This window comes from Canis lupus, chromosome X (assembly GCF_048164855.1).
Source record: "Canis lupus baileyi chromosome X, mCanLup2.hap1, whole genome shotgun sequence".
NCBI lineage: Eukaryota > Metazoa > Chordata > Mammalia > Carnivora > Canidae > Canis > Canis lupus.
The window spans coordinates 46,597,341-46,669,429 of NC_132876.1; the positions used below are offsets into that span (position 1 = coordinate 46,597,341).

Sequence of the window (72,089 nt, forward strand, 5' to 3'; positions counted from 1 at the left end):
CTGAATATATCCTGCCAGCCCTTTCTGGCCTGCCAGGTCTCTGTGGAGAGGTCTGCTGTTACCCTAATACTCCTCCCCATAAAAGTCAGGGATTTCTTGTCTCTTGCTGCTTTAAGGATCTTCTCTTTATCTTTGGAATTTGCAAGCTTCACTATTAAATGTCGAGGTGTTGAACGGTTTTTATTGATTTTGGGGGGGGGGGAATCTCTCTATTTCCTGGATCTGAATGCCTGTTTCCCTTCCCAGATTAGGAAAGTTTTCAGCTAGAATTTGTTCAAATACATATTCTGGCCCTCTGTCCCTTTCGGCGCCCTCGGGAACCCCAATTAAACGTAGGTTTTTCTTCCTCAGGCTGTCGTTTATTTCCCTTATTCTATCTTCATGGTCTTTTAATTGTCTCTTTTTTCCTCAGTTTCCTCTTTGCTATCAACTTGTCTTCTATGTCACTCACTCGTTCTTCCACCTCGTTAACCCTCGTCATTAGGACTTCTAGTTTGGATTGCATCTCATTCAATTGATTTTTAATTTCTGCCTGATTAGCTCTAAATTCTGCAGTCATGAAGTCTCTTGAGTCCTTTATGCTTTTTTCTAGAGCCACCAGTAGCTGTATAATAGTGCTTCTGAATTGGCTTTCTGACACTGAATTGTAATCCAGATTTTGTAACTCTGTGGGAGAGAGGACTGTTTCTGATTCTTTCTTTTGAGGTGAGGTTTTCCTTCTAGTCATTTTGCTCAGTGCGGAGTGGCCAAAAGCAAGTTGTATTGGGAAAAGGAGAAAAAGAGAGGAGAGAAAGAAGGAAAGAAAAGAGAGAAAAAAAAGGAAGAAAAAAAATGAAAAAAAAAGAAAAAGAGAAAGAAAAAGAAAGAAAGGAGAAAAAAAAGGGGGGTGGGGGAAGGAAACAAATCAAAAAGCAAAACAAAAAAAAAAGAAAAAAAAAAAGAACCACGGGGGAGTATCTTCTGATTCTGTGTACTTTAAGTCCCTTGGCTTCCCCTGGAAGTTGTCAGTCAGTCTAGCTGGTCTTCTGGGGGAGGGGCCTGCTGTGCTGATTTTCAGGTGTTAGCAGTTGGGGGAGCTGCTCTGCCCCTGCCTGGTGCAGGGCTCAGTGAGGGTTGTTTACCCCGTGAGTCCCCAGGAGCAACAGCCCCAGTGGCGGGGCCAGCTCTGGAAACCTGGATTCAGCCCCCGCAGAAACTCCGGAGCTCTCCGTCTGCAGGGCCTGGAGGCTCCGGGGTGGGCGGCTGATCTGCTCAGCTGGGGCAGGAACGTCCTTGCTGTCCTGGGCCCTCCAGGCCTCTGCCTGTCCCGGGGGGAGGCCGGATCCTGGGCTGTGTCCCGGCGCCCTGTGCTCCGGAGCCTGCGCTGTTGGATTCGCGTTCCCGGGCCGCCGCGCAGCCCCCTCCGCGGAGCCGCCGCCCGAGCCCCGCGGAGCCGCCGCCCGAGCCCCTCCGAGCTGCTCCTGGAACCACGCAGCCCCCTCCGCACGGAGCCTCTTCCTCTGCCCAGCCCCTCCGAGCTGCTCCTGGAACCGCGCAGGCCCCTCCGCACGGAGCCTCTTCCTCTGCCCGAGCCCCTCCGAGCTGCTCCCGGGGCCGCGCAGCCCCTTCTGCAGAGCCGCCGCCCGAGCCCCTCCGAGCTGCTCCGGGTCCCGCAGTGCACGCTGCAGCCCTTAGGGAGCTCGGCGCACTCTCCTGGGCGCGCAGTTGCTCTGTTACTGTCCCGGGGAGCCCGAGGGCATCCTCGCCCTTCTGGGTCCTGCTCCAACTCCCTGCGAGCCCCTTTCCGCCCGGGAAGGTCGGTGCAGCTCCTACGTCTCCGGGACGGGGCTCTCCTGTCCTGGGGACACTCGCCCCGGCCTCAGCCCGGCTCCTCGCGGGGCCCCTCCCCCTTGGAGGCCTTTGTTTCTTTTTTTTTTTTTTAATTTTTTTTTTTTTTTTTATTATTTATGATAGTTACAAAGACAGAGAGAGAGAGGCAGAGACACAGGCAGAGGGAGAAGCAGGCTCCATGCACCGGGAGCCTGACGTGGGATTCGATCCCGGGTCTCCAGGATCGCGCCCTGGGCCAAAGGCAGGCGCTAAACCGCTGCGCCACCCAGGGATCCCCCTTTGTTTCTTTATTTCTTTTTTCCCGTCTTCCTACCTTGATAGAAGTGCGAACTCTTCTCACTGTAGTATTCCAGGTGTTCTCTCTTTAATTCTCAGGCCGAATTCATAGATTTTCAGGATAATTTGAAGGTTTTCTAGGTATTTTGGTGGAGACAGGTGATTTGGAGACCCTACTCTTCCGCCATCTTGCCCCTCCCTCCCCGAATATGCCCCAATTTGTTTATCCATTCACCTGTTGGTCATTTGGGTAATTTCCAGTTTCGGGGATATTATAATATTCCTGTAAATATTCCAGTATATCTTTTGGTAAACATACACCTTCCATAGACTATATATCTAAGACTGGAATTGCTGAGACTTAGGTATGTATATGTTCTCTGTAGTAGATACTGCCAAACAGTTTTATAGAGTTCTGGTCCCTCCACTGCCTTGCCCACAGTTGGATATATGCTATTTTTAATCTGTTTGAGTTTTTTATATTTTTAATACTACAAAGTAGATATGATTCTAATTTTATACTTTATAGTATTTTAGACTTACTCATATGTTTTGCTTTTGGAAATAGCCAACAAAATTTAAACAAAAGATCAGGTATAGATAAAACTGGTATATAATTTTAAAAGTGAGGATAACATCAATTTTTTATTTATTTTTTGGTAAAGATTTTATTTATTTATTCATGAGAGACACACAGAGGCAGAGACATAGGCAGAGGGAGAAGCAGGCTCCCTGTGGGGAGCCCAAAGTGGGACTTGATCCCAGGATCCTGGGATCACGACCTGAGCCAAAGGCAAACACTCAACCACTGAGCCACTCAGGTGCCCCATAACATCAATTTTTTAAAGAAACATATGCATTAACATGGGGAAAGGTAGATGGAGAATTTGAAATTTTTAGCTGAAAAACATATTTCTTTCAAAAATTTAGGAAAAGTTAGGTGTCAAACTCCTTTGCTACAAAATGATTTTTTAAATTTTATTTTTTTTTATTGGTGTTCAATTTACTAACATACAGAATAACCCCCAGTGCCCATCACCCATTCACTCCCACCCCCCGCCCTCCTCCCCTTCCAACACCCCTAGTTCGTTTCCCAGAGTTAGCAGTCTTTACGTTCTGTCTCCCTTTCTGATATTTCCCACACATTTCTTCCCCCTTCCCTTATATTCCCTTTCACTATTATTTATATTCCCCAAATGAATGAGAACATATAATGTTTGTCCTTCTCCGACTGGCTTACTTCACTCAGCATAATACCCTCCAGTTCCATCCACGTTGAAGCAAATGGTGGGTATTTGTCATTTCTAATAGCTGAGTAATATTCCATTGTATACATAAACCACATCTTCTTTATCCATTCATCTTTCGTTGGACACCGAGGTTCCTTCCACAGTTTGGCTATCGTGGCCATTGCTGCTATAAACATCGGGGTGCAGGTGTCCCGGCGTTTCACTGCATCTGTATCTTTGGGGTAAATCCCCAGCAGTGCAATTGCTGGGTCGTTGGGCAGGTCTATTTTTAACTGTTTGAGGAACCTCCACACAGTTTTCCAGAGTGGCTGCACCAGTTCACATTCCCACCAACAGTGTATGAGGGTTCCCTTTTCTCCACATCCTCTCCAACATTTGTTGTTTCCTGCCTTGTTAATTTTCCCCATTCTCACTGGTGTGAGGTGGTATCTCATTGTGGTTTTGATTTGTATTTCCCTGATGGCAAGTGATGCAGAGCATTTTCTTATGTGCAGAAAACCATATCTGGGGGCATCACAATGCCAGATTTCAGGTTGTACTACAAAGCTGTGGTCATCAAGACAGTGTGGTACTGGCACAAAAACAGACACATAGATCAGTGGAACAGAATAGAGAATCCAGAAGTGGACCCTGAACTTTATGGGCAACTAATATTCGATAAAGGAGGAAAGACTATCCATTGGAAGAAAGACAGTCTCTTCAATAAATGGTGCTGGGAAAATTGGACATCCACATGCAGAAGAATGAAACTAGACCACTCTCTTTCACCATACACAAAGATAAACTCAAAATGGATGAAAGATCTAAATGTGAGACAAGATTCCATCAAAATCCTAGAGAAGAACACAGGCAACACCCTTTTTGAACTCGGCCATAGTAACTTCTTGCAAGATACATCCACGAAGGCAAAAGAAACAAAAGCAAAAATGAATTATTGGGACTTCATCAAGATAAGAAGCTTTTGCACAGCAAAGGATACAGTCAACAAAACTCAAAGACAACCTACAGAATGGGAGAAGATATTTGCAAATGACATATCAGATAAAGGGCTAGTTTCCAAGATCTATAATGATTTTTTAAATTTTATAATACTGTATTTACTCAATCTGAATTATTTTGGTAGATTTTTTAAAAGATTTTATTTATTTATTCATGAGAGACACAGAGAGAGGAAGAGACATAGGCAGACGGAGAAGCAGGCTCCTTCCCAGCTCACTCATGATTGTTGGCAGAATTCATTTCCTCATGGGCTGTTATACAAAGGCCTCAGTCCCTCTGTTCTTTGCCATGTGGGCCTGTCACAGAGCATTTCACAACCTGGCAGCTTGCTTCATCAGAGTGAGCACCCGAGAGGACAAGAGGACAAGTGAGTCAGAAGTCACAGTCTTCTGTAATGTAATCACAGAAGTGACATCCCATCACTTTTGCTGTATCCTATCAGAAACAAGTCTCTAGGTCCATCCCACATCCAGGGGAAAGGAATTAAAGAAGTGAATCACCACAATTTCTGGGGGCCACATCAGAAGGTGACTACTACAAATGCTGAGTAGACTGGTTGGTTTGAATATAAGGTAAATGGAGAAATGTACAGAAGATTAAGCTGAAAAGCAGACTGGGGTCAGGCAGACCGTGGAGGTTCTTGAAATGTCCTAAGTTGTCTGCATTTTGTTCTGACAGTCGCTACTCAAAATGTAGTTCATGGATCAGGAGCACTCAAATCAACTAGATACCTGCTAGAAATACAAAAACTCAAGCCTCTACCCTAGACCTGTTGCATCAGAATCTGCATTTTAACAAGATCCTATGTACATTAAAGTTTAAAAAGTGCTGCTCTGGTTGCTGAGACAAAAACAGCTTTGGTAAAAAAAAAAAAAAAAGAAAAGAAAAGAAAAGAAAACAGCTTTGGTGAAAAGACTGAACATGAAAAGAAAAGGAGAAATGAATCAAAAAGGACTACATTTTATGAGGATACAAGATAGGATCTGGCCTGATCAAAGCATCAGGAGATTTACAGAAGAATATGGTTCAGCCTCAACATCAGTGGTTCCCACACTTATTCTGCATTAGAATCACCTGAGGAGCTTTTAAAAAGAAATGTCCAGCTCCTTGAAGAAATGCTGATTCTAGGGCTGAAGCATTGTGAAGTGCCAGAAAATAAAGCGTTCAAAATACAAATGGAAATGGGTAGGTCAAAGGGACACTAGAGTGTCCTTCAAGAGTTCCCAATGAGGGTAGCCCAGGTGGCTCAGAGGTTTAGTGCCACCTTCAGCCCAGGGTGTGATCCTGGAGACCGGGGATTGAGTCCCAGATGGGGCTCCCTGCATGGAGCCTGCTTCTCCCTCTGCCTGTGTCTCTGCCTCTCTCTGTGTGTGTCTCTCATGAATAAATTAATAAAATGTTTTAAAAAAAGAGTTCCCAATGTCCAAATCTGGAAAATTTTGAGCAATAAAATAGCTTAGTATACGGTTATAGGCCAAAGTATAAAATAAATGTCCATGAATACATACTGATATCAATGACCAGGTAGATAAATACATGGAGAAGATACAAATCTTCCATACAGAAATCCCAATAACATATGTAGATACTTCTCTCTCCTCCTTGAGCGTGAGCTGGCCTGCACCACTTGCTCCTAAAGAGCAGAGTTTGGAAAGGGAAAAATGGTAGCTTAACTAGGGTTAAGTCATGTTGATAGTATATACCTTTAAGATGATGTGATAAGAATGGCACCACACCTTTCTGGTAACCCTCCCTAAATCTCAAAACTGCAATCTAATTGTGAGAAAAAACATCAGGCAAACCCAGATTGAGGATGACATTCCACAAAATAACTGACCAATTCTTTTATTTGTCAAGATCATGAAAACCAAGGAGAGACTGAGACAATATCACAGACTAGAGGAGGCTAAGGAGACATGATGATTAAATACAATGAGGAATCTTGGCCTGGATTCTGGCATAGGGAAAGGACATTAGTGGGGCACCTGGGTGGCTCAGTGGTTGAGCATCTGCCTTTGGCTCGGGTCGTGATCTTGGGGTCCTGGGATCGAGTCCCACATCAGGCTTCCCGCCGGGAGCCTGCTTCTCCCTCTGCCTATGTCTCTGCCTCTCTCTCTCTCTCTCTCTCTCTCTCTGTCTCTCATGAATGAATAAAATCTTAAAAAAAAAGAAAAATGGTATTAGTGGTAAAATTAGTGAAATCTGAATAAAGAATAAGGAAATGTGAATAAATCTGTAGTTAACAGTAATGTATCGATATCAATTTCTTAGTTTTGACAAATGTACCATAGTTATGTAAGATGTTAATATTAGAGGACTAAGTAACAGATACAGAGGAAATCTCTACACTGTCTTTACAATTTTTCTTTAAACCTAAAATTATTCCAAAATACAATGTTTATTATAAAACTATAGATGCCCAGGCCTCACCTTTGAGATTGATTTGTCTGGGTAAAGAAGGTAGTAATGATTAAGCACCATTATTTTCTTTTTAAGATTTACTTATTTATTTATTCATGAGAGACACAGAGAGAGAGGCAGAGACATAGAAAGATGGAGAAGCAGACTACTCACAGGGAGCCTGATGTGGGACTCGATACCCCCACCCAGGATCATGCCCTGAGCCTAAGGCAGACGCTCAATCACTGAGCTACCCAGGCGTCCCAGCACTGTCTAAAAGTTCCCCCAGATAATTCTGATGTTCGGCCAGAGAATCATTACTCCAAACTAATGGTTCTCAAACTTGAGTGTGCATCAGAATCCTGAGAGAGCTTGTTAAAACAGACTGCCAGAGTTTCTGATCCCATAGGTCTGGGGTGGGACCTGAGAATTTGCACCTCTTAGTTCTCAGGTGATGCTGATTTTGCTGGTGTGTGATCCACACTTTAACTCACTGTTCTATACTAAAATCTTAAGATGTTTTTCCTGAAACACTGTGAAAAGTAGTAGCATGATACAAAGCAGTGTGATACAGTGGAAAGAGCACTAGTCTACAGCTCAAGAGACTTGAATTCTAGTCCTTAATTTGTTATCATTCAGCTATAGGACCAAAAGTCTATATGTCCAAAAGGCTATATGTCTTTCAAGTTTTTAGATTACCATCTCATTCTGTTATTTGATGAACAAGTCTGTCTGTGAACAAGTCTGTGAAATTAACACGGTCTTTCTAAAACATTAGTGGAAGATTTTTCTCTAGAATACAAGTTATGATTATGAAGAGATGACTATTTTAATCAACAAACCAGAGCTAATACATCCAAGCTAATATCTCCATTCCATGTCATCGCCATACACCTAAACCAATGATGCTGTCATTGCCCAAAATATTTCTAGAACTCTTTAATATACATCAAAGCCCTAGTTTTTAGGCCATGAGAAAAAAAGTCTTATTACTTTTAAAATCATACCTCATTGACCAAGTGTAGCAATTTTCAGGATTCTCACACACATAAACCACCAGATAGCCTCCCAAATGACCCTTGATTATTTCCAAAAACTAAAATTGCCTTCAAAGGACAGAATCTTAGCCATTAAGGGGAAGAAAATTCATTTGAGAACTTGATAAAAGATATGGAGCCCTCCTCAGAAAAATACATTGGCATATAAAAAGAAATTGCCAACAATTTTAATCATGACATCAATTTATAAACTCTTAAGGGGCGCCTGGGTGACTCAGTCAGTTAAGCATCTGCCTTCAGCTTGGGTCATGATCACAGGGTCCTGGAATCAAGCTCCGCATTGGACTCCCTGCTCAGTGAGGGGTCGCTTCTCCCTCTTGCTCCCCCTGCTTGTGCGCTCGGTCTCTCTCTCTCTCTCTCAAATAAATAAATAAAATCTTTAAAAACGAAAAAAGAAAAGAAACTCCTGATCTGGGTAAAGATATAAATCTTTATCAGAAAACCCCAATGTTCAGAAAAGATTTGGAAGAAAAAAAAAAGACTTGGAAGGAAGCATTTGGAGGCAACTACTACGAAGGAAACAATTGCACAACAGGAAAAGCACTGGACTTTCCCAGTGTAAATAAGGCACCTCAAGATTTGGATTCTGATTTGGCCATGTCACAAACCAGTTTGGGGTTAAGAAGTCACTTTCCATTTAGTGTATATTTCCTCATTTGCAAAAATAGAGGCAAGAGAAAAAGGGACTGAGCTACATCAAAGCTTCTTTTTTTTTTTTTTTTTTTTTTTAAATTTTTATTTATTTATGATAGTCACACAGAGAGAGAGAGAGAGAGAGAGGCAGAGACACAGGCAGAGGGAGAAGCAGGCTCCATGCACCGGGAGCCCGACGTGGGAGTCGATCCTGGGTCTCCAGGATCACGCCCCGGGCCAAAGGCAGGCGCCAAACCGCTGCGCCACCCGGGGATCCCTACATCAAAGCTTCTCTGTGTTCACTGGACCAGCAGCATCACCAAGGAAATCATAAAAATTCTCAGGGCCCAGTCAAGACCTACTGAGTCAGAAACTCTGGGAGTGGCGTCTGGCCGTCTGTGTTTCAACAAGTCCTCCAGGGGATTCTGATGCACACTCAAGTTTAAGAATCACCAAGCTAAATAATCCCCCAAATCCCTTCAAGCTCTGATATTCTACAATTCGTAAAATCTAAACTACAGTAAGTTAAAATGCAAAACCAAAACCAATAGCCTGTCACAGCTTTATAAAGAGTTCCTGAAAAAATTTCTAAGGACTATAAGAATCTCTATTTTTCCTTATGTCCCCCAGAGCATCCTTGCAAAACTCTTTATAAATAGTGGGTATTCAGATTTTTACCATGTGTGACAATTTTGGCGAACAAAGAGCATTCTTGAACTCATAGGTAGGTGAGACAGAAAAATAACTGTTCATCTTTTTTATTAAGATTTTATTTATTTAATGAGAGACACAGAGAGAGGCAGAGACACAGGCAGAGGGAGAAGCAGGCTCCTTGTGGGGAGAGGTACGTGGAACTCGATCCTAGGATGCTAGGGTCATGACCTGAGCCAAAGGCAGGTGCTCAACCACTGACCCACCTAGATGCCCCTGTTCAATTCATCTTTCACAGTTATTTCCCTCCTTCCTTCCTGCTACCCAAATTATTTCATGGCTTCATTAAGAAACAAAACAGTAAGGAAAACAGCTGGGTTTTGTTTTTATCTAAAAGCAATAGATATCTCACTTTTAATAAAAATGTGCTCAAGACATACTATCAGGACTTACCCAAACAATAATAAAAATAATTCTTCTACCTCAGTGCTAACAAAATGCAGAATGATTTTGAAAGAAAAAAGACTGGGCAGCCCTGGTGGCACAGCGGTTTAGCACCACCTGCAGCCCAGGGCATGATCCGGGAGACCCTGGATGGAGTCCTGCGTCGGGCTCTCTGCATGGAGCCTGCTTCTCCCTCTGCCAGTGTCTCTGCCTCTCATTCTCTCTCTGTGTCTCTATGAATAAATAAATAAAATCTTTTTAAAAAGAAAGAAAGAAAGAAAAAAGACTAATGGTTATGGTTTTGATTTCAAGCAAGTAAACCAGTTATTTGATATTAAGGAATTTTTTTTATTTGTGGAGGTATATGCTCATATTTATATATAAAAGAAGAGTGTCCTTTTAAAAATCTGACACTGAAACAATTAAAAATGAAATTACCATCCAGGGTATCATTAGGAGTTCAGCTAAGGTGTCTGGAGGTGGAGGCTAAAAGAAACAAGAATGGCCATGAGGGAAGAGCGGAAGTAGATGTGGGGATTCATTTTACGGTCTTACTTGATGATTTTTATAAGACAAACATGAAAATACATAAATTCAGTTATCTGCTGTTTTTAAAAGAAAAACAAGCATATGAGATCCTGGCAACCAGATGAACAAACTGAAGTGTTAAAAATGTTATTTAACCATTACAAAGGGAAATAACATTGTACCTAAATCTAGTATCTATCAACCTATTACTAAGAAACACAGATAATGTAATATAAAAACACCACTTAACCAGGAGATTCAAACTAATTGGGAAAGGGCAGAGGATTGTCAGTCTCAAGTAACAGTGACTCTATTAAGTCTCCCACATCACATGAGTAAAGAAACACACTAAGCAGTTTTGAAAAATGGAGTCTTTAAGAAATCTTATTCATAGTTCAATGAAATACTCAATATTTGAGAAGTTTCTCCATTAAACCACCAAAGTCCCAACTTTGGTAGTGGCTTTATTAAAGTAGAAAAGTGAAACACAGCTTGTTCTCCCTCTCACACCAATCACCTACAATAGTTAACTGTGGGCAGCAATTTGGAATCACTGGTTACTGTTCACTGGTAAGATGAGGATAGTGGCCACTACATAAAACATCAAATCTCTAGATTGTTCAGTGGAATTTCCTGTGATGGTGGTGTTCCTCTTGTTATATGTGGCTACTGGGCACTCGAAGTATTGCTAATGGGACCAAGGAACTAAATTTCAAATTTTATTTAATTCATTTAAATAGCCACATGTGGCTAGTGGCTACCACAGTGGACAGTGAAGTTTTAAAGTACCTAAGAGAAGAACCATACACACACACACACACACACACACACACACACACACACACACACACACTTCACTTAATAGCTAACTCACATTTATTAAAAATTGAAGATTACAGAAAAGCATAAGATTTGCTTTATTAAACAAGCTCAATTAATTTACCTTCCACTAATAAATGAAAGTATTTAATATCACAAAAGGAATTTTGAAATAAGGTTGATTTCAACCTCTGAAATTAAAAGAAAAGCAGCTAAGACGTTTTCAGGAGAGCAACCACAGACCTCCCTCTAGTGGCAAGAGATAGAGTTGCTGCTGAAAGTTGAATTGCTTCTGAAACTACAGAAAACTGCTCACATTTTTCTAGAATTACAATCTAAAAAGACTCTAGAGTAATATATAAGGAAAATAGATCTCATTTTTGTAAACACAAGACAGACCTAATTTTCACATACAATGAATGCTACTCTCCCTAGAAATCTGATCTCTCCAGAAAAATGATTTGCCAAGGACATTTGGGAAATTCTGGCTTTCACAAAACAAAAGTTTATGGATCCTTAACCAAACTGTGAGCAAAAGAGAGGAGACCTAATTCTTTTCTGTTGATAAATGTTCTGGGATGGAACATGTAGAGGAGTGGATTCTGAAGTATAAAGTGGTAAGCAGCAGTGGGGTTTGAAAAAGCCCATGGTACATCAAAAGAAACAATTAAAATATTACAAGAGTTTTTAATACCCAAAACAACACTGTTCAGTCTGATATTCAGCTTCAAAAGACAATTCTGCCACATTTCCCATTTTAATTACAACCATACATACACATTTAGATTTAACTACTGAACTACTACTTTCAAGTACAAGAAGGAACTCAAAATAGAAACGACTTGTGTTACAGCTATTGTATTTCCTTACACTTTTCAGGAAAAACAGCTTTTATATACACTGTAGTAAGTACAGAATGTACAGAAGACAGTTATATATACAAAAGTGCATTAATATAGTAATACATTTAGCAGAAATACAGGAAAAAAATCCTGGTTAACAATCTGATACATTACAGTATTTAAGACTACTTGAAGATTCTCCAAACCAGCCAACTTCCTACTTGCTTTGGTTATGATATTGATGCTACATAACTAACCTTTGAAACTAAAAAAAATGAAATTTTTAACCATCTGTCAAATGTTTTACATATACTTGTAATTATCTTTAATAGCTTTTGACAACAGTCTTATTAAACTCCCAACACAAAGATTCAGAATGGATAATACCTATACCTAAATTAGAGTTCTCAAAGAGGAAATTAAATTGATCCACTATACGAACAGAAATAGTCTGCTCCATTCCTAAAAGCCTCAGCTAGATAACCTAACCCCAAAGTCCAAACTTAAATCTAATTGGTCAGCTACTATTGAAGAGCAAGCAGCTCCAGAAAACAAGCCATGGCTTCAGGCTACTGTTCCTTAGAACAAGTCAGAATAGGTAAGTGTTAACTTGTCATTTATACATATTAATTCTACAACTACCTTTATATAGTCAAAATGCATATGTATAATTGGAGCAATTCTCTTTTCTACCCCTACCCCTCACCACAAAAAAAAAAAAAAAACCCACAGATTTCCACAGATTCCACTGACCACAAAGATGTAACAAACTTGACAATAAAGAAAAAAACTACTATATATTAAAATCAGAGAAGACTAAACCAGGTTTTCAGAGTTCAGTATGAATGCCAAATTAAAAATTAACTTACCACCATGTGATCTAGGTTAAAACATTAATAACCTTAATTTAAAATAAAATTGTGAGGGGGGCTGAAAAGAAATAATTTTAATATTAGAAAAAATATGAAAATAAAATTTTAGTGAGTCAACTCTGATATGCAGCAATAGCATGCAACTTCTGTACTCTATTAATAGCCGGTTAATTAGAAGACTCTTTGGAGTTCCTTCTGAGCCTTAGGAATAAGTCAATTATTTTCCACAGAAATGAGATTTAAGCTAGAATTTGAAGGAGCTATGTTCCAGATACTATACTGACAGAGATGCCTAGGTCTAAATATCTTTCAGAAGTTTCTCACCCACTTAGCATAATTCCATTGTAAAGATAGAATTTATCTTACTTTGTCAGACTTAAAATGAATCTAAAGTTACCACGATACATGTGTATACAAATACTTATTTTCTAACTAATAGTCCTTTTAAGGATTAGATTTACCTCTAAGTTTAGAAATGTTGAATGGCAGTGTGCTCACCATCAATACCATATTTGAATAGGACTGGGAATTCTCCTATCAACTGTCTCAAACTATAAACTGACTTTCAGTAAGCCCCTCCCGATTCTAAGCAAACATTTCTTGAAGACAGAAGAGCTAATAGGTAATTTGTTAAAGGGGAGGGGAGCATTCCAGCTATTACACAAATGAATGCAAAGAATCCCTAAAGTTATAACAAGGGAATCAAGCTGCTATATTATCTCTGTTCTTGAAGTGCTTTTGTCTTGAATATTATCTCTCCAGACACTAAGAATTATCTGGTTTTAAAAAAAGCATTCTGGCTTATGACCTTTTTCAGGGGAAAAAAAATGAGAGAGTACATTAAGCTATACTTTAGATAACTTTCAGTGTTCTTCAGTGACCAAGGTGGGCCACAAATAAAGTCATGTTAATGAAATTTAATATCTGAAAAGATTAGTGTTTTGTTAATACGCTCTATTGTCACTGACTGGTTCAATTTAATGATTTTGCTTACTGATATCCAACAGCAAGGACATTTTAGAAAACAAATTACAATGTTCAGATTTTTTTTGAGTTTGAAAAAGCCTGATATTGAGAAAAAGTATAGAATTCACCTTTAAGGCACATGAGGCTATTAAAAAGTAAGCCATGAATGAAAATCTCTGCTAGAGAATCTGGAAACAGGACTTCTCTATTTTTCATGTCCTAATAACATTTTTGGCTTTAAATATGAAGATATTTGAAAACTTCACTAATTTTAAAGCTCATCAGAATCTGGATACCTTTATACAGTAGTTTCTAGGAATTTTTCCTTTAAGAGGGAATTAACACTTATAAGAGTTAAATAAAATGAGATGTCCACCCAATCCATAGAGTCATTAAATTACAAGTCAGTTTCTGGGATTAATTCAGCAATATCTATCTAGTTAATCCAGAGGGCTAAGGAAATGGACAAAACTGCCCCAGCCTAACAAAAGATACAAGTCTCATGAGGGACGCCTGGGTCGCTCACTGGTTAAGCATCTGCCTTCAGCTCAGGGTGTTATCCAGGAGTCCTGGGATCAAGTTTCACATCAGGCTCCCTGCATGGAGCCTGATTCTCCCTCTGCCTGTGTCTCTGCCTTTCTCTCTCTGTGTCTCTCATGAATAAATAAAATCTTTAAAAACAAAAAAGACAAGTCTCATGAGAAAAAGTGTCATTTTATTCTAAGTTCTTGCTCGGGCAGAATGAACTACCCTTTATATACCACCTAACAGTATACTACTTTAATTCAGTTGTAAAACTGAATTACTTTAATTCAGTTGTAAAACTGTAGAAAAAGACATGCCATCTTATTTAATTCAAGGTTCATACCTATGGTAGGGACTGACAGACTTCTACAAGAGCTCTTTTTTCCAGTTTTATTGGTATATAATTAAACATACATACAAGATCTCTAATAAAATGTTTTACAAAGAATCTGAGGGAAATTTATCATGCCCTAAGTTAACAAGGGTTGTGTTTAAAGGGGAAGAAACTTATTTGCTCCAGTGTCAGTTCTCTACAGAAGCTCTACACTGGAGCAAATGAGTCTCACATTTTTATTAATAGGTTAGATTTATGTTTAAAAAGAAAAAGTAGTGAGTTGGATTGGTCTTAAACTCAGATATACCAGACTAAATAAATTATTACTTATTCCAAGAAAGAATTCAAACTTGAATTATCTACATGAGATATTAAAAAAGAAAAAAACACAGTATAGCCCATTAACAAAAACAAAACTTTTTGTCTTTTACTGCTGGGTTTTTTTTCTAATGTCAGGAGAGATGGAGAAAGACTTGATAATATCCCTCTCCCACATCATAAGCAAACCCAAGTTGTTTTAATTTTTTCTTTTAATTAAAAGAATTTTTAAAAAAAAGAATTAAAAAAAAAGAATTATTTTCAATCTCCTCTAAACCAACTTTATGGGCAATCTCTAATTTATAGTAAAGACAGTGCATCCAGATTTACATAAAATTTCATGGCATACTTTACTATAAAAACTCAAATCCTTATAAACTTTTAAAATTGGCTTTGTGGTGCTTTGGTAAACTTGTTTCATAGCGACTTAAGTTAAATCTAAGGTAATAAGACTATGTGACTGTTGGGAGAGTAGAAAAATTGATCTTATTATATCATGACCATGTTATTTTCTTTTACTGGTCAATTGTTTCCAAGTATTTAACAGATAAATGCTGCTCTATGGTCTCCAAAAGTGGCCTGTTTTCCTGGAAGAGTAGGTAAAGAGAACAGATAAATCATTCTCTAGATTTTGCTTTTGCTAAGAGCAGGCAGAAAATTCAGCTGTATTTGCTCTTCTCTCCTTTTACTCATCCTATATTTGGAAGGGAAAACACAATGAGGTTGACCCTTTCCACTTTCCTCAAAGTATTTTGGGGTCCTACCCCAAGCTTTCTTTGGGCCCTCTAAGCTGGTTAGGAGCATCTAAGAAAGGGTAAAAGGAAAGTCAGAGGGAGTACTCCAACTGATAACCATATATGCATACTTTCATCTTAGTAAAATTTTAAAGTATAAATTTAGTAGTCTTCAAAATCTCATAACCATATCACAGACCTCAGCAAAGCTGCAAAATACATCACTTTTCATCCTCAGTTTCAATTCTTTAACCTTCAAGGAAGTAAAGTAAAATCAGGTTTTCAAAACATGATTGCAAGCAAAGGTTTTTATCAACTGAGAATTAATGATTTAAGTCAATCTCTTTCTTAATGAGTTATTTGATATGAATGTTTAAAAAAGTAAAAATCCTATCATCCTCGACTCTAGAGTTTAAAAAAATATTGATCACAACTCCTCCTACAGAATTATGATTACCTCCCAAAAGTTATCCACAATAAAAAGAAAATCATGAAAATCAGAAAGCAGCTTGATTGTCAGTAGTACCAGTTTCCATCTTCTTTAACCCATATGAGTGTTTAAAGACGTGGTAGAAGAAAAGGAATCACACTACTTCTAGTGTTCATAACTCTATGAAAACATTTAAAGAAACTCCATGATTTCACATCTACAATAAGACTTCTATTAAGAGCCAACAAGCTCAGGATTTTTTTTTCCTATTATCTCACGTTCTGTGTATTTCTAGTGCTTTATAGAGACGTTTCGGAGAACTGTAAGGGTTTTCTTTAGTTAACTTTGAACATTTACCAGTTTACATGCCAGAAGCTGTTATACCAAATATTTAAAAATCAGAGCTGTGCTGGAAAAAATGACCTACAAAAGAACTTAAGATACAGTTCCTGCCTTTGAGACAGATTCACACCCTAAAATTTCAGGAAGCAGCGGAAAAGCAGAATTGGATGTTTTGCTTAATTGCTTCCTCCATTTGAGTATTAATCAATATAGCATCAAGTCTAAAGTTCAGCTACTAGTAACATTATTTCCTCAGTAGTAATCACTTACAAAAGGATTCTGAATTTACAGAAAGTAAAAAACAAATCTAACAGGAAAGACATTAGTGCCTATTTTTACACATTTGAGTTAACAAATGAAAACAGAACTAAAGCTAATGAAGGCACTATTGTAAACAGCAATCCACACCCCACCCCCCACAACCTCAAAAAAGGATGTCCACTAAGAATTAAGAATTATGCTATGGCCTTTAGAAAAAGCAAACTGAGGAACTGTAACATTAAGAAGGAAGCTGAATTATGATCACTACAGATATACCTATACTGACATAATAAACTACTTGTCAGCAGTAGCTTGAAATCTTCCGAACTGTAAACGTACTAGCTCTTGAAAAAGCCCACTTAACCACCCTAAAGTCTAAACAGTCAAAACATTTACTAAATTAGTGGTTCTTAAAACTAGAGCTGCGTGCAGCAAAACAATCTGGTGGTTGTTAAAACACAATGCTGGTCCCTCCCCCAGGGTTTCTGATTCACTGCATCTGGAATGGGGCCTGGTAGTATGCATTTCTAACAACTTCTCAGGTGATGCTGAAGCTGCTGGTCTGGGGACCACCTGCTGAGAACCACTGGACTTAAATACTAATGGTACATCAGCACAGCCCTAACCAAAAGTTTGGTCAAAATGCATGTAAACAAATAAAAGGATAGAACACTTTAACACCTAAAAAGAATGCCAATAAATTCATCCTTATTACATCAAAACATCTACATCTGCTTCATGGTCTTCCTCAGTCACTTTCAAGGACAGCACTTCTTCATTAAGGAAGAGCCCACTGAGCCTCTCCTTTCGAGCCTGCCTCTGCTCTTTCAGCTGCCTCTTGCGCAAAGCCTTCTGCTGTAACTTCCGCTGCTTGGATCGCTTCTGTCAAAATAAAAATTTCTAAATCAGTAAGGTTCAGTTCTGACATACCCATCTCAGAATTTTTTAGGGATCAAATTCTGTATTTTCAGAATATTTGGAGATGTTCAAATTCCTTTGCAGTATGATCCTGGTTCCAGTAAGTGAGCCACTGGAATGAACTGAGGGAAATGATACCTCAAGATTCTATTTGTATGGTATTTGACCAGTGAATCTTAGGAAGGACTGAAATTTGATCATTTTGATTAGTTATATATAATCAATCATTCCAAAGCCTTTTTTAACCAAATTAAGGTACATGGGTGTCACTGCAGAGTGAACACATAATGAACAATACTGAATGCCAACATAGAGAACATTGCCAAAATCTCTAATGCTTACGCTTTTAAGGTATCTTTCATTCAAAAGCTCTAGCAATTTTACAATGGCGGGAAAGAATCACGTCTTCTCCATATTAGGCAAATACCATCTTAAAAGCCCATTAGAAACCCAGTGGGTGCTCTTCCTTGTCACTGGTGAACTGATGCAAGAAAAAAAGAATGAAGAATATCTAGAGGAATACCCTGGCAACCAACAAAGATGGCTATGTTTCTACTTTGGTACAAGCCAGGGAAGGAATCACTGTTTATCTTCTAGTCACCACTGGGTTCCCAAAGAGTTATGAGATACCCTTCTTATCTTTAAGTTGGCTCCAAACTGTCACCACTGCAAGGAACTGAACTTACCTAAAGCATCACAAAAACATTCTAAATACACTACACCTCCCTATTTTTTATGTGCTCAATATTATCACAAAAAATTCTTCAACTGTAAATAGAAATTAGAGAAGGTGTTATTATATTTTTAAAAGATCTAATAAACATTCAAGATTAAAACATTAAGAAAACATTTAACACACACACACGACATGCAGAACATTGTTAGGAGCTAATAGACAGCAACATCAGCAACATAGTGAGACCTGCTCAGTAGTGAGTTACAGTCAATATTGCAATCTTGAGACTCACTATTTCCATCAATTTATCTTACTTAAAACAGACACAAAAATCAGATAAAATTGAATGTGATATGGGTGTGGGTCAAAACAGTATTTCAAAGCACTCAGCCTGAAGGGCTTTACTCAAGCAGAGTATCCTGCTTGTTCAATTAAAGCCAAAACCCACAGGCATCTAGAAAGCAAGATAATTTTAACTCTTCAAGAAATTTATATGAAGAAGTACTAATGTTAATATTGAAAGGTAAAGTTTTGTATTGATTAGACATTTTACTTTTGAATCCCGAATCCGTTCTGCTGCACTTGCAGACAAGTTGCTGTCACTGTGTGCTCGACTCATGTTGGCACTGGAGTTTGAAGCAGAGTTTCCAACACTGGACCCACTGCTGCTTGCAGAACTGACCATGCTGGCACTGCTGCTGCTGGCGCTGGCACTGGCACCGCTCACTCCACTGGTGCTTGCACAACTAAAGTTGCTTCTCTTCCAGGCCTCTCTTGCAGGCCTTTGGCGAGGGCTATGCTCCTTGATATAGTTTCTGACCTTGGAACACACAGACAAACACTGGTTAGTGTTGTTCCTTGACATTCTACCTGAAAATACTGGAGAAAAGAATATTGTACATAATGTAAAACATTATCAAAAGTGCTACAGATGTGCTCATCAGCAGGGAAATACAAATCAAAACTATAATGAGATACCCCTCACACCCATCAGAACAGCTAAAATCAACAACACAAGAAACACCAAGTATTGACAAGGATGGGGAGGAAGAGGAACCCTCCTGCACTGTTGGTGGGAATGGAAACTGGTGCAGCCACTCCAGATAACAGTAAGAAGGCTTCTCAAAAAGTGAAAAATAGTACTATCCCACGATCCAGAAATTGCACTACTAGGTATTTACCTGAAGAATACAAAACTAATTCAAAGGGACACACGCTTCCCCTAGGTTTGTACCAGCATTATCAACAACAGGAAATTATGGGAAGAGCCCAAATGTCAATCAACTTATGAATGCATAAAGAAGATGGTGTGGGGATCCCTGGGTGGCGCAGCAGTTTGGCGCCTGCCTTTGGCCCAGGGCGCGATCCTGGAGACCCGGGATCGAATCCCACGTCGGGCTCCCTGCATGGAGCCTGCTTCTCCCTCTGCCTGTGTCTCTGCCTCTCTGTCTCTCTCTGTGTGACTATCATGAATAAATAAATAAAATCTTAAAAAAAAAAGAAGATGGTGTGTGTGTGTGTATATACACACATAGTGGAATATTACTCAGCCATAAAAAAGAATGAAATCTTGCCATCTGCAGCAATGTGGATGCAGCTAGACAGTATTAATCCTGGGTGAAATAAGTTAGTCAGAGAATGACAAATATCATATGATTTCACTCATATGTGGAATTTAAAAAGCCAAACAAATGAGCATAGGGGGAAAAGAGTGAAGAGAAACCAAGAAACAGACTCTTAAATACGGAGAACACACTGATGGTTACCAGAGGGAAGGAGGGTGAGGGGATGAGTTGAATAGGTGATGGGGATTAAACAGTGCACTTGTGATGAGTACTGGCTATTAAATCTAAGTGCTGAATCACTAAAGTGTACATCTGAAACTAATATTACACTGTATGTTAACTAACTGGAATTTAAATAAGAACTTTTAAAAAAAGATTGGATTGGATCTTGAGATAAAACAAGACATTGGTTGAAAATCGAGTGTAACCTGAATACAGCCTATAGATTATTTAATAGTACTGTATCTATGTTCTTGCTTTTGATAAGTGTACCCCCCAAAAAAGAACTTGGATTGTAACAGATGTTTAACAAATCGAGTAAAAGACAGTAATTATAAAGAAATAAAAATAACATTTATTGTATTATAATATGATTGTATCTGTATTATAATACAGATTTATAATCTTGGATTATAACCTACATTGATTTCTTTGGCTCTTTCTTGAGTTGTAGACGCTGTGAAGACAAGGATCATTTTTTAAACTCTTTTGTATCCTAATATTTAATACATAACAGACACTTAACATTGTTAAATAAATCAAATAAAAAAGTGCTACAGATGTACATAAGTAGACTATAAGGATGAAAGAAATCTCTAAATGTACAAACAAGTACTAGAAAAATTGACATTGTTCAAAATTCTAGGATATATATTATGGAGCTATAAGAAAATAACACTCAGGGTGCTGGGTGGCATAGTCGGTTAGGTGTTCAGCTCTTGATTTCAGCTCAGGTCCTGATCTCAGGGTCATGAAATCAAGCCCCGCGCTGGGCTCTGCACTGAGCATGGAATTTGCTGAAGTTTCTCTCTTTTCCTCTGCCCCTCCCACTGCTCACTTGCTCTAAAAACTAAATCTTTTAAAAAAAAGAAAATAACACTCAGAGAAATTAACAATAGAACAAATCAGTTTAGGCATTTTTTAAAGGTCTCAATATGATTTAAGTAAGCTCCTGATTATATCTAAGATTAGGGTGTTTCCTAAATCTTAGCTAGGGGCCCATGGTACCTGTCTTCAAATGCAGGGCATCAATTTCAATACTAATAGAAAATGAGCTGGAATGTAAAAATTATAGTATGTCTGTTGAGAGAAATACTGAATAAAAACATTTTTACAAGCGATGATAAATGCAAAAAAAAAGCTTTTAAAAAACGAAAATAGAACATAAGTATTCATTCACCTATGTACCAAAGAAAAATGGAGATAAAGAAATGTGTATTTCAAAATAGCTGAATGAAAATAACATTTTACCCTACACAGGCTCAATTACTCCATAAGATTACTCAAATCTCCCAATTCAGATGTTCACTCAAGTATAGATAGCTCTCAATAATCAGTGTTTTGATTCTGTCAATCACTTTTTTTAAAGGTGAGTTAAAATAAATAAATAGCATAACCATCCCTTAAGTGGTAAAATTAAGTTTCAAAGCCTACACAACTAAACAGCAGGTCCTAGATCCACATGATCCCAGAAAGGTATTGCCAGGTGAGATGTACCTAAAACCTTACAACCATGTGCTCTCAAATATTGCCATCATTTTTTCTAATATTACATCTCACAGCAGTGATTTAGACCTTAATTATTTGTGTATTTTAACATACGATTATCCAACTCTACATTTTATAAAATAATGGTTTTGTTAATAGCTGTACAATCTGTATTGTATTTACATACCTGCTTCAGTTTTTCATCTGTGAGACAGTTAAGTTCAATAATAAACTCACTGTCCGTAGGGGAAATTTGAGCCGAAGGATCAATTATTTTTATAATATCAAGTTGCTCCCGAAGACCCATCTCCGTACTGACTTTACGACTCAGATACTCAATATATTCCACCTATGTGATGAAAAATTATAATAAACAAGATCAATGCCAAAACTTCTGATATTTTAATGTCATTTATAATGTGTTTCAAACATCAAAAGCACTTATGATATTTGTTCCCTGCAAAAACAGTTAAAGCCCTCACTCAGATTTTATTAGGCAATCCACATTTACCTAGTAGCTTTAAATAGGTAATACACTGAGCTTCATGTAATCTCTACATATATGCTTTCAATTAAGAATGTCAAGATCCAGGCAGCTCAGGTGGCTCAGCGGATTAGTGCCGCCTTCAGCCCAGGGCGTGATCCTGAGGACCTGGGATCAAGTTCCACGTCGGGCTCCCTGCATGGAGCCTGCTTCTCCCTCTGCCTGTGTCTCTGCCTCTGTGTGTGTGTGTGTGTGTGTGTCTCATGAATAAAAAAATAAAATCTTTAAAAAAAAGTCAAGATCCCTACCTGCTCATCATTTGTCATTGCACTCCAAGGAAGTTCATCTAAATTCCGGTGCTTATTTTTCTTTTTAGGAAGCAGGCAAGGTGAACTCGGAATACTGGGTATGACATCAGAAAGTACATCACTCCCACTAGCAATGTCACTGCCTGGTAACTTTATAAAAATAAGAAGGGGGTAGGAAAAGCAAAATTTTTCAAAAATACACTTTAAATAGCACAACATATTACATATTGATTAAAAATTACGTTTTAATGACAAATACAGAATGACGAGACATTAGTTCTGATTCACTCCTATTTTAGACAAAGCAGCAACATCAACATATTCTTTCTATACAGTCACTTGTTGAGTGAGATATTTCCCAAAAGCTTAAACTCATAATCAAGACTTGTTAATAAAATGCTAACTTAAGAGTCAATCATCATTAGGGTTTTTAATTCACAATGTGAATGTAGGCTAGGGGTTATACAGCATGATGAATAAGGAACATTGGACTCCATCTCAGGAGATGGGAAGGATCTGCCATGACTTGGCATTTTGCTCAACACTATGCTGGAAATACTGCCAATATAAAGACAAATAAGGCATGGTCCTTGTGCTCAAGTCAGTATTAACAACCTCAAGGCAATTAAAATAATTTAAAATATGCTGTTAATATAGAGCAAAAACACTTTAAAGATCAGAGTTTTATGACAGAAAAATTAGAAAAAATACTGAGACAATGGACAAAGGAGAAAAGTGAGCAAGACTAATACACAGAAAATCAGTTTAAAGTGAGATGAACACCAAAAATAAGTGCTATAATTTTTATATTGTCTATTATAAGCCAGTTAGAACAGATTTAATTTTTTAACAATTATCTTGAGTCCAAAGGGATACAAAGAATAGTACATATCTAATATATATAATTTGAGAACTTTGGACATATGCATATGACCATGAAACTATCACCACAATCAGGGTAATAAACATATTTATAACCTCCACAAGCCAGAATAGATTTAATTTTAAATAAATGTGTTTAGAGACACCTGGCTGGCTCAGCTGGAGGAGCATGCAACACTTGATCTCAGGGTCATAAGTTTGAGCCCCATGTTGCGTGTAGAGATATACTTAAATAAATAAACTTTTTAAAATAAACAAGTAAATTTAAGTCATTCATCCAAAAAATAATTTCTTCTACAAGTAGTACATAATTTTAAAAGATAAATGCTTTCATTTTTACAAGGTACAAAATACCACCTTTTTGTTGTTGTCCTTTGCAATTGCATCTCAACTCTGGATGATTACTAGGCTTTTGAAGTTACCAAAAGATAAAAGCTACTTTAGCCATGAAGATTATTACACTCACACACCTGGCCTCCTACCATACCTGTATCACTCTAATAGGTACAGGGGATTCAAAGGATTTTAAGTCATGGTCCTTATACAAAAACTCCTACTGGGGAAGATAATATTATAACACAAACATTCAATTATACAAAATAGCAAATGACAAATGCTAGATTTGAAATGACAGATCATCAACAGAAATATCTAGCAGTGAGTTAAAGCTGCAGGATTAAAACTTAGAAGAGCTATAAGGTGACAGGCAATGGGGAGTCAACTGCATAGAAGAGACTAACGAAGACAGAAATAGGGTTGATCACTATGCAAGGTGACCATGATGCTTAGAATGAAATTCTCTTAAGTTAGCTACTAATGTTAAAAACCACATTTTCATTTTAATAGTCACTGATAAGTCCAAGTACATAAATGACTACCAACAATTTGTATGACTTCCATTAAAATCTCATTAACACTGCTGGAATTGTTCATTCACCCTTAGCCCTGATGTTATCTAGTCAGTGTCATGAGAGAATGATTGCTGAATAGATGAAGGTCATCTTTCAGCCTTTAATGTCAAAAATGAAAATGTTTTGCTACTTTCCCTTTGAAAGATTTCAAATCACAACACTATTTACATTAAAGATCTCCCTGGGGTTCCTAAAACAAAATGAAACAGTCTGTATCAGATGAAAGCCCTCCTCTACTTCAAGCTCCTTTGATGTATTAGGTAAAGGAACTATCAAAATATGTAGACTCTCAAAATTTAAGAAAAATGTTTATCTAAATCTTTAGTGAACATCTGCTAGGTGACAGACTATATGTTAAGCATTTAATTTGTGCCTTTGGTTCTGTTTATGTGTTTGCTGGGGTTGGGGGATGGCAAATAAAGCAACAATGGTTCTTTGGCCATTTTCTTCAGGGAGAAGTAAAAAGATGCCAGAGTTAAATCCCAGTTCTACTGCTCACTAGCCAGGTGATCTTATGGAAGTTAGTTTTCTTCTTTGAGCCCCAGTGTTATGGTTAATGCCACCTATCTCAAAGGATTGTTGAGAAATTTAAATGAAGTGATAGGCCTGGCACAAGGCAACACTCAATAAACATGTGTTTTCCATCTTTTTCCATAATTTTGTATCCTTTAAATGGTAGCAAAAGCCATCAGAGAATGCCACATGCTGCTAAAGTGGGTGAAGTTTCAAAAGGTAGTCTCAGAATTACAGAATGGGGAAAAAGAGAAAGCATTCAAGTAAGGAGAATAACTTGGTAAAACCACAGATTTAAAGAAAATAGGATGAAGATAAGGAGACCAATATAATTAAAACAAAAGTCAATGCTAGGGATTTGAAAGCTCAATGGATGAACAAGCTGTTATATGATATGCAGATATAGGCCAGTAACATTTTCTAAGTAGAAGTAACTTGATGGAACTAGTCTTGAGGGAAGATGAGTTAAAAAGCAGTATGGGGACAAAACAGAGTGAAGAAAGACTGGAATCAGACAGGAAGTTCTTATTTGATCTAGACTTGGACTATGATAAACAACAATGCAAAGAAAAACGGGAATAAATAGGGAAAATTTCAAATGAAAAACAATGTACAAGGCTGGTTTTTTAAGATTTTATTTTTAAGTTATCTCTACACCCAACATGGTGCCCAAACTCAAAACCCTCAGATCAAGAGTCACATGCTCTTCTGACTGAGCCAGCCAGGTGTCCCTAACAAGGCTATTTGATAACTGAATGGATAGTAGTCAGGTGACTCCATTGAAACCAGAAGAAAACTGGCCACATTTTACAGTCTTACAACCCTCCAAGGTTAGTGCACTTAAAGAGCTCGATTTTTTTTAAAAAATAGCAAGAGACCTAAGGCAATGTTACAGATCTTCTAGTCCAACACATTCATTTTATAAATAAGGAAAAATCATGTCTAAGGAGACATCCTGATGTCATACAGCTAGTGTCAGTATCCAAAGCAGGATACAAGTCCAGTGTTCTCAATTATGCTGGGCTGTCTTGCCTTGCAGGTAGTTTGGAATGAGAGAAGAGGGCGGCGGGAAGCGGTGTAGTAGCGGGCGTCTAGGCCTCTGCTGAGGGCAATCCGGCGGGAATCGGAGCCATCAGAACCGCCACCATGACTGTGGGCAAGAGCAGCAAGATGCTGCAGCACATCGACTATAGGATGAGGTGCATCCTACAAGACGGCCGGATCTTCATTGGCACCTTCAAGGCTTTTGACAAGCATATGAATTTGATTCTCTGTGACTGTGATGAGTTCAGGAAAATCAAGCCAAAGAACTCAAAACAAGCAGAAAGAGAAGAGAAGCGAGTCCTTGGTCTGGTGCTGCTTCGAGGGGAGAACCTGGTCTCAATGACGGTAGAGGGACCTCCTCCCAAAGATACTGGCATTGCCCGAGTGCCACTTGCTGGAGCTGCCGGGGGCCCAGGGATTGGCAGGGCTGCTGGTAGAGGAATTCCAGCTGGTGTTCCAATGCCCCAGGCTCCTGCAGGACTTGCAGGGCCAGTCCGAGGGGTTGGTGGGCCATCCCAGCAGGTGATGACCCCGCAGGGAAGAGGCACTGTGGCTGCTGCTGCAGCTGCTGCCACTGCCAGCATTGCAGGGGCCCCGACCCAGTACCCGCCCGGCCGTGGGGGTCCTCCCCCACCTATGGGCCGGGGGGCACCGCCTCCAGGCATGATGGGCCCACCACCTGGCATGAGGCCTCCCATGGGCCCCCCAATGGGGATCCCTCCTGGTCGAGGAACTCCAATGGGCATGCCCCCGCCGGGGATGCGGCCCCCTCCCCCGGGCATGCGAGGCCTCCTTTGACCCTTGACCACAGAGTTATGGAAGTAGCTCCACAGAGGCGTGGGCCCGATTGCCACAGACGTGTTTGTTTGTTATGCCGTTGTTCTTGGAGTCTCACAGGATTGTCTGGTTTCCCTTTCAGGGCCCCCTCCCCCGGGAATGCGCCCACCAAGGCCCTAGACTCATCTTGGCCCTCCTCAGCTCCCTGCCTGTTTCCCGTCAGGCTGTACATAGTCCTTTTACTTCCTTGTAGCCTGTGAAACTAGTTTATAATAAACTCTTAAGAATATTGTAAAAAAAAAAAAAAAAAAAAAAAAAAAAAAAAAGGAATGAGAGAAGAATGCAATTGGCATATGAAGAGTTTGTAGTGATAATGAAAGAAATGCAAATGTCCTTCAAAATAACAATAGTCATTTTTCACTACACTGTAAGACATGTCACAAAATGGAGTCTATTTTTTTTCCCATGGAAACACTGTAATTGGAAGTTACATTACTGATCAAGGATTCAGCATCAGATAATAGGTACATTAAATAATAAGGTCATCAAAGTGGAAATGTCAAGTAGTCAATTGGAGATACGGGATTATAATTGCAGATATACATTAGAATCAACTGTATGGGCTCCTGTATATTTTATTAGATCAGCAATTTTCCATTTTATATCTCAAACTGAAAATGCTTTATAATTCTTATCCCATATTTTTCATGGACAATAATATTTAGTATATATTATAATCAGTTATTGTGACAAGTAGGGACAATTAAATCAAATCTCTGCCATATTTTCTGCAGTATGCAGCAAAATTTTTTAAGCTCATTTCTGGAACAGCTGATGTGTAATTTCAAATTGCACCTTTAGGTTTCAAGTGTGACAGCTGAATTAACTCTTTAAATTTTCTATGGTTCCCTGCTTAACAGTAATTTCTCAAGCTCTAAGACTAGTCAAATATATCTTTAATAATAAAAGGACTGCAAGCAAAGAAAACTATCAGAAAAGCAAAATGCTTTGGTGCTACTTCACTATAAGGTTAAAACCCTGCATTATCAAGTAGTTAGTATTTCTCTTCCCAGAGAATCTATAAATCCTTTATATTTACTTTAGTAGTAACTGAAACATGTTAAAAGATTTAAATGGATGTAGTTTTTAATCACAACAGAGGTAATCAGAATTTTTTAGTTAACAATTTTAATCTATATATTAATCCTAACAGCTAATTTGTAATTATCTTCTTGGATAATTTACTGCTCATCATTACACAAGGCCCCATAGAGACAAGAGAGCATGTTAAATCTTTCAGAATATTTAAATAATAGATCAAATAATAAATAATAACATTATTTAAATAATATTTAAATATACATGGTGACAGAGTTACTACACTCCAATTTCAGAAGTTGGGAAACACATTACTAAGGCAGGCCTTATTTTTGTTCAAATGTTATAGTCAGTCCTATACATTAATAGTGAGTAGTTGGGAATAGTTTTCCACTCTAACTTCTTATGAAATGAGTGAAGAATTCAGAAACTAAAATTTAAAAAACGCCTGCCACTTTGCAACATTATGGCTATGAACTCTAAGTTAAATAATCAGAAAAAATAATTCTCAGAATTATCAGAACTCCATCCAATTATACTTTATTAAGTATCCTTACAGGAGTCTGATTTTAAATACAAAGTATGCACTTTAAAAATGAGGCACAGGGATCCCTAGGTGGCGCAGCGGTTTGGCGCCTGCCTTTGGCCTAGGGCGCAATCCTGGAGACCCGGGATCGAATCCCACATCGGGCTCCCGGTGCATGGAGCCTGCTTCTCCCTCTGCCTGTGTCTCTGCCTCTCTCTCTCTCTCTCTCAATCTCTGTGACTATCATAAATAAATAAAAATTTAAAAAAAAATGAGGCACAGAATAAAAAGGTACCCACACAAAGATTTTCACTGCCATGTTACCAATAATAGAAAAAAAATTTTGAACAGATGTAAAAAGGGAATGGTCTCACAAGTTCTGGCACATCTAGTACCAGGAATATTATATAGTCATTAAGAGTCATTATGAATACCATGAAAAAGTTTATATGTTAAATGAGAAAAGTGTATTACAGTTCGTTATCCAGAAGAAAAGGGAGTACTTCCTAACCCATTCTATGAGGCTAAAGCAATACAAGATACCACAAGAAAACTACAGACTGATATCCCTTATGAAGGCAGATGCAAAAATCCTCAAAAAAATACTAACAAATGAAATCCAGCAGCATATTAAAAGGCATATATACCATGACCAATTAGGATTTATTCAGGGATGCAAGGGTGAGTCAACATACAAAAATCAATGGAATACATCATACTAATAGAATGAAGGAAAGAAACTATGATCAACTCAGTAAGTTCAGAAAAAGCATTTTGCAAAACCTAAATAGTTTTTTAGATAAAAACACCAAACAAACTAGAATAGAAGGGAAATTCCTCAATATGATAAAGGCATTTATGAAAAACCTACAGCTACCACTATGCTCAATAGTGAAAGATCGAATGCTTCTCTCTTAAGATCAGAAAAGACAAGGATGCCTGTTTTTGCAACTTCTATTCAACACTGCCCTGGCGATCTAGCCAGGGCAATTAAGCAAGGAAAAAAGAGCTACCCAGACTAGAAAGGAAGAAGAAAACTTATCTCTATTCACAAATGACAAGATCTTATACAAAGGAACTCTATAAAATCTACACAGAGAAAAATAATCATTTAAGTTAACAAATGAGTTCAGCAAAGTGGTAGGATATAAAATCAATATACAAAAATCAGTTTTATTTCTATACACTAGCAATGAACAATGCAAAAATGAAATTAAGAAAACCATTCCACTTACAACAGCATCAAAGGAATAGAATATGTAGGAATAAATTGAACCAAGGAAGTACAAGGCTTGGACACTAAAAACACAACAGATTCAATGCTATCCCCATCAAAATGCCAATTGCCCCTTTTGCAGAAATGGACAACTCTATCCTAAAATTTATGTGGAATTGCAGAAGGGATCCCCAACAGCCAAAACAATCTTAATAAAGAAAAACAAACTGGGAGACCTAACACTTCCTGATTTCAAACTTTACCACAAAGCTAGAGCAATTAAAACAGCGTGGTACCAGCATAAGGATAGACATACATATTAATGGAATAGAATCAACAGCCCAGAACTAAACCTATACATCTATGACCAATTCATTTCCACAAGGGTACCAAGACCATTCAATAAGCAAAGAATATAGCCTTATCACCAAATAGTGTTGGGACAACTGAATGTCTACATGCAAAAGAATGAATTTGGACCCCTATCTTACACCACATACAAAAAAGTAACTCAAAATGGATCAAAGATCTAAATATAAAAACTAAAACTCTAAGAAACAGGTGAAAATCTGCATGACCTTGGATTAAGCAATGTTTTTTAAAATATGACATCATAAGCACAGAATTCAAAGAAAAAATAAATTGAACTTTATTAAAATTAAAACCTTTTGTGTGTCAAAGGAGTATCAAGTAAAAACACAACCCACAGGAAGGGAAAGATCTTTTGCAAATCATGTATAAGGGTCTAGTAGCCATAACATATAAAGAACTCTTACAATTCAACAATAAAAGACAAAACAATTTAAAAATGGACAAAGGATTTGAATAGACATTTTTCCAAAAAAAAGAATACCAATGGCCAATAAGCACATGAAAAGATGCTTGACATCATTTGTCATTAGGGAAATGCAAATCAAAACCAAAATGAAGTATTGTTGTACACACAGTAGGATGGTTATAATCAAAAAGACAATAGCAAGTTTTGGCAAGGATATGGAGAAATTGGAAGTTTCATATATTGCTGGTGGAAATATAAAGTGGTGCAACTATTTTGGAAAACATTTTGGCAGTTCTTCAAAAAGTTAAACATAAAGTTATCATATGACCCAGCAATTCCACTCCGAAGTGTATATCCAAGAGAATTACAAATATACATATTATGTCAACTATACTCAGTAATAAAAAAGATACATCCATATAAAAACTTATATCTGAATGTTAACAGCAGTATTATTCCTAATAGCCCCAAAGGGGAAAACACTCATCAGCAGATGAATAAACAAACAAAATGTGATTTGGCCCTATCTATTCAGCAATGAAAAGGAATTGGTATGGACTGAATGTGTGCCCCCTTCTTTCACCACCACCACCAAGTCCCTATCTTGAAGCCCTAATCCCCAATTCAATATGTGGAGGTAGGGCTTTGGGTGATAATTATGTTTACATGAGGATAGAGGATACATGATGGGATGTGACTATAATTACAAGAGGATGAGGAGATCACAGCCCTCTCTCCCCTCTACATGTGAAGATAAAGCAAAAGGCAGCCATATACAAGTCAGAAACAGGACCCACACCAGAACCCAACCATTATGGCATTCTGACCTTGGACTTTTCAGCCTCTAGAACTGTGTGAAAGAAATGCCTGTTGTTTAAGCCATCCAGTTTATGGTATTTGTTATAGCAGTCTGAGCTAAGACAGAAATGAAGTACTGTGACACACTATAACATGGATGAACCCTGAAAACATGCCAAGTGAAAGAAGCCAGACACAAAGGCCACATATTATATGAAATGTCCATCCAGGAAGGCACATCCATAGAGAAAGTAGATTAGTGGATGCCAGGTGATGGGGGCAGGGGGGAAATTGGGAGTATCTGCTAACAGGTATGGAATACTTTTTAGAGAAATGTCCCTGAATTAGATAGTGGTGATGGCTGCACACCACTGTGAATATATTAAAAATCACTGAATTATATACTTAAAATTATTAAAATGGTGAATTTTATCTCAATATTTTAAAGGCTAAAAAATTTTTATGATTTTTATCTAAATCATATTTACAACTGTATATAAAACAGAAACATCTGAAATATAAAATATAAAAATAGAGTTTTAGATTACTTTTTCTCTTTAAAAACTCTTAATTTTCAGTGTAGCATTTTTATAACAAGAAACTTAAACCAATCTAAATATCCATTATTAGAGAACAGATTAAATAAATTATGATTCAGCCTTCAAAAAGAATGAGATGTTAGTTGAAAAAAAGCAAAGGGCCAAACAGTGGCTCAAGTATGATCCCATTTGTGTTTTTCACATTCTGTAAACATACTTGTATCTGCACAAGCTCTCAACAGTGGTAACCACAGCAGAGTGGGACCTGGAGAATTACTTTTAATTTCATGCCAGTCTGTTTTCACACTTCAATAAGAAAATGTTTCAAATAAAATAATATTTGATTCCTCTCTTGGAATACAACTTCAAAAATTTGGATGGCTTTCAAAGATAGCAGGCATTCAAGTATCTGAATATAACATCTCCTATATGCAAGGAAAGCTTCTTCAAATGTTACTGTCTTTTACAATCAGAAAATGGATCTTGCGATAACATGATTTACATTTTCTGATAGACTGCAATCATTATAAGGCAGAATTTCCAAAAAATTTTCCAAAAAGCCATTTTACATGCTATATATGCCACAAAAAAACCACTATAGGGCAAAAAACATCCCTACATATGAAGAGAATTCAAAATGGGAAATTATATTTCTGATGAGAACCAAAAAGTATGTTTTTATAATAGTGGTTTGTGATATTAAATATATAGAACATGACCCGGATGCAAGGATATTGTGCCTATAAAGACACAAAGGCTATTTCCTATAATTAGGAAGAATATACTTGCTTGGATTCATGCATAGAAAAATACTGATGATATATAATAATGAGAACATTATACAAGTAGTAAATTATATGAAAATCCACAGAAGGATATCTATAACATCAGAGACCTAAATGGTACATTAGTAAAAATAAAGGATACATGTTCCATCTAATTCTTTATATTGTCAGAGATGAAAATATCAAAATTTCTTCTATTTATGGAGTAATGATGGTAATACAAGAAAAAAAAACCTACCTGCCATTCAAACTCACTATCTGACCAATCCCAGTATGTGCTAATAGAAGAAGAGACATCACTGCAGACACTCCCCTCAGGGAATAAATCAAAAGAAGTGAAGTCTTGATCATCTAACAGGGAATAGCAATCATCTTGATCTCCAACAGAAACTGAAGAAAATAGCTCCTCACTGCATTCTGAGCTGGCAACACTTGTTCCACAAGAAGTTAAGTTCCACCTTAAAAACACAACACAAAAGAAATCATAACAGGAACTCCAGAATCCCCACAATCTTAAGATATTAATAGGAGATACATTCAAGATATTTATGAAGAATAGAAGTATAGTTTTAGATATGACAATGATACTGTGATTATTTTCAAAAGAGCCCTTACCTTTTAAAGATGTATACTAAAACATTTATGAATGATATATATCTGGGATTTTTCTGAAAATAATAAGGGTTTGAGTAATGAGTAGTGATATAAAGCATATTGCCATATGTGAATAATTGTTGAAGCTGGATGATGGATATATGAAGTTCATTACACTATTCCCTTTCCTTTTATATTTGTCTGAAAATTTTTATAATAAAATATTTTAAAAGAAAATTGTATCTAAATTAAGAATAAAGTAAAACCTTCATCTATAAATAAAACATAGGATAGTGGTTATAAATATATTTTGAAGTCAGATTGAGTTCAAATTCTCGCTCTGTAATTTGACTGCTGCTTGATCTTAAGCAAAACACACCCTCTTCAGCCTGTGTTTTCATTTTAAGGAGGAGTTATTATGAAGATTATACAAGAATGCATACAGAACTCTTAGCAGACATAAAAAGTGCTCAATGCATGGTAGCTATTATTATTATTAAAAGAAGAGGGTAGCCATTGCAGGGCAGAGAAAAGCACAAAAAGTACACAGAAGTTCAAGAAGTGTTTAAATAACTTTTACTTACCAGTGCTATAAAAGATCATTGCAAAGATGTTGGAATAAGAAAGGAGTAATAAAGAATATTAAAATGACCAAGAGTTCCATTACTCAATAATAACTAATCCACAATATTTTAGTACATATATATTTTTTTTACAGAATCATCATTCTGCACATATACACACACACATATATATAGTTTTTAGTATCCATTCTTCACTTATCATATATTAAGCATTTCCCTATGTATATTACTTGAAAACATTTTAATGCCTATATAATATTCCACTGATTAAAAAGTCTCATAATTTATTTAACCTTATTCCTTCAATAATACTTAGGCTGTTTCCATTTTTTTGGTATTACAAATAATACTGAGATGAACCGTTTTGTTTATAATTATTTATCAACATATATAATAAAAAATAGTGAAAGGGATTATAGGGTTAAGGAGAGAAAATGAGTGGGAAATATCAGAGAGGGTGACAAAACATGAGAGACTCCTAACCCTGGGAAACGAACAAGAGGTAGTGGAAGGGAAGGTGGATGGGGGAATGGGGTGACTGGGTGACAGGCACTGAGGGGGGCACTTCACGGGATGAGCACTATTATACTGTATGTTGGCAAGTTGAACTCCAATTAAAAAATATACAAAAAATACAAAAAAAAACATATAATCTCTCAGGAGAGATTCCTTGAAAGGAAAGTACTGAGTCAAAGAATATCAACACTTCTAAAGGTCATATCATACTTAGTCAAGTGCCTTTCTGAAAGGCTGCATTAATTTACACTCCCTGAAACAGTATATAAAGCATGCTCATTTCACCACAACCTTAACAGCACTGGAATTTTCTTTCTTTTCTTTAAAGATTTTATTTATTTATTCATGAGAGACGCAGAGAGAGAGAGGCAGAGGGAGGAGCAGATTCCTTGCAGGGAGTCTGATGTGGGGCTCAATCCCTGGACCAAGGATATGGGATTTGGGATCATGGCCTGAGCCGAAGGCTGACGCTGAGCTGCTGAGTCTCCCTGGCGCCCCAGCACTGGAATTTTCATTTTTAAAGTTTCACCTATCTGGTAGGAAAAACCATTTTTACGTCAATTTTCATTTCTTCAATTACTAGCAAGATCAAATTTTAAAATATTTGCTATTTTGCTCTAGTGTTTTTCTATGTGTTAATGTTTTCCTTAATGATTTTATAAGTTCTTAGTGTATTAAGAATATTAACATTTTGCCTGTGGTATCTGTTGCAGCGTTACTTTTGTCTTTAAATCTACATATCTTTCTTCTGTAAATTTCCACTAGCTTCATACATTAACAAGATAATCTTCATTGCTTAGGCAGTAGCCTACATAATTAATCCTTAAGATAATGATTTAATACATTGGATACTAATAAAATACTGAAATAATGGCTTCCTGAAGAAAAGCCTGTTACTTATCTATTATTAGGTTGTTTCTCATCTTTCATTAAATCTATTTTTTTCTTGAACTGTGTTTTTCATTTTTTAACTCTCCCTCCCTTATTTTGTATTACTAATCTTAATTTCAAAGTTCTTGGTTTGCAAAATGTGGGCAATCCGACAATTTTATGTCATTTTTCCTTTGAGCTAAAGGTAGAATATTTTAAAGGTTCAAAACACACACATGACACTCTCTAAACTATTATGGTTCAATAACTATAAACACAGATATCAACAAGCTTTTATAAATAGGCAAAAATCTCAAATTCATCTAACATCTTAGAATACCTTGTAATATTACCTAGTTTCACCATATGCTTCCTAGGCAGGCAGTATCCTCATTTTTTAACTTAGAACTAACCAAATTGTTCAGGATGTACAATAAGGCAATATAAAAGCTAAAAAATGACAAACACTCTCTTAGATCTAGTAAACCATTACCTATGCTGTATTCTGGGCAAATTATTTTTTTCTTTTTTGTCTTCAAAATGCTAGTGGCAAAAAAGAAATGCTAATGGCTTTTTTCAACCTTTATTCATTCAGCCACTCAACAACCATTTAGTTAGTATCTTCTATGTACCAAGTACCATGTTATGTGGTAGGAAAAGCTGTTAGGTAATTGTTTTCAATAAAAAATTTTTTGAGCTTGCAAAAATTCAGTAGAAATGTGTTTCCTTCTATAATTATGACTTTCCTTTTCAGAAAACTATGCTAGATTTGATAATCTAATGTTTAAATCACTGACAGGACAGTTATTTGCTTGCTTCTGTGTGTGTGTGTGTTTTAAAGATTTTATTTATTTATTTGACAGAGAGAGAAAACACAAGCAGCAGGCAGAGACAGAGGGAAAAGCAGGTTCCCTGCAGGGAGCCTGATGTGAGGCTCAATCCCAGGACCCTGGGATCATGACCTGAACCAAAGGCAGATGCTCAAATGACTGAGCCACCCAAGAGCCCCCCCCCCCCAGTTTTGTGCTCTTAATGTAGGGCAAAATCAGTATCTTTCTCAGTTTTTCAGGTCCATGTCTTTATAAGAGATTTAATAGGATTCTGGCTATTCTGAGGAGCTTTTGCTCTTTTTTTTTACAGTGACTTAAAAAAGGTTCATATTCGAAACCAATCATTTACAAAATAGAAACATTTTTACTACTAGACATTTTTTTAAAGATTTATTTATTCATGAGAGACCCAGAAAGAGAGGCAGACATATAGGCAGAGGGAGAAGCTCCTCTGTGGTGAGCCTGATGTGGATCTTGATCCCAGGATCCCGGGATCAGGACCTGAGCAAAAGGCAAGTGCTGAACCATTAGCAGGTGCCCCACTCCAAGAGATATATATTTTTAAATTCTATTATCTTCTAATTTCCAAATATTATTTTATTATTACCTTAAGGCAATGTGAACAAAAACAAAGTAGGCAGTAGTACGTTTATCCACTGCAATTAGTAGTGTTAGTGTTAAATTGGCATAATCTTTCTGAAAATAGGAAGACTGGTACTTGGTACTGTATATACATCAAAAGCTTCAAAAAGTTCATTCCTTTGGACTCAGTAATTGCCCTTCTAGGAATGATCACTTCCTCAAATTGAAATTGGGAAAAAGATTTGAGACCAAACATGTCCAAATAGTCTAATTTATAATAACCAACAAAGGAAAAAGATATGCTTCCCAAATATGGGGAATAAATAATATATCTAAATAATGGTGTTTTATAATCATTAAAAATTATATTTTCAGGAAACACCTGGTCGGCTCAGTTGAGCCCTCAACTCTTGATTTCAGCTCAAGCCATGATCTCAGGATTGTGAGATGGAGCCCCATGTAGGGCTCTGTATACTCCCTGCAGAGTGTGCTTGTGGTTCTCTCTCCCTCTGCCCCTCCCCCTGCTCACACACTCTCTCATCCAAATAAATAAATAAAATCTTTTTAAAAAATATTGTATTTTCAGCCTATTTTTTGAAAACAAAAACGCTCACAATATAAGTATAAAAACCTGGTCACAAATCATATATAACCTGATCCTGATTTTTTGAATTATATATGAACATAAAAAGAATATTGGGATCCCTGGGTGGCGCAGCGGTTTGGCGCCTGCCTTTGGCCCAGGGCGCGATCCTGGAGACCCAGGATCGAATCCCACATCAGGCTCCCGATGCATGGAGCCTGCTTCTCCCTCTGCCTGTGTCTCTGCCTCTCTCTCTCTCTCTGTGACTATCATAAATAAATAAAAATTAAAAAAAAAAAAGAATATTAAGGGCACCTGGGTGGCTCAGTGATTAAGCATCTGCCTGTCACTCAGGTCCTGATCCCAGGGTCCTGGGATCGAGTTCCTCATTGGGCTCCTCACAGGGAGCTTGCTTCTCCCTCTGCCTATGTCTCTACCTTTCTTTTTGTGTCTCTCATGAATAAATAAATAAAATCTTTAAATAAAAAAAGAATATTACAAGTAACAACATCAAAATGCTGACAGTTGTTATCTTTACTGAAAGGGATCATGAGTGATCTTTAGAGTTTTGTATATATGCCAATTTTCTAAAGTGAGCTTTTATAATAAAAATTAAAAAAAAAAATTTAAGTGTGATTCTTTTAGACTATTCTGTTGGTTTCAAACATGTCATGAATGACCACTGTGTGCATGTGCTTAGTGCTGAACTATTCAAATCCGCAAACTTCTTATATCTTATTCCAGTAGGAGAAAGCTACCTAACACTAAGATTCTAGTTATAACCATAAAATTATTCACAAAGTAGACTTTCTACCTTAAAAGAAAAATATTGAGAAGACTCCTAATGAGGGCACCTGGGTGGCTCTCTCGGTTAAGTGTCTGCCTTTGGCTCAAGTCATGATCTCAAGGTCCTGGGATTGAGCCCCATATTGGGCTCGCTGCTCAGTAGGGAGCCTGCTTCTCTCTCCCCTTCTCCCTCTACCCCTCCTCCCACTGCTTGTGCTCTTTCTCTCGTGTTCCCCCTCAAAAGAATAAAATCTTAAAAAAAAAGAATCCGAATGAAATGGAGTTTAATTCAATAACTAGGCTTGCTGCCCAAATTTCAGTTTAAAAAAAACTAAAGCTGAGAAAATTTATCTACAAAGCTTATCTGTCAAAACCCCCATATAGCCACCCCCAACCTCTGCTACAACTCTGGAGCACAGTAGGCCATCAAGGTCCCAAGTTAGAGCAGATGACACAACCCCCCCCCGCCCCCGCCCACGCTACTCAAATGCCCAACTCTCCTAGAGATCTCAATTGTCTTCATATCATTACCCATCCCTCCTACCCTCTTCTGTAGTCTTGGAAGAAAAAAAAAAAAGCCATGTCATTTCTAAGACTAATTATTCCATTCGTGTTCTGAGTTCATCCCAGTCATCTCCTGTCATCCCACACTCTCCTCTTACTTTCAGTTTCTCCCTTTCCTGTGGGCTGCTAAGGAGCTAAAAATCTCTATTCTTAGAAAAGAAAAACTAAACAAGGCAAACAAACAACAATGAAACATTCAACTTTTTTTTCAGATTACCACATCTCCTCTCCTTCCTTTCCCTGCTAAATTTATTGAAAAGTTTCTTCTTCTCTCAACCTTTCTAAGCCACAGTTCTACTCCTAACACATTACTGTTCTACTGTTCTTTCTATTCCAAATGCTCTCAAATCCGTATTTCTAGCCTGGATAATTCTCCCAAGTCTGATCCCTATTCTCAGTTTGTCTCAACAAATCCCTAAACCAAATTCCTCCTGCCTTTATAATCTGTTACTTCATGGAGCATGGTTCCCCCACCTGCAAATCACAGCTCTTCTGCAACTGTTAATTCTATATTGATAGGAAGCCTGTGGGTAGTACAAAAGATACACAGTAGTCTTGAGGCTCTTCTGGTTAAGGTGATTGAAACAGGGCTCTAAAATCAAATAACTGAGTAACTGCTTTAATAGTTCATTTCCTATCCTGCCAATAGGGTGTACAAAAGTGAGGCACTGTCCTCCCACATGCTTTTCACAATTGTTGAAAGTACTGATGTACTACTATTAAAGATGAAAAGAATAACACATCAAGTAGTTCATATTAACCTCCTTCATCTCACAATTTAATTACAGGGCAGCCCTGGTGGCACAGCGGTTTAGCGCCGTTTGCAGCTCAGGGCATGATCCTGGAGACCCGGGATCAAGTCCCACGTCAGGCTCTCTGCATGGAGCCTGCTTCTCCCTCTGCCTGTGTCTCTGCCTCTCATTCTCTCTCTGTGTCTCTATGAATAAATAAATAAAAAATCTTTTAAAAAAAAACAATTTAATTACAGAACTTACCAGTATCATTATAATTTTTTTTTCAATTTGGTAAATGACTTCCCTTTTTGATAATGGTGGAGGTTGCCATGGACAAATGCTAAGAAAAAACTCACAATTATATCATAAATATCCTGTCCCAAAACCAAAGAAAAATGCCTTAAACACCACATATATTCCATATTAACATTTAAGTTAAAAAATAATTGGGGTGTCTCAGTCAGTTACGTGTCTGACTCTTGGTTTCACCTCAGGTCATGACCTTAGGGTGGTAAGATGGAGTCCAGTATCAGTTTCAGTACTGAGCCTGCTTGAGATTCTTTCTCTCCCTCTCCTTCTGCCCCTTCCCCCTCTCATGTGCATGCTCTAATAAATAAATAAATCATTAAAAAATAATCAAGTTTCTTGGTTTATTGAAATTTATTTTCAGGACACCTGGGTGGTTCAGTCAGTTAAGCGTCTGCCTTTGGCTCAGGTTATGCCAGGGCTCCCTGTTCAGAGGGGAGTCTGCTTCTCCCTCTCCCTCTGCCCCTCATACTCATGCTCTCTTTCTCTCAAATGAATAAATTTAAAAATCTCTAAAAAATTTTGTTTTTTTTAAAAGACTTTATTTATTGGAGAGAGGGGAGTATATGGTCCTCTCAAATGCCATCTTGAGGAGGGCTAGGAAGGCAGAACATTCCAGAATGAGAGAACATTTAAAAAGCCTAGGTGGCCTAGGGCAGAAACATCATCCAATGTAAATACTGCAACTTCTGCTTACCCTAATCTCTGTTGAAAAGGGTACAAAGCAAAATACATTAGATCTCCTACTGTCATCCCAAAGCCTTGAGAAAAGTAGGGCAGGAGAGAGAGGTTTTTAAAAAGCAGGCAAAATGTTTGACTTGGGAAAACTGGGGATGAACAGGAACCTCCCTGTCTATATTATTTCTTTACTTTTTTTAAGATTGATTGATTGATTGATTTATGATAGACGGGGGGGGGGGGGGGGGACAGAGACACAGGAGAAGAGAAGCAGGCTCCATGCAGGCTCCATGCCAGGAGCCCGACGTGGGACTCGATCCCGGGACTCCAGGATTGCGCCCTGGGCCAAAGGCAGGCGCTAAACCGCTGAGCCACCCAGGGATCCCCTCCCTGTCTATATTAACTGCTCCATTCTGGAAAACAACCTTGACCTTACCTCTGTCTCTAAGAAAAGGAGTAGGAAAACACAAGAAAAAAATGGAGAGGAAGAAAAAGAACAAAATGAGCTGTAAGAAATGTATTCTTCTCCTTGCTTCACTCATCAACCCAACAGTTTTGGCAGTGCTTACTTACCCTCAGCCTCCTTCCTCACTCCCTTGCCCTCATCATCAGTGCAGGCTAATTCTGAAATCATTCAACTTTCCTGTGTATAGGACTTGCTCCAATGTTGCTAACCTTAAATACCAAATATGTGCAAAAGTATTCTTTTATATTGTTTTCCAATGCAAACAACCCTAAACACACTTGATCTCATAAATCCATTACACTCATGTTATAATCACATCATGGGTTAAATAAGCTTCTCTGAGTCAGTCTAAGAAACTATAACAACCGTTTAAAACATTTGTGCCATTAGTTCTGTTCCAAGTTTCATCACTGGCTCCAATGAAGTAATCTTGGCTTTGCCTACTGTTTTATGACCTTGAACTCAGTCTTTCCTCTCTGGGCCTCAGTTTCCTCATTTTTGCAATGACGATTGGAAAAGTAATAAATTTACTACCACTTCCTTTTCCAATGTGTTACACTGATGTTCTGCATGACTGTTTAACATGTCATTTCCAGACTCTTTCTTTCAGGTAAGAATCATGTTTTATACATTCTTTGCATCTGGTAGAAGCTCAGTAAATCTGTAGAGTGATTTAAGAGGTGGTGGAGGGCATGCAAAAGACATTATAAGATGGAAGGATTTGTTCATGCTGATATTGTGAACTAGAAATCAGAACTAGACTCCTTAATTCAATTCCAATATTTTCTTTCCACAGCTGAACCCATCTCCTCCCTTGTTCTCCATACACCCTCCCAAGCCTTGGTATGTATCTATCAAATATCCACCTTGGGGCTTCTGTGTACAGGTTGGGGCTACCTGTACACCATCTTCACAATCTTCACATTTGGTATTAAACTTAAATGCTTACATGAGAGAATTCTCCAGAACACTCTAGCTTCCAATAAAATCCGTTAGGAGATGTGCCCTCTGAGTAAATTTGTATAAGCCCATTCTAAGCTTAGCTTCGTCCTTCCACTGGGGGAGCAAACCAAGGGATATGCTACATGAAGGAATCTTCGAGATTTAAGGTTATACATTTTGGCAGGGCCTAAAATGGTAAAGCAAAGAGTTCATAAGGAGGTCTTGTTTCCTATACCTCCACCAAAAAAAAAAAAAAAAATGGGGTGGGGAGTGTAAATTGGGCCGGGAGGCAGATTAAAAATCGGGAAAAGGAAGATTCTACCTTTAAAAGTGCCATCTTTGGGATCCCTGGGTGGCGCAGCGGTTTGGCGCCTGCCTTTGGCCCAGGGCGCGATCCTGGAGACCCGGGATCGAATCCCACGTCGGGCTCCCAGTGCATGGAGCCTGCTTCTCCCTCTGCCTGTGTCTCTCTGCCTCTCTCTCTCTCTCTGTGACTATCATGAATAAATAAATAAAATCTTTAAAAAAAAAAAAAAAGTGCCATCTTTCAAAAGATCCATAGATTGGTTTTGAGCCATCCAAAGTCTACTCTAGAGTGTATGGGAGATGGAAGGGGTTAAACTTTTTCGGGTGGATGGAGTAGGGATGCATCTTAAAATTGAGGGTGGAGGGATCCCTGGGTGGCGCAGCGGTTTGGCGCCTGCCTTTGGCCCGGGCGCGATCCTGGAGACCCGGGATCGAGTCCCACGTCGGGCTCCCGGTGCATGGAGCCTGCTTCTCCCTCTGCCTGTGTCTCTGTGTCTCTGCCTCTCTCTGTGTGACTATCATGAATAAATAAATAAAATCTTAAAAAAAAAATTTGAGGGTGGAGATTTGGGATTGATTCTCTGGGCACAGATGGGGTGGGAGGGGAAAGGGAGGAATCGCTATGATCAGATGATGAATGGGGAAAAGAGAGCAAGTAAAATGCCGGACCAAAGGAAAATCGGGAGGACTAGGGTGAAAATAGGGAGAGGGAACAGGAAAGGAGCGCTGGTCGCAAGAAGATGGGGGAGGGGACGAATGGAAGCGCAGACCCGAGGAGGAGCACCAGGTTCAGGAGTGAGCCAGCGTTCTCCAGTTTGAGTCAGGGGTGTGGGCAGTTAGCCCCTGCCCTCCGCAGCGGTTCGTACCTGTTGGTGTGGAAACGGTGGAGTGGATCCGTGCGATGACAAGAGGACAGCTGGCAGCCGAAGTCGCTGATGTCCAGGCAGCCTGGCTCCTCGCTCGGGCAGGTGCCCACCCCGCGAGGGGGTCCCAGGAGCGGGAAGGGCTCCTCGGGGGTTAGAAACTTCTCGTACGAAGTGGTGGCCGACGTCTCGTCGGACATGGCTGGAGATGGCCTGGCTTTGGGCTCCCTCCCTGGCCCGGGCTGCTTCTGTGCCTGCCCCTTCCCCCACTCTAACCTGTCCGCCTTTGCCGAGCCGGGGTGTGCCCACCGCAGCTCACCAGCAGGCTGAGCTCCACGGCCAGATGCCGCCCGGTGAATGCCGACCGCGCTAAGAGGCTGCTAGAGGCCACAGCAGCCCACTGGCCACCCAGTCAGCGCCTCAGTGGCCTCGGCAGCGGTCTCCGTCGCCGCCGCTGCCCGGCCCAGCCCAGTCAGCGCAGCGCAGCGCCGCTGACCGCAGCGCCACCGCCGCTGCCGCGCCCGGCCCGCCCACTGCGCTCGCCACTTGCGACTGCTGCAGTCCGCCGACGCCCGCCGGGAGGAAAAAGGCGGTGGGAAGCTGCTCCCTATGCCCCCTGCTGGAGCGGAGGAGGAACTGAACCTCCGCCCAACCGCCCTCCACGCGTGAGCGTGGGATTTCTGGCGCTGGAAAGGCCCTGCGCTTCAGGCCAACCACCTCTGTTTTCTCACCCAGGGCTGATTAATAAGCAGGAAGCGGCAGCCCTGAGAAAAGGGACTTGGCTAAGGTCACACTGCGAGTGCGTGAGAAAGAGTCCAGATGCCCTGGTTCCCAGCGTACTAGACCACCCTGTCCCAATTAAATGAGCCCTGCAGTGTGTGTGCCCAGCACTGTGCAATGAACTGTAGGGGAAATGGGCCAAGGAAAAAAATAGTCCCTGCTTTACCCTTGATCTTCTAACCCTGAGAACTCTACACAACAGCCACCAGGCTACTCAGAGCTGCTGGACACGTAGTGCTCTTTTGTGCTCTGTGCTCTTGCTTGCATTATGCGTTCTGCTTAGAATGCCCTGCTGGTTTTCCCCTGCTAATTCTTAAAGCCCCAGCTCAAATGTTACCTCCTCTGTGAAGCCTTCCCTGACTCCCAAATGAGTCTTATGTATTCCTGCCAGTGCTCCAGTGGAAAGTATATTATAGCGCTTTTAACTTATTCAACTTAAGTCAACTTGCTACGTGTCAAATACCACCATTCTTTCCTCCTCTTTCTCTTTTCTCTGTTTTACAGACCAGTGGTTGCAGACCTTGCACGTATAAACATTTTTTTTTTTTTTAGATTTGGAGTAAAACACAAGATTTCCAATTTCTTACTTTGCCAAATGAAGACAATTTTTTAAACTGCTACAACTTATAAAATGAAGCACACTTTCATATAAAATAAGGGAATAATCTCTTAATTAAAAATTAAATACATTTAGCTTTATGGAAAAACACACTACATTAAACTTTGAGATAAACATAAAACTAAAGTAGGTGCAGAAAAAAGGAAAAGTGAAAGAACCTAGGAGGAAGGGAAGGAGAAAGGAGGTTGGGAGAAATGGACAGTGGGCACACACAAGCCCCAGTCTTAATCTCTGTGATATGTCCTACCAATGCAACTTATAATGAAAACAACTCAACCACTCCTTTAAAATGTATATATTATCTCACTTTAGTTATTCGATGACCTGACTGTTGAGTGTGCCTGTCTTCTTTCATTTAACTTAAAAATCATGGATGTAAGGTTGATGATGGTTTGATTTGTGATCCCCAATGCACCATTCCCAGTGAGCCTGAATGGGCAATGGCTTAGTCCCCAAAACAAAAGTCAAGTGCTACATAATAATGTAAGTACTCAGGTAATTGCACCAGAAACTATGAGTAAGAAGCTAACAAAATATTCTAATTTAAATATATATATATATATATATATATATATATATATATATATTTACACATACTGTAACAGGACAGTGTTGTTCAAACTGGAGTCTAATGACAGCATCTGCAAGCTTTTTTACAGGTATGTTTTACTTTGACATTTAATTTTAAACATATCCTGGAGTATATGGATGACAATGGTAACTAACAGCTGCCACATAATTAGGACATGTATTTGAACCTGTTTTAAAAATCAAGTTGGCAACAATACTACTTTAATTGTCATGAGCTGGTAAAAAAATAAATTAGGTGTACCTCCTATTTCATGGCTTAGTACAGATGAAGATTGTCTAATAGTTTGGAAAGGGAAAGTGATGGGAAACCAAGATCCTCACAAGACTCACATACAAGCAAGTATGTTGAAAACCAAGAACACATGCTGGCCAGTCAGTAGTATGTTCAGGTTTCTAAGGGTAGTTTTGTCTCAGCAAACATGTACCACATTAAATTAATATTTGTGCACAATTTGTAAATTTACTTTGATGTTAAGTTTGTACAGAGCCTTATGAATAGCAGAGTTTCTATTTAGTCTCATGTTTGTTTATGTTTAAGAAATATTATTAAAAGAATTTACATAAATGCTTGAGCCTAAGAGACTGTTTTCCTTTAAGAGAGATCCCTCCAATATATTTCTCAGTTGAGAAACACTAATTAGATACTGAGAGCAGTAAACAGGGTATGTGCACTGTATTTATGTTCACTTAAATATAAGGTAATAATGTACTAATACATTTTTACCAAGCTCTTTGCCACTAGGAGTTGATGACTTTTGTACATCCTTCTTCCTTGCCCCACTTTGTTTGGTTTGTCCCTTGAGAATACCTATCCTGAATGCATTTCCCCAATTTATCCCTCCCTTCCATTCTCCACCAAGATCTTTCCTAATTTCTATTTCTCTGAAAACATGGATATAGTAGTTCCCTACCTTCCCTGAGGATCTGGGCCTGGAAAGAAACATTGGGATGATCTGCCTTCTTCTGATGCATAATTTACCTCCCAGAATGGTGATGGGCTGCAAGAGGTGGTAAAGAGTCTTCGTCATTTTGGTTACTATTGGATAGAAATATATTAGACTTGACCCAATGATCTAACCTCTGTTAATTTTTTCATGTGATTGATGTGTATATATAGCTATATCTACATCTAGATACATAAAATTCTATATATAAGTTATGTTAAAATATATATTATGTCTATTATATATAATATACTTATTATATATATAAAATTAGCTCCCCAAAGATCACCAACACAACCTACTGATAAAACAATGCCTCAGTGTATTATTCATCAGTTTGTGGTCCACGTTTCAGCCAGGAGCCATGTGCCCATGTTAAACCAAGGGAATAATAGATCTCAGCCCCAATCCAAAGAGCCTGTAACCAGGTATGAGGTTGTTCTCCAAATTACCCAGGCTCTGATTTATAAGGACACTTGTCTTTGGACATAGGGCCCACTCAGGTAATCCAGGATAAGGTCCTTCTCTCAGAATCCTTAATTTATTCACATATTTTTGTTTTTGCCGTATATAGTTACATTCACTATTTTGCCATATTAAATAATAGTTACATGTTCCAGGGATGAGGAAGTGGAAATATCATTAGGGGACTACCATTGAGCCTGTTACAGTGGCATTGTCTGAACTGCTTGCTATGCTCTGAACCACAGCATGTAGCATTTGCTCTGCTTTCTGGACCTCTTATAAAACATGAAATTAAGAAGGCTGAGGAGAGAAAAAAGAAATCGAGAATTCCTCTAAAGTAGTTAGGGGGGATCCCTGGGTGGCGCAGCGGTTTAGCGCCTGCCTTTGGCCCAGGGCGTGATCCTGGAGACCCGGGATCGAATCCCACGTCGGGCTCCTGGTGCATGGAGCCTGCTTCTCCCTCTGCCTCTCTCTCTCTCTCTCTCTCTCTCTGTGTGTGTGTGTGTGTGTGACTATCATAAATAAATAAAAGTTAAAAAATTTAAAAAAATAAAAATAAAAATAAAGTAGTTAGGGTTTCAATTCTCAAATCAGAGACCCCTAACTTCTTTTCCTTTCTTGAATCAAATTATTTGCTGATTCTTTTTGCGGGAGGACAAAATCAGTGGGCCCAAATATATGATATCAGAAACAATCCCAGTAATAAAGCCAATTCTCAAAGTTTAGACAAAATATCTAGAAGGTTAATTACTGAGCCTATTTTCAGCAAAGATAGTGAATATTACCTCTGATTTACAAAAAATTAATGAAAACAACTTTTATAAAGGAAAAAACTTGAGATGTCTGGGTGGCACAGGTTATTAAGCATCAGACTCTTGGTTTCTTCTGAGGTTGTAATCTCAGGGTTGTGGGATAGAGCCCTTTTGTCCAGCTTCATACTTTGCTTGGACTCTGCTTCAGATTCTCTCTCCCTCTCCCTCTGCTCCTCCCACTTGTGCTCTCTTGCTCATTAAAATGAATCTTTGAAAAAAGAAAAAACAAGATATAACATATAATAATACAGACATATAATGTACCTTCTATACTATGAATATACCAAACATACATAAGGATACATATTGGTAGAATATGAAAAATATCAAATATCAAAGAGATTCAGTAAGTCTGGAGTAGGTACAAAAATCTATATTTTAATGGAACTCCATAATTGTCTGATGTGAATCTTTAATTAAAAACCACTGGCCTTCCAGGGCACCTAGGGCAGCTCAATCGATTAAGCTTCTGCCTTCAGCTCACATCAGTATCCTGGGTTCTGAGATCATGCCCCATGTATTTGGTCTCCCTGCTCATCTGGGAGCCTGCTTCTCCTTCTCCTGCTGCCTGCACCACCACCACCACCACCACCACCTCCCCCCCCCCCCCACCCCTCATGCTCTGTCTCGGCTCTCTCTCTTTCAACAAAATAAAATCTTTAAAGAAAACCACTGGCCTTAAAATGCTAAATTCATGGGAAGTAAGATGTGGCCAAGTAAACATTTATAATAATAACTGAAATTATAACATAACACTATATTGCTGTTGCCTAATATTCTCAGGCAAAACACTACCAGGACTCTGATAAATAGAAACATTATGGAGACTAGGGACATTGAGAAATCTCTAGGTACTTCCCATAGAGAATATAATTTCTGAAATTTTTATATTAATAACATTTTCTCCATTTAAATTTAACTTGGGGAATTCTGAGCATTTCTTCTGATTGGACAACTCTTCCCATGCAACTCATCAATAGTAACACTGAATAAACATAACAGTTTCTAGCACCTCTCTTTTTATAAGGTGAAAGAACATGTTTTTGATTGTCCAGGGACCCTCTGGAAAATGTCAAAGATAATTGTAAGGTGCAAAAGATATCCTGAAAGTTATTTTATTTCAGATTCAATTTTAGGAAGAAAAAACCAAAAGTTATCAGGAGATTTGAACACTTAAAATAGGATAGTTGGTGCTAAGAAAGAATATTTGGCTATTCATATGAAGGGAACAATAAAATATTTAAAGATAAATATAGAATGTAACATGATTATCAAGAATCTTGGCCCTTACATAAGTAAGAAAGCTTTGTTTTCTTAAATAATTGAGGACATAATAAAGTCAATATAAAGCACAAAAAATTATTCTGGTAAAACATGGAATCTTTTCTATCTAGGAAGATTACACAGAATAACCCTTCATATTGTAGGTGAAGGAAAAAACAGTAAACCACTGAGTGTCTTGTACTGTGCTAGGCCCCAGGAATACAAAATGAATGTGACATACTCTAAACCTTTCAAGATTTTATAATCTAGGTAAATAAACAGATACAGTTTTTAAAAAGTGGGAAAATGTTACAGAGATTGCTAGTTGTTTATCACATAACCTATCTCCTCATTCTAAGTGACAAAACTTGATTTGTTGGGGGTAGTGATGTACTCAAAATGGGGAAAAAATATAATTTCTCAGCCTTCCTTTCAGACAGGGGTGCCCAATGTAACTACATATAGGCCAATGGTATGGAGGTTGAAGATATTTTTCAGGGCTTTTGATAAAGATTAATAATTTTGTCCATGTGTATGTGTGTGTGCATATGCATGCACTGGGGTTGGAGATTGATAGTGGTCTTGAGGCTGCTGAGGTGGGAGGCCAATTTGCATTACCTTCTTACTCATCTTTGCCTAGGACATGGATTTGATGGCTGGTGATAGAGCAACCATTTTGTTACATTGAGGAAACCTCAAGCTATGAAGGGACAGCTTGAGCTTGGAAAATAGAGAAGAAAGATGAAAGCAGCCACCATAACAACATTGAACTGCCTACCTTTGGATTTCTTTTATGGTATAGAAAAATAATGGGTTTCTCAATGACAGCCAAACATAATTCCTAACTGATGTAACATGTAATACCTTAGAATATAAGATCTGAAAGAGGAATCTATAAGGACTTATGAATGCACATTTAATGAAAGGATGAATTCTACCTGGGAGAAAGGAGATAAGGAAGGGCTTTGCAGAAGTAATAATATTTGGCCTAGGCTTTTAGAATATGAATAGCTGTGCATCCAGGCCCCCCAAGGTGGGAATTTTAAATAAAACAGTGTGACAATGAAATTCATTATCATTTCTGTGGTGAAACTGGTGAATTTGGAAAGATAGATCATAGATTTAGAAAACATTTTGATTAAAGACGGATGATGTGAAGAGTACCTGGGTGGCTCTCAGTTGGTTAAGTGACCAACTCTTAGTTTTGGCTCAGGTCATGATCTCAGGGCTGTGAGATTGAGCCCCAAATCAGGCTCTGTGCTCAGTGTGGAGTCTCCTTGAGATTCTTTCCTTCTCCCTCCCTTTACTTCTCCCCTCAACCCCACATTCTCACTTTCTCTAAAACAAATAAATAAATATTAAAAAAAATGAAATGGAGTCAGATGCGCTACCATTGCACAACGAGGTCCTAAATGGTCTCATTCATTTGGGGAATATAAAAAATAATGAAAGGGAATAAAGAGGAAAGGAGAAAAAATAAGTGGGAAATATCAAAAAGGGAGACAGAACATGAAAGACTCCTAACCCTGGGAAACGAACTAGGGGTGGTGGAAGGGGAGGTGGGTGGGGGGGTAGGGGTGACTGGGTGGCAGGCACTGAGGTGGGCACTTGACGGGATGAGCACTGGGTGTTATTCTGTATGTTGACAAATTGAACACCAATAAAAATAAATTTATTCAATTTTTATTAAAAAAAGAGAAATGGATGATGTAATATTAATCATATGCAATCATGGAAACCCTTAAGATTTAATGGTCAGAAATATTTTGAGAAATACCCACAAAGGTACTATAATAATAACATTTACATAGTTGCTCACATATAATTGTCTTCTTATTTTTTAAAAGAAAACAAGATATAATTTTCTCCTATATAATTGTTACATCTCCTCCTCAATATATGTCAGTTAAGCAAGTTAAGTGTAGCATTCTTTCCTATGCTATATTGCAAATCTTGCACACAACTAAAATATTATACAAGACCTATAAATATTGAGATTTATTAAACTAATGTAGAAATTGCTTTTCAGAAACAACAAACATTTCTCAGATCAGTAGAAATTTTTAATTAGTGATTTTCTTCTTACAAAATGGGATGTTTATTTCAGTTACCAAATCAAAGGCAACCATTTAAAAGATCCTCCATAATTTAAACTTTTTAGAGTGAAGACATGATCAATATATCTCGCTAAATAACAAATGAAAAATAATTAAAATAATAAATCATATATAGATATATGTATATAAATAAAAATAATAAATAAAAAGGGAATTAATTATGAGAAGTCACACCGAAAGGAATGTATTCAAATATACACAGATAATGGTTTTCACACACATTTGGGGCCTAATTTAGGTGGAAGTTAATTGTAAAGATAATTCCAGTGAAAATTACTGTCTTGGCACTTTTTTTTAAGCCAGTAGAGTGGATTTAGTCAACTGAGATTGGCATTGGTGGCTATACAAGGGATACTTAATAGGAGATATATCTATATCTATCTATAGATATATCTATATATATTAGAAATAAAATGAACAAGATGCCAGATGTTATGGAATTTGCATCTCTGCAAATGTAAATTTTAAAAATCTGGTCATTTAAAAATATTTTATTTATTTATTCATGAGAGACAGAGAGAGGCAGAGACATAGGCAGGGGGAAAAGCAGGCTCCCTGCAAGGAGCCTGATGTGGGACTCAGTACCAGGACCCTGGGATCACAACATGAACCGAAGGCAGATGCTCAACCACTGAGCCACCCAGGTGCCCCTAAAATCTGGTCGTTTTTAATCTGAACATTTTTTCAAGATGAACATTACTCTTAACTAATATCTGTACACTTCTACAATATCGAGATTTATAATGATGAGACTGATATGTCTCCAGAATCGTAGCAGAATTATTAAATTAGGATATATTTTTGAAAAAAAGGATATATTTCTGTTATTTGCATACTGGTAATCTGGTCTGTATTTTTAACACTTGTAGATTAGTGAGTGCATCTTTATCAGGTATCCAAACTTGGGCTCATTCTTTGGCCATCTTCAGTAACAGTTTACAGTTAAATAAAACAGCCAAGAGCTGATAAATAAATTTAAGATTCATGCTATTATAGCAAGAGTATCTATCAAAGAGAATTACAATCCAACCAAATTTTTATATAAATGTTACATAGCTCTAATAAGTATAAGAATTTTTCAGGGACACCTGGGTGGCTCAGTAGTTGAGCGTCTGCCTTCGGCTCAGGTGGTGATCCTGGGGTCCTGGGATTGAGTCCCTTCATCAGGCTCCCCTCAGGGAGCCTGCTGCTCTCTCTGCCTAGGTCTCTGCCTCTCTCTGTGTGTCTCTCATGAATAAATAAATCCTTTTTTTAAAAAAAAAAAAAAGGGCACTTGACGGGATGAGCACTGGGTGTACACTATATGTTGGCAAATCGAACTTCAATTAAAAAAAGGGCTATAAAGGCAGGGTCTCTTGTCTGTGTCTGAGATCTGTACCCCAACATCCCACATTACTTCTTTTTCTAAATAAGAGCTTCAGTTCTCTGCCAACACTTCCTCTCCTTACATACCTCTATAACCTGCAATGAGTGAATGATGATGAGGGTACATAATGCCAGCCACCTTGCCTCAAAGTGGGTCAATTCTGTGGGGAAAATCCTATGCCAGTGTTCCTTGTGGGGTCAGGATAAAGCTAGTCTCCAGTTGGCTTAGTTGTTTTCCCCTTGCCGTTTCCTGCTTCCTTTATTTCCCTTTGCCTGAGAGCACTTCCTCAATAAATTACTTGCATAAGAATCACCTTCCCTCAGGCTGTACTTCCAACAACATTCCCTAAAACTCATTCTTAGGTTTATCAAAGGACTATGTTAAGAGGGCTCTCTATAGTCCTTCCTTCCCCGATTATTGGCATTCATTTCTGGGGAGCCAGTGGGGGAGTTAAGATGCAACTAGACATGGCCCTTCAAATTAAACTTGAACCTATGACCTAATTCAAATGAAAATGAGGCCCAGCCTATTTCTAATATTTTTTCTAATATTTTTTAAGATTTTATTTATTTGATATAGAGAAAGAGAGAGAGAATGAGTGGCAGAAGGGACAAAGGGAGGAAGAAACAGACTCCCCAATGAGCAGAGAGTGCCACTTGCAGGGCTCAATCCAAGGACGCAGAAATTATGACGCTTAACCAACTGAGCTACCCAGGCACCCCCCAATATCTTTTGTCTTTCTGACATGAACAGACCGCATTCTATCAAGTCAGAAATAAAGGTACATTCATGCTTCATTGTAATTCTTTCTCACTACAGAATATGAAAAATTCTTTTTTAAAAAAAGATTTTATTTATTTACTCATGAAAGACACAGAGAGAGAGGCAGAGACATAGGCAGAAAGAAGCAGGCTCCCTGGGGGATCCCGATGTGGGACTCCATCCCAGTTCCCTGGGATCATGAACTGAGCCAAAGGCAGACGCTCAACTACTGAGCCACTCAGGCATCCCCCCCACACACACTTTCTTTATTTCTACTGACCCTAGAGAGACCCTTGTCTGTCTGTCTTCTGTCAACACTTTTGCTTTACACCAAGATCTCTATCTTTCCTGGCCTGTAGAATGGAACTTCTTGCAGGTATTACCCCTACGCTGACATTTTCTAATAGTTTATAGCTAGAAATAATTTTTAAAATTAAGTAAAATTCCTTCCCCTGCTATATTTCTCCTTTTTATTTTTAAATTTAGCCTCTCTAATCAGAAGACCAAGCCCAGTCATGTATGCTATTGTGGGCACTGGGGAGAAAAAAGACAAGAAATTGATTCTTCTACAATTCAAACCCAGAGTTTCCTAGGTGTGCAGAATAATGGGTTCTGAAGTGCCAAGAGGGAGTGAAGAAGGTTAGGGCGGGGATCTGCAGAAGTGGTAGAGGGTGGGGACAAGGCAGTGCTTGGTTTACCTTCTCCTTCCCCGGTTTCTTCACCATCACCACTCCTTCTGGAAACTATTATAAACTACCTGAGGGTAAGTTGGAAAATGGTGGTGGGTGGGTGTGCAGCAAGAATAACAAGACCCTAGGTACTGTAGGCTCTGAAAGAAAGGAGGGAATTCCTTTTTTTTAATTTGGGGGAAAAGGAGATTTTCCTGTGCTTTTAGGCTGAGGCAGAAATACCTGATTCTATGAACCGCAAGTGTGGAAATTACTACCACTTTGGCTGAAGTCAGAATAGTATATTACAGAGTCTCTTGGTGTTGTCCTAAAACAATCAAAATCTTTGACAATATCAAAGTTTTACAGGATGGTCAGGTGAGGTGGGGATCTTGCGTCTTTTCTCCAGTGGCCTTAGGCAGTAATGGGGCCTGTGTAGCGTAGTGGGGCACAATAAGTGAGCTGGTTATGACTATTGCTATTTTGCTCATCTCTTTTGCTGCCAGTCTTCAAGAGAGAGACCCTTCCTTGCTTTATTGTCTGCTGCCCTTCTACCTCTGAAGAGAACCTAGCCTTCCTGACCTGCACAGATATTGAGACAACTCTTAAGGGAAAACAGAGCACTAAAAAAATTCAATGCCATTTTCTCAGTGATATTTGGGAAGGATCAAGATATATTTGAGTTTATCTGAGTTAAATTTTGGCTCTGTTACTAACTGTGACCATGGGAAAGTTATAGAGTTATCTGCTATCTCACTGACCCAAATTTTCTTAGCTGCTTTAGGAAAACAAAGAGGAGGAAAGGGAAGGATATTTGTAATTACCACAATAATTGTGAGGATTAAGTTTGTAAAAATAGCTTTAAAGCAATTAATATAATACTTGGTCCATTGATGCCCAAATGTTAACCATTATCATTTATTAGCTAGAAGGCCTTAACTGAGAAGATATCATTCGAAAAAGTCAATAATTAACATTTATATTTCAATATACTGCTTAACTTTTTGCCAGGCAATGTTCTAGGTGCAGCTCACATGTAAACTTTTAAAATTCTTGCAACTCTAGAGGCAATTACTACTATTATATCCATTCTACAGATGTATAAGCCAAGGAACAGCATGCTTAAATCACTTGTCCAAGATTCCACAGTTGTATAGTGGTAGAGTGTGAAGATTCAAACCCAGAAAGCCAGATTTAGAAAGTACCTGATCTTAACCATTGAGATAGGTGGTTACATTGACAAAAAAGAAAAGGAGATGGAAAATGTAGGATACAAAGGGCACAGGTTCAAGGTTAACATTCATAAAATGCAAAGTTAGAGTTTGGGTTGGTCCGGAAGCTTAAAGGCATCATTATGAACTATTTGGGTTGTGAACAAGTAAATTAAGCTCCTATTTAAAAATGATTGGTAAGTTTACAAGTCAATTTACAACCAAGTTGAGAAAACATTCAATAGATGACTATGATTAAGAGGAGAGGCCTGGTCTTTTATTTCTTGTACCAGATAAGTTAACCTGTATCTCCCAACAAAGCATTCGGCACACAAGAAGGCATCGATTGGACAATGGGCTCAGACACGAAAAGGTTAATACCGTGTTTTTGCTTGTTTTGTTTTGTTTTTTGGGAGGGCAAGACTGACAGGGGGAAACGAAGGAGAAGGGGATTGTGGGAACCCCTTTTTACGTCGCCCCGTGGGCGCCTGGGAAATATCCAGCGCGTCTCTTATTATGACCGACTTAGGGCTACGGCAAGCTGGGGTGTTGTCAATGCTGCCAAATCTGCTCTTTGAAGACACAAGGCAGGGGCTGTCAGCCGCTGCGTGGAGAGCGGATGAGGTTGAGGTTTGTAGGCACTTCTTTTGGGCCGAAGGCATAAGCACATCCTGCCTCCCGCCGCGAAAGGAGAGGGGAATCGAAGTGTGAGGGGATGAGGAGTAGGGGGAACTGACTGACGGACCAGCAGCGAGACGTGATTGCGTCTTTGTCAGAGAGGAATGTATAATGAGTTGTGTAGGTGCTGTTGTTGAGACGTGTGAATTTTCTGGTTACTTGGAGATGGGGAAAGGCGGCGAACAGATGAATGGAGGTTAAAAGCTAGGCACCAGCATCTATGAATCATACCTATACTGGATGATTTTTTTTTAATTATTTATGATAGTCACAGAGAGAGAGAGAGAGAGGCAGAGACATAGGCAGAGGGAGAATCAGGCTCCATGCACCGGGAGCCCGACGTGGGATTCGATCCCGGGTCTCCAGGATCACGCCCTGGGCCAAAGGCAGGCGCCAAACCGCTGCGCCACCCAGGGATCCCTATACTGGATGATTTTATGGAATGATTCTAATGGGTCACTGGTTTCAGATTCTACTTTCGATGGGTTGATTTCCACTAACAAATTACCAAGCACCCAATCTGGGCTGGGTAATACTCTAAGAGGCTTTGGATGAGGAAAGGAGTTAGCCATTATTTTCGACATTTAAAGCCTGCTAGTTACGATATGCATTTGGAAATAGACAATTACAATATAAGAAGGTAGTGATAGATACATCAAGTGTTCTGTAAACCTATTGGGGGCAACCAAACTCACCTGAGGGTGCAGTCTGAGACAGTCTTTGATGTGGTGATTTGACATATACTTGAATATAAAATAAGTAGGACAAAACTATATAATTTTCCAGGCCTGTTTATTTGTTTTTTTATTGGAGTTCAATTTGCCAACATATAGCATAACACCCAGTGCTCATCCCACCAAGTGCCCCCCTTAGTGCCCGTCACCCAGTCACCTCCACCTCCCGCCCACCTCACTTTCCACCACCCCTAGTTCGTTTCCCAGAGTTAGGAGTCTTTCATGTTCTGTCTCCCTTTCTGATATTTCCCACTCATTTTTTCTCCTTTCCCCTTTATTCCCTTTCACTATTTCTTATATTCCCCAAATGAATGAGACCATATAATGTTTGTCCTTCTCCGACTGACTTATTTCACTCAGCATAATACCCTCCAGTTCCATCCACATCGAAGCAAATGGTGGGTATTTGTCGTTTTTAATGGCTGAGTAATATTCCATTGTATACATAGACCACAGCTTCTTTATCCATTCATTTTTCGATTGGCACCGAGGCTCCTTCCACAGTTTGGCTATTGTGGACATTGCTGCTATGAACATTGGGGTGCAGGTGTCCTGCCGTTTCACTGCATCTGTATGTTTGGGGTAAATCCCCAGCAGTGCAATTGCTGGGTCGTAGGGCAGATCTATTTTTAACTCTTTGAGGAACCTCCACACAGTTTTCCAGAGTGGCTTCACCTGTTCACATTCCCACCAACGGTGCAAGAGGGTTCCCCTTTCTCCACATCCTCTCCGACATTTGTTGTTTCCTACCTTGTTAATTTTCCCCATTCTCACTGGTGTGAAGTGGTATCTCATTGTGGTTTTGATTTGTATTTCCTTGATGGCAAGTGATGCAGAGCATTTTCTCATGAGCTTGTTGGCCATGTCTATGTCTTCCTCTGTGAAATTTCTGTTCATGTCTTTTGCCCATTTCATGATTGGATTGTTTGTTTCTTTACTGTTGAGTTTAATAAGCTCTTTAGAGATCTTGGATACTAGCCCTTTATCTTTTTTTTTTAATTTATTTTTTTTATTGGTGTTCAATTTACTAACATACAGAATAACCCCCAGTGCCCGTCACCCATTCACTCCCACCCCCCGCCCTCCTCCCCTTCTACCACCCCTAGTTCGTTTCCCAGAGTTAGCAGTCTTTACGTTCTGTCTCCCTTTCTGATATTTCCCACACATTTCTTCTCTCTTCCCTTATATTCCCTTTCACTATTATTTATATTCCCCAAATGAATGAGAACATATAATGTTTGTCCTTCTCCGACTGACTTACTTCACTCAGCATAATGCCCTCCAGTTCCATCCACGTTAAAGCAAATGGTGGGTATTTGTCATTTCTAATGGCTGAGTAATATTCCATTGTATACATAAACCACATCTTCTTTATCCATTCATCTTTCGTTGGACACCGAGGCTCCTTCCAACTAGCCCTTTATCTGATATGTCATTTGCAAATATCTTCTCCATTCTGTAGTTTGTCTTTTAGTTTTGTTGACTGCTTCTTTTGCTGTGCAAAAGCTTCTTATCTTGATGAAGTCCCAATAGTTCATTTTTGCTTTTGTTTCTCTTGCCTTCATAGATGTATCTTGCAAGAAGTTACTATGTCCAGGCCTGTTTAGTATAGGAGCAGCTACTTGGGGAACTGAGGAGCACTTAAGGCCCAAACTAGTTCATTCCTGTGAGAGCAGTTGTCCATAACAGTGGCACTTCCAGAGCCCCTGGAAGAGAATCGCTCTTACCTGAGAATAGGCCGCCTCCCTTTGCACATGTAGCCTGCAAGCTCTGGGTAGAACTACAGGGTAGGACACGGCCTCTCTGCCCGAAGCATTTGAAACATCTTTTTACCAGTTCTTTGGTTTCTCCGCAAATTCAGTTCACAGCATAGAATTGTGTATCCACCTGGAATCCTAAACAATGTTTTAAGACATCTGAATCAAGCCTGCTGCTTTGTTTACCAGAGAAATGAAAGTGTAGCAATCTAAGTTAGTGGTTCCCAAACTTTCCTGTGCATCAGAATCAGCTGGAGGGCTTGTTAAAACAGATTACTGGGTGCTACCCACAGAGTTGTTGATTCAGTGGGTCTTGGGTTGAGCCTCCAATTTTACATTTCTAACAAATTCCCAGGAGATGCTGATAATAGTGGTTTTGGGACTCAGAGAACTACTGGTCTAAACAGAACTGACATTAAACTGTAAAGGACATCTCTAAGAAAAACCAGACACTCCTAAAGGTTAGACATGTCTGAATTAACTCAGTAGATATGAAATAAAATGGATTTGTTTTTGTCATTCATTTGTGTTCTATGAATGGAGGAACAAAGATGAATCTTCCTGAACTAAACAAAGCAAGGTTTGCATCAGTTTTTTCTTCAAAAATAAGTATCAGTATTCCTTGTACTATAAATTGTTTAAAAAACAAAGTAGCTATTCTCCTTTCAGATGCCTCCCTCAGTTATATTCAAGTAGCTAGGTATTTACAATGGAACTCACACCTCAACTTTTGTCATCATCAAAAATACCTGAAGTATTCCTAATTTCTCATAATAAATTATGTTTGAGTTTAAAAGTAAAAAAAAAATTGTAACAATCTAATCAACACAGATAGTATAAGGAGCTAGAATTAAGGTGTGATGAATAGTTTTTTTTTTCATCCTCAATAAAACCCCACCATTCTCAGAAGAATCAGTTTACTCACTGTAGAGCACAGATGGAACCAGAAATCTTACTGTACCAAAGCTTAATTTGAAACCTTCCTTTAGGGAATGGCCTAGACAGTCTCTTGGCAGGTGACAGTTCACATTCCTTCCTACTGTCCAGACCCCTCCCATGAGCCTTAAAAAGGCCAAGACACATTTTTTTAGTAATGACATTTATCATTCTAGACCCCTATCAATGTTGAATCCCAAATCTCTCCCTAGGCAACTTATGAAACAAAACCAAACATGCACACATAAAACACACAAAAAAGTCCAAACAGACTGGCCTTAGTCTATTATGAGTCTTTGTAGGGAACAGCAAGATGCTAGGATTATCAGTACTCTGGATGCTTCAGAAATCTAAGGATTTGTCATATCCACATCCCAAAGGAGTTAGCAGGACACTGTAGAAGAGGAAAAACTTTTCCTCAACCCTCTTAAAGTTCCTGATTGAGTCTGAAAATTAAACTGACAAAGATTGACTAACAGGAGAGAAGCATACAAATGTATTTAATATAAGTTTTACATGACATGGGAGCCTTTATAAGGAAATGAAGACCCTAAGAAACTGAAGTATTTTATGCTAGGTTTGAGGAACAGTGGACAGTCATGAAGGAATATGATAATGAGTATGAAGCAAGTGTAGTAAACTGGGGGAAACTTAGCAAAGGCCTGTTTGTTAGTATTCTCTCAGTATCTCTTTGTCTTTGAGAATAAAGATACTGGGCACCTAAGTGGCTCAGTAGTTGAGCATCTGCCTTTGGTTCAGGTTGTGATCCCAGAGTCCTGGAATTGAGTCCCAAATTGGGGTCCCCGTAGGGAGCCTGCTTCTCCCTCTGTCTATATCTCTGCCTCTCTCTGTGTGTCTCTCATGAATAAATAAATAAAATATTTGAGGGGAGAAAAAGAAAGATACTCCTTCTTTCATGCTGTAGGGTAGGCCAGCTCTAACATGAGGGTTTTATGACTTGTTTCAGAGGAGAGGGGGTCAAAATGAACTTTCTGCTTCTGCCATTTTTTCAAAACCCTTTAGTTTAAAGCACTCAGTATGCCAAGGTGCTGTATTTTGGGATAGTGTGTCTGTCAGCACTTATATACATGACTCTTTATTAATCAAATTTTGCAGATGGTCATTGAGACTCTCACTTATTATATTTGTGCACTGATTCTGCCTCTCCACCCCTGTTCTCTTCTCTACCTAATCTGCATCTAATCTTACAGAGAGTATAATTTTCTATGAAGTGAAGGGGTACCTGGATGGCTCAGTCAGTTAAGCATCCCACTCTTGATTTTGGCTCAGGCTATGATCTTACTGTTGGGCATAGAGCTTGATTCAGATTCTCTCCCTCTGCCCCTCCTCCCCTCACTTGTACATGTGTGCATGCTCCCTCTCTCAAAAATAAAAGACTAAAAAGAAAGAAAACAAACCTATGCTAGTTTGAACTATACCCCACTGTGTCCTAAGTGATTCCTAGGCAGGAATGATTTAGTTTTTCGCTTAAGCACTCAATATCTCATGGACTCTGAGAGTGGGCAGATGGAAGAGAATTTTGGGCCATGTAATAAACAAATGATTACTCCACAATTCAAATTCAGGCAGGATTGTTTCCAAGTCAAATTTCCTGATTGCTGCAGCTGATTCCTTAACAATTTTACATCAGTGTCTCTAACCTGAGAGTAGGGTTACAGGTCAGGCACTTAACCACAAGGCTATGGAGGTCATTTGGAACTGCCTTTCCAAGGATGAGAGTCCCTACATAAAGTGAGTGGAAACTGTAAAATAAATTAGAGAAAAATGAAGAATTCACTAGGAGGAAGACGAGGCAGAAATATATTCTAGAATTTGGTATTTGAAGCTGAAAAGCCAGTTGGCAGGTACATACCTACTACTTAGCTTTTCCCACAGGGAAGCAGAGGTTTAAAGACCTATATGCCTACAGCCGGGTTGTCCTTAGGTCCTGTAACCCTCATGGGGACATGCTAACTTTTCTGCACTTGATAAGGTGATGAGGAAACCTGTAGGACTTAATCTCATATAAATATAATCTTTAACTATAGGGTCATTTTAATAGCTTTTAGAGGTCTAAGGATGCATAAAATTGTCTTTCAAAACTGCATTATAAAAGAGACAGATTCAAAGTCTGACGAAAACTGGAGTTCAGCAGATCAGAAGTGACCTTGGCAGAAATATGTTCTCTAATTCCAAGGTCCTAAGAGGAGTTGTCAGTGGCCTCTAGCTAAAGACCACCAGGAACATAGCTATAGTTGAAAAGTTAGGTTGATTACTCAGTGCACTGAAGGAGAGTGCACAACTTGTGTATGTCTCAGAGGATGTTAGGAAGGATTTATTACAGGTTCTGGACTTGTGTTAGGTGATCTTGGGGAAAGATTTAAAGAACTGAGGCTTTGCTCTGTTTTGGATTCTGTTAGGAAGTAGCCAAGTATAGGGTTAACGCTATAGTTGGATATCTTCATTAAATCTTATCTAGAGGGAAGATAGACTCGGAGGCTAATTGGTAAAGATAGAAGGATGTTTGGTCATTTTGTGGTTTGGTCAAAGTTCATGTTCTGTCTCTTTTCAGACGTGATTATGCAGCGGTCTTGCTTTTGATTTGGCCACAACGATGACATAGTGGCCTTGTCTGATGTTGATGGCCCATGAAATTGTTTTACACCAAGAACACGAAAGCCTAGCTGTGGAGGGCTAGGCTAGCTGCTATATGTCAGTGGCTGCTTTTCTCCTTAGAGTGATTAGGGCTGGGTCCATCAGCCTGAAGGGAACCAAATTTCCTTCCTGCCAGGAGCCATATATAGCAGAAAAATGGTTAGATGTGCTGAAGAGGAAAGATTGGGGAGTGAATGTAGATGTGAATGAAAGAATCTGGTTATCCTGTAGTAGAACTTAAAAGCCTCAGTGAAAATAGTAGTCTCCTGAGGTAGTTTTTCTTTACACAAACAAAAAAATCAGATCAGAGTATACTTAAGAGAAGTAGATGGGAGAATGTAGCAGATTGTATTTTTCAAAGATGGCCACAGAAGTATCTCCCATCCCACATTCTTCTACCATGTGATCTTGCCACCCTTCCATTGAGAATTGGGGTTGATGTACCCTCTCCTTTGAATCTGGGCAGACTTTGATTATACTGACGAATAGAATAGACAGAAATGAGACCTGCGACTTCTGAGACTAGTCTATAAGAGGCAGTGCAGCTTCTCCCTTATTTGCAAGGACATTGTAAAGTCCTGAGCTGCCTCATAAGAAGTCGGATTACCCTGAGGCTGCCATACTTTGAGACAGTCCAGGCCCATGTTGAGATCACTTAAAGGTCCTCCAGTCAGCAGCCCCAGTGCAGGTTCCACCTAATAGCCAACATTAACCAGGAGACCTGTGAATAAAGATACCTCTAGATGATTAAAGCTCCCAGCCACTGAGTCTCCCAGCCAAGGCCCCAGACATCATAGAGCAGAATCAAACTATCCCTGCTGTACTCTGAGTTCCTGAACCACAGAATTAGAGAGCATAGTACAAGGATTATTTTAATGACACTGTTTTGGATTGGTTTATCACAAAGCAATAGTAATCCAATCAGAGGCAGAAAAAAAGGGATAGAGTAAAAGACACAAAGAAGGTAGTTAGTAGAGGGAAAACAGGCTAGTGACAAAGCATATAGCTTTGCTGCTGCTGCTGGGCTCTTTGGTCCGAGAGATGCAAAATGGACAGAAGTGGACAGAAGGAAGCATCGAGTGAGAAGTTATCCAGTATGCTAAATTAAACTTCTGCAGGTAATTTGTACCTCCTTTTATTTTTTTAAAGATTTTATTGGGCAGCCAGGAAGGCTCAGCAGTTGAGCACCGCCTTCGGCCCAGGATGTGATCCTGGAGACCCGGGATCGAGTCCCACATTGGGCTCCCCATGTAGAGTCGGCTTCTCCCTCTGCCTGTGTCTCTGCCTCTCTCTCTGTGTGTCTCACGCCCTGGGCCCAAGGCAGGTGCTCAACTGCTGAGCCACCCATGTGTCCCCCTGTTTGTCTTTTCTGTCACCTTCAATCTTCAGTTTTGCATTATAGTTATCTGGGTGCATGTCTGGCCTTTCTGCTGGTCTGTGAACTCCTGGAAAACAGAGTCTGTATTGGATTTGTGGGTTCACCATAGCTCCGTGATGGGTGTTTTCATCATCAGGATCTGTAGAGAGAGCACCTAAGCCTAGAGATGCTAGTAAAGATAATGTATCTTCACATTAGTGGCAGAACTAGGTCCCAAAACTCAGATCTCTTTATTCACAGCTTGATATTCTCCACTAGATGAAGGAGAAAAAGGAGCAAAAGGGGGAAGAAGAAAAGCAGGAGGAAGTAGTATGCTTCATGGGGGAAAAACTTTGTGTCTGTTTTGTTCACTGCTGCATCCCCAGTGGCTAGAATAGTGCCTGGCACATAATACACATTTGATACATATTTTTTGAAACAATAAGTGATGTATGTAAGTAGGCATTCATGTACACAGATGATGACAACAGTCTTTAGGGGTGTGGGTATTGTCTGCCTATCACAAGTTTTTTCTTCTGCATTGTCCTTTTTTTTCCCTAAGATTTTATTTATTCAAGAGAGACACACAGAGAGAGGCAGAGACATTGGCAGAGGGAGAAGCAGGCTCCTTGCAGGGAGCCCTAAGTGGCACTCGATCCCAGGACCCGGGGATCATGCCCTGAGCCAAAGGCAGACACTCAACCGCTGAGCCACTCAAGCATCCCCTTCTGCATTGTCTTGATGCAAGGAAGGAAAAACTCATACCCAGAAAACCCAAGATTTTTCTGCATTTGTTTTTTTTTCACTGCTCTCTTGTACACCTTGTCTTTCCCTGGATTGCAATTCTGAGGACCAAGAGGCAGCTCCTACTGAACTCTTGCATTAGTGTTCTGATAACAAAAAAATGTGATGTGCTACACACAAAATGTCTTGATTTTATATAAACATTTTCTAGTAAAATTACTATTTCATTAAAATAAAAATGAAAAGGATGTGAGGGCGATCTGGCTGCGACATCTGTCACCCCGTTGATCGCCAGGGTTGATTTGGCTGATCTGGCTGGCTAGGAGGGTGTTCCCTTCCTCCCTCACTGCTCCATGTGCGTCCCTCCCGTCCCTCCCGAAGCTGCGCACCCGCAACCCCGATAGAGGAGGACCGTTCTTTGGTCAAGGGTATACGAGTAGCTGCGCTCCCCTGCTAGAACCTCCAAACAAGCTCTCAAGGTCCATTTGTAGGAAAACGTAGGGTAGTCAAGCTTCCAAGATTCCAGACACATCCAAATGAGGTGCTGCACGTGGCAGTCTGCCTTTCCAAAATAAATAAGTAAGTAAATAAATAAATAAATAAATAAATAAATAAATAAAAATGAAAGAAGAGCAGGGCTCATTATTATGGCTGCCTTTTATAGGCCTTGCTATTTGACATTACAATGAGACACTGGGGCGAGGGGCCAGGGTTGCCCAGGAGGCTGTGTGGTCTCAGTGGAGCTGAGCCCACGTGATGGAGGCCATGAGTGTGGCTGAAAAACAGGAAATAGTATGGATAAAACCACACTCTGTGGCCCCTGTACTCACTGGCCTGTGGTTATCATCCTGGTAACACCTATCTCAAGCCTCAGTAAGGGAATCCCCTGCCCCCTCAATCTAAATTCTTCCTCCTGTAGCTTGGTGGTCTTTTGTTTTTCTTACCTTTGCTTTTTGGGTTGGGAAGAAGATAGTCTTTCCTTAGCTCTACTGTAATATTTCCTCTTCCTGACTCCCACCCCCAGGGCCAAAGTGATTTGAACAAATTTACATAGGAAAATTATCCCCCCTACTGTCTATGGTGCCTGAAGATACAATTTCTAATATTTAAAACCTGGGGCAGGGATGCCAGCTGGCTCAGTTGGTAGAGCACATGACTCTTGATCTCAGGGTCATGAATTTGAGCCCCACGTTGGGCAGAGAGATTACTTAAAAAATAAGGGATCCCTGGGTGGCGCAGCGGTTTGGCGCCTGCCTTTGGCCCAGGGCGTGATCCTGGAGACCCGGGATCGAATCCCACGTCGGGCTCCCGGTGCATGGAGCCTGCTTCTCCCTCTGCCTGTGTCTCTGCCTCTCTCTCTCTCTCTCTCTCTCTGTGTGTGACTATCATAAATAAAAAAATTAAAAAAATAAAATAAAATAAAATGAAATACTGTTTAAAAAAATAAAACACAGGATGAGCACTGGGTGTTAGGCTATATGTTGGCAAATTGAACTCCAATAAAAAATATACTAAAAAAATAAATAAATATTTAAGAAATAATAATAAAAAATAATAAAATAATAAAACGTGTAGCAGAGGGAGTAAGAGTAAGAATATCATTTTGGGGGCAGCCTGGGTGGCGCAGTGGTTTAGCGCCTGCCTTCGGCCCAGGGCGTGATCCTGGAGACCTGGGATGGAGTCCCACGTCAGGCTCCCTGCATGGAGCCTGCTTCTCCCTCCTGCCTCTCTCTCTCTCTCTGTGTGTCTCTCATGAATAAATAAATAAAATCTTAAAAAAAAAAAGAATACCACTTTGACCTCAGTCTAGACCTAAACCACATGGTTTCTAAGAACCATTCCATCTGAGGAATTAAGGGGGCCTGCCCAGATTAAGAGCACAGACTCTGGAGCAAGACTTCCTGTGTTGGAATCTGGGCTCCATACTCTATAGGTTTTGATGACTTGGGCAAGTTGTTAATCTATCTATGCTGCAGTTTCCTGATCTGTAAAATAGAGGAGAGAGTTGTTAGAAAGATTTTCAGAGTTCATGTAGGTAAAGCACTTAGGATGGTGCCTGGTAAACAGTAAGTAATATCTGTTATTATCATCATTAAAGTTATTAAATCAGACCCTTGTTTGTATGTACCAGCAGAAGGCTGGAGGAGAGATGTGAGTGGTACCCCACATATGTAACAAATAGATGTTAGAGAAGCAAAACATGAGCACTTAAGGAATTACATCTAAGTGTTTTCAAAAGTTTTATTTTGTTTGTTTGTTTTAATCCTTTACTAAAAACAATCTCAGTTACAAGTTGTTGCTTGTGCTTTTGGAGTCATATCTACGACACTATTGCTAGTCTACTATTACAAAGATTTACACCTGTGTTCTCTTCTGTTTTATGTTTTATCTCTTACATTTAGGGTTTTGATCTGTTTTGAGTTAACTTTTGTGTATGGTGTAAAGGAGTCTAACTTCATTCTTTTGCATGTGGATATCTAGTTGTCCCAGCACCATTTGTTAAAAAGACTTTTTTTCCTGTTGAATGGTCTTGGCACCCTTGTTGAAAATCAATGGCCATAAAGGTCTGAGTTTATTTCTGGATTCTCAACTCTATTCCACTAATCAATATATTTATCCTATGCCAGTACCAGTCTTAATTACCATAGCTTTGGTGTAATTTTGGAAATCATGAACTGTGAGTTGTCCCAGTTAATTTTTTCAAGATTGTTTTGATCATTCTGGCTTCTTTGCATTTATTTCTATGTGAAGCTTAGGATCATCTCATCAAGTTCTGTAATAAAAGACTGCTGGGGTTATGATACAGATTGCATTGAATATGCTGATCCATTTGTGGAGTATTATTATATTAACAATAATAGGACAGCCTTGATGGCTCAGAAGTTTAGCGCCGCCTTCAGCCTGGGGCTGATCCTGGAGTCCTGGGATTGAGTCTTGCGTCGGGCTCCCTGCATGGAGCCTGCTTCTCCCTCTGCCTGTGTCTCTCTCTCTCTCTCTCTCTTTTTCTGTGTCTCTCATGAATAAATAAAATCTTTAAAAACAAACAAACAAACAAAAAACAATATTAAATCTTCTGATCCATGGGCATGGAATATCTGTATATTTAGTTTCAGTATAGCACTTCTTTTATTAAATTAATTCCTGAGTATTTTATGCTATTGTAAATGGAATTGTTTTATTAATTTTCTCTTTGGAGTGCTATTGTTAGTGTATAGAAATGCAGTTGACTTTTGTAGTTGACCTTGTATCTTGCAACTTTGCTGAATTTGTTAGTTATAATAGTATTTTTGTGGATTTCTTAGGATTTTCTGTATACAAGACCATGCCACCTATAAATGGAGGTAGTTTTACTTTTTCCTTTCCAATATAGATGCTTTTTATTTCTTTTTCTCTCTTCATTGCCCTGCCTTGCATGGAGTAAGTGCTCACCAAAAGGCAGCCATATTTTTATCTCTGAGTCCGGCCACAAATCCAGATGCTGAAATGCACAAAGCCTGGAAACCACATAGGTGTGGTCAGAATCTGAACTGTTTTTGAATGCGCTCTACAATTGCTTTATTTCTGTTCTTTTTTTTTCTTTTTTGAGAGACAGAGAATGAGGGCATGAGAACGTGAGCAGGAGAAGGGGCAGAGGGAGAGGGAGAAAGAGAATCTTAAGCAGGATCCATGGAACCTGATGCTGGACTTGATCTCATGACCCTGAGATCATGACCTAAGCCGAAATCGAGTCAGATGCTTAACTGTGCCATTCAATGGCCCCTATTTCTGTTCTGTTAACTTTTAGAATTTGGTAGCATTTGGGCAGCCCCAGTGGCGCAGCGGTTTAGCGCCGCCTGCAGCCCAGGGTGTGATCCTGGAGACCTGGGATCGAGTCCCACATCAGGCTTCCTGTATGGGGCCTGCTTTCCCCTCTGCCTCTCTCTGTGTGTGTGTCTCTCATGAATAAATAAATAAAATCTTAAAAAAAAGAATTTGGTAGCATTTTTTTAAAATGCCAGCATGTTTTGTTCATGTTAGGAAGAATTATATGGGGTGTTTTTTGTTTATATTTAACACAACACATTAAAGGGAGAGCACTCATTTTGGAGGCAAAAGGTTTGAAAGAGGGAGTGATCCAACAGAGAGAACTCCAGGGACTAGATGAGATTCAAAGTGATGAGGTCTTGATTAGTTTAACCTACTAGGAGATTCTACTATCTGAGCTTTTCTTTCCTTGGGTTTCAGAGGTCCAAGGTTTTTATTTATTCAATCATCAAACAGGCATTGGGAAGTGGCATGGGCTTAATAGTATTTTCTTAAACTAAAGCATGGACTCTGGACCCAGGTCAAGCTTGAATCTGAGCTCTAGCTAACATTTCCTAGCTCTGTGACCTTGGCCAACTTACCTAACTTGTCTGTGGCTCTGTTGCTTCATCTGTAGCATAAGGATAATAATATTATATACTTCGTGGATTTGTTGTTAAGAGTTAAGTGAGTTAAAGCATAATACATAAAAAACTTAGATAAGTTCCTGGCATATATTAAGTGTGCAACAAATGTTAAATAGCTATTATTTTTATCGTGGGTGGAAATATAGCTATTTTAACTTCCTGTTTACATGTTTAATTCTCTGTTTATATGTTCAACTAGCTTTGTTCATTGTTGATATGAGGGTTATGATATGATATGCTCAACTTTGAGCAGTTCAAGTAACATTTCATTGAGAGGGACTGTTCCCTTCCAGAATTTTTGCCCTGCAGAACTAAGAGCTGACTGCATCTGCGAAAGGCAAAGTAGTGTTAGAGAGCCACTGGATGGCAGTATTGTCAAGGGATTCAAGCAGCAGAGGACAAAACCAACCCTTTCCAGCCAAGAGTTGATGTTCATGTCTGCAGCAGTTTTTTTGTCCTCTACAGAAGTTCAAGCTATGATTTCTTTTCCAGTGTTCTGCTGGTCTTGGAGCACTGCCATTCCTGCCCAAGGCTTCTTGGGAGACCTTTGACACCCTTAGCCATTTTGTCTTTACTGAGCAGAGGAGAGAAATTATGCTGAGTATGTTTTCAATTCTTTGGATGTTGGGTTTCTAATTCCCATACTACTGACTTGCTGTTTCTTTTGCTACACCCCCAGAGATGGAGTTAAATGGCTGAGGGGAGAAGCAAAACTATCATTTTTGAGACAGCAAGCGCTATATCAGCAATTGTATATAATCACTTCATTGAATTGCCATGAACCCCTGAGAAATTAATTTTGTCATTTACTTTATCCATCACTCTGCTTAAACAAGTATTTTTTTAATTTTTTTATTTATTTATTTATGATAGTCACACACAGAGAGAGAGAGAGGCAGAGACATAGGCAGAGGGAGAAGCAGGCTCCATGCACCGGGAGCCCGACGTGGGATTCGATCCTGGGTCTCCAGGATCGCGCCCTGGGCCAAAGGCAGGCGCCAAACCGCTGCACCACCCAGGGATCCCTTAAACAAGTATTAACATAAGTGTGGCCAGTTGTACTTCAGTTATACCCCCACTCAACACCACTGGATTATTTTCAGATAAATTTCATATATCATTGTATTCTTTCATTTTTAAATATTTCTTACATACCTATAAAAGATTAAGATTTTTTAACATGTCTCCTTGCGGATCCTGCGCCGGAGGAGACGCGCGCTGCTAACCTGGTCTCCTTCGAGCTACCCTTACAGCCACTAGTCTTGGGGCACAATGGCAACTCTTAAGGAAAAACTGATTGCACCAGTTGCAGAAGAAGAGGCTGCAATCCCAAACAATAAGATCACTGTAGTGGGTGTTGGACAAGTTGGTATGGCATGTGCCATCAGCATTCTGGGAAAGTCTCTGGCTGATGAACTTGCCCTTGTGGATGTTTTAGAAGATAAACTCAAAGGAGAAATGATGGATCTACAGCATGGGAGCTTATTTCTACAGACACCTAAAATTGCGGCAGATAAAGATTACTCTGTGACTGCCAATTCTAAGATTGTGGTGGTGACTGCAGGAGTCCGCCAGCAGGAGGGAGAGAGCTGCCTCAATCTGGTGCAAAGGAATGTTAATGTCTTCAAATTCATTATTCCTCAGATAGTCAAGTACAGTCCTGATTGTATCATAATTGTAGTTTCCAACCCAGTGGATATTCTTACATATGTTACCTGGAAACTAAGTGGACTACCCAAGCGCCGTGTGATTGGAAGTGGGTGTAATCTGGATTCTGCTAGATTTCGCTATCTTATGGCTGAAAAACTTGGCATTCATCCCAGCAGCTGCCATGGATGGATTTTGGGAGAACATGGCGACTCAAGTGTGGCTGTGTGGAGTGGAGTGAATGTGGCAGGTGTTTCTCTTCAGGAACTGAATCCAGAAATGGGAACAGACAACAACAGTGAAAATTGGAAGGAAGTGCATAAGATGGTGGTTAAAAGTGCCTATGAAGTCATCAAGCTAAAAGGATATACCAACTGGGCTATTGGATTAAGTGTGGCTGATCTCATTGAATCCATGTTGAAAAATCTCTCCAGGATTCATCCAGTGTCAACAATGGTGAAGGGCATGTATGGTATTGAGAACGAAGTCTTCCTGAGTCTTCCGTGTATCCTGAACACTCGGGGCTTAACCAGTGTGATCAATCAGAAGCTGAAGGATGATGAGGTTGCCCAGCTCAAGAAAAGTGCAGATACCTTGTGGGATATCCAGAAAGACCTAAAAGATCTGTGACTTCTGGCTTCTAGGCTGTAGAAATTTAAAACCATGATGTAATTAACTGTGAGCCTTTAGTTTTTCATCCATATACATGGATCACAGTTTGCTTTTATCTTCCTAAATATGTGAATCTGGGCTCACAAAATCAAAGCCCATGCTTGGTTTAATGCTTGCAATATGAGCCTTGAACAAATCAAATTAACTACCGTAAAAAAAAAAAAAAAAAAAGATTTTTTAACACAACATAGTACTATTACAACACTAAAATAACAAGCAATAATACCTTAACATCGTTAAATATCTAGCCAGTGTTTAAATTTACCTGGTTTTAGTCTCATTGTTAAAAATCGCATTTACTTCATTCAAATTAGGGTCCAAACAAGACCCATAGATTGCATTCATTTGATATGTGAACTCCATTTTACATGGAGAGAACCTGAGGATCAGAGATATCTGTTCCAGTTCAAAAACAATTATCTACTGAATCAGACTTAGTACTAGGTGTTGAGGATACAAAGCTTAGGAAGGCACAAGTCTTTACTCTCAGGGAACTCAGACTTGTGTTTCTGTAATGCTCTGTGAATGTGTCACAGGACTTCACACGTTATGCTACTAATATGTAGTTATATATCTGTCTTCCCAGGTAGATGGCAAATTCCTTAAAATATAAGGGCCATTTTATGGTTAACATTGTATTCCTAATATCTAGCATAGTCCCTGGTACATAGTAGGTATTTAACAACTGTGGGGGGAGGAATAATTTTGGGCAGTGGGAACCAGTGAAGAGTTTCAAGTAGGGCAGTAGCATGATAAGATTTTCATGGTAACTCAAGTTGTGTGAGACCAGAGCTCAAACAAGAGGTCAGGAGTGAAGATCTGGGAGTCACTGTATATAGGTGGAGCTTGAGAGCCTGACAGTGGATGCCATCACTCAGGGAGAAGACCTGCAGTTAAATCGGGAGTGGACTAAGGAGGGAACCCTGAAACTTACCAAAGAGTTGTAGGATGAAAAACCCATGAGAAAGATGGAAAAGCAATAGCCAGGGATACTAGAAGAAAACCAGGAGAATATGTTGCCACAGAGGCCAAAGGAGGTTGGGGCACCTGGGTGGGTCAGTGGTTGAATGACTGCCTTTGGCTCAGGGCATGATCCCAGGGTCCTGGGATCAAGTCCTGCATTGGGCTCCCTGCAGGGAGCCTGCTTCTCCCTTTGCCTATGTTTCTGCATCTCTCTCTGCGTCTCTCATGAATAAAATAAAGTCTTAAAAAAAAAAAAGAAGCCAAGGGAGGAAAGAATTCAAGAGGGAGGGAGTGGGGGTGGTTGACACTTTTGAGGCAGGTAAGGAGATAGTGGTTGAGAATAGTTCAGTGCAGTTAGGGTGTGGTTGGTGGTGGAGGAGTGACAGGAAATAAGCCCAGAAAGGCCTCATCCGAAAGGGCAACATACACACACACACACACACACCCCTCAGTCACCAGGCTAAGGAGTTAATGCTTCATTCTGTAGATAATGGGGAGTTATCAAGGAGTTTAAAATAGGAGTGACCCAGGGCAGCTGGGTGGTTCAGTCAGTTAAGCATCCAACTCTTGGTTTCAGCTCAGGTCAAGATCCATATGGGGCTTTGCACTCAGCTTGGAGCCCGCTTGAGATTCTCTCCCTCACCTTCCCTCTCTACACCTCCACCTCATGTGCTCTCTCTCTAAAACAAATAAATAAAATCTTTGAAACAAAACAAGCAAAAAACAGGAGTGACCTAGACAGATCGTGGTGTTCTAGATAGGCCAGGCTGAGACATCGTAGAAGATGCTGTGGAGGAATGGAACTGGAAGCAGGGCTCATTCAAGCAGAATAAAGTGGCTCTTGGGCAGTGAAGGTAGGGACTGTCTTTTAAGAACTTTAGTAGTTAGGAGCGACAGTGACGCAAGATGGCAGCCACCACGGGCTCGGGAGTACAAGTTCCTCGCAATTTTTGACTGTTAGAAGAACTGGAAGAAGGCCAGAAAGGAGTAGGAGATGGCACAGTTAGCTGGGGTCTAGAAGATGATGACGATATGACACTTACAAGATGGACAGGGATGATAATTGGGCTTCCAAGAACAATTTATGAAAACCAAATATACAGCCTTAAAATAGAATGTGGACCTAAATATCCAGAAGCACCCCCCTTTGTAAGATTTGTGACAAAAATTAATATGAATGGAGTTAATAGTTCTAATAGAATGGTGGACCCAAGAGTCATATCCGTGCTAGCAAAATGGCAGAATTCATATAGCATCAAAGTTGTCCTGCAAGAGCTCCGGCGCCTAATGATGTCTAAAGAAAACATGAAACTCCCTCAGCCATCCGAAGGACAGTATTACAGCAATTAATCAAAAAGAGAAACCACAGGACCTCCCCCTCCCCACCCATTCGATTTAAGCAGTCATTTTCCACAGTAGTACATTTTCTAGATACGTCTTGTAGACCTCAAAAGTACTGGAAAGGAAGCTCCCATTCAAAGGCAATTTATCTTAAGATACTGTAAACAATGCTAATTTTTTTGTCCATTTGAAATATGTAAGTTGTGCTATAACAAATCATCCTGTCAAGTGTAACCACTGTCCACATAGTTGAATTTCTGGGATCAAGAAAGTATATTTAAATTGATTCCCATCATAACCGGTGGGGCACATCTAACTCAACTGTGAAAAGACACA

The 72,089-nt window shown here is 39.2% G+C and overlaps 3 protein-coding genes and 1 pseudogene across 3 annotated transcripts; 3 read left to right on the top strand and 1 right to left on the bottom strand.

Moving 5' to 3' along the window:
* Positions 1-17,053: 17,053 nt before the first annotated feature.
* FAM199X (family with sequence similarity 199, X-linked) lies at positions 17,054-42,746 on the bottom strand. Its single transcript, XM_072817534.1, has 6 exons — positions 42,245-42,746; positions 32,276-32,495; positions 22,171-22,320; positions 21,566-21,727; positions 18,660-18,926; positions 17,054-17,394 (listed from the first exon to the last, which is right to left on the bottom strand). Exons 1-6 carry the CDS (start codon positions 42,439-42,441, stop codon positions 17,224-17,226), a joined length of 1,167 nt encoding a protein of 388 aa, XP_072673635.1. The 5' UTR covers positions 42,442-42,746; the 3' UTR covers positions 17,054-17,223.
* Positions 25,541-26,586, top strand: LOC140628731 (small nuclear ribonucleoprotein-associated protein B). Its single transcript, XM_072818230.1, has one exon. The coding sequence runs from the start codon at positions 25,623-25,625 to the stop codon at positions 26,316-26,318; it is 696 nt and encodes a 231-aa protein (XP_072674331.1). The 5' UTR covers positions 25,541-25,622; the 3' UTR covers positions 26,319-26,586.
* A 25,574-nt stretch (positions 42,747-68,320) lies between the features above and the next one.
* Positions 68,321-69,478, top strand: LOC140628382 (L-lactate dehydrogenase B chain-like). The gene has a single exon (XM_072817743.1). The coding sequence runs from the start codon at positions 68,403-68,405 to the stop codon at positions 69,405-69,407; it is 1,005 nt and encodes a 334-aa protein (XP_072673844.1). The 5' UTR covers positions 68,321-68,402; the 3' UTR covers positions 69,408-69,478.
* Positions 69,479-71,306: 1,828 nt separating this feature from the next.
* Positions 71,307-72,089, top strand: part of LOC140628685 (ubiquitin-conjugating enzyme E2 variant 1 pseudogene) — a 1,587-nt pseudogene continuing 804 nt past the window's right edge.

Bases quoted from the DNA above. Each gene is read 5' to 3' on its own strand.
- LOC140628731 (XM_072818230.1), top strand. From the start codon at position 25,623: ATGACTGTGGGCAAGAGCAGCAAGATGCTGCAGCACATCGACTATAGG.
- FAM199X (XM_072817534.1), bottom strand. From the start codon at position 42,441: ATGTCCGACGAGACGTCGGCCACCACTTCGTACGAGAAGTTTCTAACC. The intron at 32,496-42,244 runs GTACGAACCGCT...TGTGTTTTTAAG, and splicing joins CACCGTTTCCACACCAACAG to GTGGAACTTAACTTCTTGTG. The intron at 18,927-21,565 runs GTATGTAAATAC...GTGTGTTCCAAG, and splicing joins CAGATGAAAAACTGAAGCAG to GTCAGAAACTATATCAAGGA.
- LOC140628382 (XM_072817743.1), top strand. From the start codon at position 68,403: ATGGCAACTCTTAAGGAAAAACTGATTGCACCAGTTGCAGAAGAAGAG.